The 72,089-nt window shown below is 41.1% G+C and overlaps 3 protein-coding genes across 3 annotated transcripts in view; 1 reads left to right on the forward strand and 2 right to left on the reverse strand.

Moving 5' to 3' along the window:
- The first annotated feature begins 5,189 nt into the window (after positions 1-5,189).
- Positions 5,190-27,214, forward strand: LOC308302131 (cysteine-rich and transmembrane domain-containing protein 1). The gene is made up of 4 exons (XM_080746340.1): positions 5,190-5,333; positions 18,938-19,041; positions 20,559-20,771; positions 25,912-27,214. Exons 2-4 carry the CDS (start codon positions 18,945-18,947, stop codon positions 26,013-26,015), a joined length of 414 nt encoding a protein of 137 aa, XP_080602466.1. The 5' UTR covers positions 5,190-5,333; positions 18,938-18,944; the 3' UTR covers positions 26,016-27,214.
- On the reverse strand, positions 22,460-24,034 carry LOC308301667 (myeloid-associated differentiation marker-like protein 2). Its single transcript, XM_080745736.1, has one exon. The coding sequence runs from the start codon at positions 23,836-23,838 to the stop codon at positions 22,939-22,941; it is 900 nt and encodes a 299-aa protein (XP_080601862.1). The 5' UTR covers positions 23,839-24,034; the 3' UTR covers positions 22,460-22,938.
- A 34,468-nt stretch (positions 27,215-61,682) lies between the features above and the next one.
- Positions 61,683-72,089, reverse strand: part of tenm2a (teneurin transmembrane protein 2a) — a gene marked incomplete at both ends in the record, with an annotated part of 398,840 nt that continues 388,433 nt past the window's right edge. Inside the window, 10 exon segments of the mRNA XM_080746746.1 lie at positions 61,683-62,420; positions 62,762-62,892; positions 65,045-65,312; positions 66,173-66,283; positions 67,455-67,661; positions 68,378-68,581; positions 69,589-69,858; positions 70,075-70,428; positions 70,960-71,163; positions 72,003-72,089. The exon segment at positions 72,003-72,089 is cut by the window's right edge and continues 210 nt beyond it. Of these exon segments, the coding sequence (XP_080602872.1) occupies positions 61,683-62,420; positions 62,762-62,892; positions 65,045-65,312; positions 66,173-66,283; positions 67,455-67,661; positions 68,378-68,581; positions 69,589-69,858; positions 70,075-70,428; positions 70,960-71,163; positions 72,003-72,089 (2,574 nt within the window).

Raw genomic sequence — 72,089 nt, forward strand, 5'->3', positions numbered from 1 at the left:
TGACAGACGGACAGACGGACAGACGGACGGACGGACAGCCGGTGGAGGTTTTGATAGTAAATGCGACCTACGGTCGCAATAATATTTATGTTCAAAACAATACTCGAGTGTGTCTTTTAATGTGTGTGTGTATGTGTGTGTGTGTGTGTGTGTGTGTGTGTGTGTGTGCGTGCGTGCGTGCGTGCGTGCGTGCGCGTGTGTGTGTGTGTGTGTGTGTGTGTGTGTGTGTGTGTGTGTGTGTGTGTGATGTGCACAGTGGAGAGCTTCCTGCACCAGCAGCTCAAAGCCTGTGATAGAATTACTATACAGGTGTCAATTTATTTATTTAACTGAATAAAACACTTGGCCTACTCGATTGATAGGCCTACTTCAGTTACATCTGGAGTGGAAATAACAGGACAACTGGATTAAATAGCCATATAGGAGTTACACAATATGACTTAGGCTGATGTAAGGCATGTATATAACCTATGTTATTCAATATGTTAGTTTCCACTACTGCTGTACAGTAGCTTTCTATGTTTACATCCTTATACAGCATATATTACACAAACCAACAGCAGTCACACAAAATAGAGTGGAGATAGGGTGACATCTGCTGGAGGAAAACGTCAAAGACCGTCTATCAGAGAGTGAAAACGGAGTGAATGTGATCTAGTAAAACTAAGCAGCGTCTGACTGCATAGGAAAAGGAATACACGGTGATAGCTCTATGTTCACGTTGAAGGAAAGCACATTTGATTAGATTTTTACTTAAACGTTAAGCTAGGTTTGAATGGAAAATAGCAGAAATATATACCAATTAGTTAATGATTAACATTAGTCAGTCATCTATTTCCTGCTCAGCTTAGCTACTATGCCCCCACGGTTTTGTGTGTATCTGTAAGCCTAGGCCTATATGTAAAAAGTTACTATTGTTTCTATTTTCAATCCTAAACAATAGATTTTTCCTTTTTTTTAATCATTTTATTCAGTGCAAACAATCAAATATCTCAATTAGCCTATATAAAATGTATTCCCAGTGCAAAAGACAAAACAAAAATAAATGAACAAATAAAAAAGGAAAGCAAAAAGAAAAGCATTGAGAATAGTAGCCCATTAATAACAACAAATGGACTGCATATCAGCATTGATTGATTGATCTGATTGATTGATTGATTTATTGATTGAAGACGTTATTAGATGTTTGCATAGGGAAAGGTAGGATACAGTTTCACGACTACAGTTCAAGATCAACTAAAGGGAAACTCAGGTAAGACAAGGATTATTGTTGTGGGCTCGCTGAAAGCGAAAACACTACGCTGTCTTCATTTTTTATAGAGTGAGTTCCGTCGCAGACAAAGGCAGGGCCCTTTTAGCCATGCAATGAGGTGCAATCGAGTTGCGGAAAAACATCTGGGAGTGGTGGTAGCTGGAGTATTGGTTCAGCTTCACAATATGACAGTGAGCATGTTGGAGAATAATAGTCACGAGTGAGCCCACACTGTTTCGTAGGAACAGTATTTCTAGTTTCCATTGAGATCCTTCTCTTTAAACTCATGGCCTATATGAGTCATACTCATATTGATACTCGATTGATTGATTGATTTATTGATTGATTGAATATAGGCCTATAGCCTACTTTATTAGAGGTTTGCGTAGGAAAATGACATAGTGGACTCAGGTAATGTGGGCCGCTTTTTGGTAAATCGCCTGGGAAACTAAGAAAAAGCAGTGCAGAACGCTGAATGTATTTTTTATAGTTAATATAGACTGTCCTTAATATATTTGTGTTAAATGTATGTAGGAAAATTAGATGGTTATTTTTTTTTAAATGTTTAAGCTTAAAATGTCACACATTTTCAAGATTAACACTTTTCAGGTAATTTAGGCCACCTGATCAGCTAAAATGGGCCACTTAAGGGTTGACCCCATTAATTCCTAGCTCTTTAAAATTTAACAGCCAATGACTGCACATGTTTCTTGCCACAACTGTACTTGACACAAAACAATCAAAATTTGAGTGGTCTTTGGTTGTTTTGGTGGGAAGAGCAATGTCTCAAAACTAGCCTGCAGAGGAGAATTGCATTGTCCAAACATATCTAATTTGTCAGTTATAAGTTTGACAAGTGAATAAAAAACAAATGCACATCGATAAAAAATATATATAATATATATGTAGACGGCCTTAACCAGAAACAATGCTTATATTTTGCATATCTAGTGTATTTTTATATTAAATCATATTTTTGTCAGTGGCCCATCTTACCCTAACCCTAATAAGGTAATGTGAGCCACTCATCTGCTATAATGAGCCAAAGCAAATCAAAGCAAAACAGTCAAACAAGATTTGGAGGTCAATTTAATTTCATTCATTGAATTTAATTTCAATAATGGTACCGTTGGAACCGGCTCGCCGCCCCGCACACGATGGTGCCATCGCGGACCCCCGCGGACCCCCAGGGCCGGCGCCAGGCCCCAAAAACCGGGCCTGGGGAGCTCCGGGGACCCCCAGGGACCCCCAGGGCCGGCGCCAGGCCCCCAAAAGCGGGCCTTTGCACCACTCTGGCCGGCCAGGGACCACCAGGGACCACCAGCGGGGGTCCCCGGAGGTCCCTGCCCGGCCTCCGAGCACTGCCGCCCGGGGACCACCTCCGGGGACCCCCAGGGACCCCCAGGGCCGGCTCCAGGCCCCCAAAACAGGGCCTGGGGACGGCCAGGGACCACCAGGCACCACCAGGGACCACCAGGGACCACCACCAGAGGTCCCTGGCGGGCCTCCGAGCACTGCCGCCCGAGGACAACCTCCAGGGACCCCCAGGGACCCCCAGGGCCGGCTCCAGGCCCCCAAAACAGGGCCTGGGGACGGCCAGGGACCACCAGGGACCACCACCGGAGGTCCCTGGCGGGCCTCCGAGCACTGCCGCCCGGGGACCACCTCCAGGGACCCCCAGGGACCCCCAGGGCCGGCTCCAGGCCCCCAAAACAGGGCCTGGGGACGGCCAGGGACCACCAGGCACCACCAGGGACCACCACCGGAGGTCCCTGGCGGGCCTCCGAGCACTGCCGCCCGGGGACCACCTCCAGGGACCCCCAGGGCCGGCTCCAGGCCCCCAAAACAGGGCCTGGGGACGGCCAGGGACCACCAGGGACCACCAGGGACCACCAGGGACCACCACCGGAGGTCCCTGGTGGGCCTCCGAGCACTGCCGCCCGGGGACCACCTCCAGGGACCCCCAGGGACCCCCAGGGCTCATTTCTGAAGGTGGCCCACCTAAGCTAACACAAAACATAATGCTAATGAAGGTGGCCCACCTAAGCTGGCCCAGCTAAGCTTTCACCACAATTGACTATGGTAATGTGAGCCACTTACAAAAACGTCATTATTTATGAAAAATGATTTCATTAAGCAAAATATCAACATCATGCCTGGTAAAGGACATCTTAACACACATTTTGCACCAGTTTTTATAAATGTGCATTTGTTTTCATTGATGTAGTATCCTTAGCAATCTCAAGTTAAAACTTTGTGTCTCTGCACCCACCTTGCAAATTCTTCCAGCAGGTCTTGTTGTGTGGCTTAGCTCCTCCCATCAAAACGACTATGGACCAATCAAATCACTTGTTGGTGTCAAGCACAGCTGTGGCAAGAACATGTGCAGCCATTGGCTGCAAAGATTTAAAGGCACAGTTGCTAGGAGCCTGAAACTATGGCTGGCTCACATTACCTGATGGCCCACATTACCTGAGTCCACCCTACAGTTCACTGATAGGTCAAGGATAACCACAAAGAAAACCTTTAGGCTTGTAAAAATTGGGGTCCCTTTGAACTCAATCCTACACAGGAGAGAGAGGGGAGTGGGGGAAATGCAGAAATCCCCAAGCAAGATGAGACTGCATTTACAATTACAACTTTGTGCCAAAATGAAGAAACGACGCTGCGTGACCAAAACATGTGATGTGTGATTGGGTATTCCCGATATTTCGGCAGCCAACCGAGTTTCGGTTTCGAGCGAGTGACCAGAAAGGACCATCTAGATTGGATCCCATGATCCAAAGGGACGACCTCGCTGTAATTGGCTAGTTAGGCATCTGGCAGCCAAGCCAAGACTAGGCCTACAATGACAATAAGATAGGGCCCAATTTTCTTTTTCTTTCTTTCTTTTTATTTATTTCGAACATCATACAATGAAAAGTAATAATAAAACAATAGTAAAAATATAATATAAAAAACAATTCCCATCATCTCATATAAACAATAAATTATAAATGTGTTCGAAAAGGAGTAGGAAGAAGCTGATGCTTATATATAATAATATCCTATACCCCTCCTTAACATTTTTGTACAGCATTTTTGTATTAAACAACATTTTATGAGAAAAATACATACTGGTATTTTAAAACGAAAAACAAATGGATGAACCAAATTTACACACACAATACTTCCCATGACTTCTCAGTTCAGTATCCTTTCCATCATCAACAACAATTTCAAATTTCCTCCTCATTTCTATAGGCCTACTTATTAAAAACGCTTTTTTATACATATTTATTTTTAAATTGTGGTAAAGTTGCTGTAAATCTTCCTTCCTTCTTAGGTCATAGGCCTAGAAGACCTTCCCTCTTCTCTATCCTTAAACATTTTTTTTGTAGGTTTCTTGGAAGTAAAGAATTCCGTGCTTTATATAGCCTAAACCACCTGCATTGATCTAAAATGAACAACTGAACCAATAAGCTAAATAACAAATGGTTGATGGATTGGTCCATTGATTGATTTTTAATTAGGTCAAAGGCAACAGTAAACTTGGACCAAATGTTATAATGATAAAGTAGCCTACTCAAATGTTTTACTTAAGTCAAACAAGTAAGTCCTGAATTCTAAATGTAATTGAGTAAAAGCACAAATTAATATCAAAATGTACTTAATGTATCAAAAGTAAAGTACTGGAAATACTCAAGTACCTCAAGTAGGCTACTTATAAGTGGGTTAATGTACTTTAGACATTTTTCAAGAACAAAATAATAATAGAATCTGAAAAAAACAGCGGTTGCCTGACAACCAAACAGCCAATGACAGCGCGCCCGGCCGCCTTTCCAGGCAATGGAATATAAACTAGAGACCTTTTCCCCCACAAGCAATGGTCACAAGCTCGGTGATGCCGTTAGGATGACGTCACGGACCACACCACAGCAGATATACGCACTGGGCTTTTAGGAGAGACGAGAGGGTCCCTCAATGCGGTAAAAAATAAAACACACAAGAAAATCAACAGTTAAAAACCCGAAGCTCATCTGTGCGAGAGCCGAGAGGAGAAAAGGACTAACCAGGGAATCTGACAACAGTGCTATTAAAGGTAAGCGGTGGAACTGTGTTTAATTCTAGGACTGTAAGAAATAAGAAGAATATAATACATGATCAAATTAGCAAGCCGATAGCTGGCTGTGGCCTGCCTGCAGGTGCGTCTGTCTTGTGTATTTGGTGGTGGCAGATTATGGGGATACGCTTACTGTAATACTAGTAGACTACTGATCGTTGTTACACTACTACATTTAATAACTGGTACAGTTTTTGTTGTTGAAAATGAACATAATGCTTTGTGCTGGTGAGGAAAAACGTCTGATTTTAAATGTCGTGATGGCTGGCACCCCTGTGATCTTTAGCATTTTGCCATAGTCATTCACTTGTGTGTGTGTGTGTGTGTGTGTGTGTGAGAAAGAGAGAGTGTCTTGTGATCACACACTTTAATATGTCACATCAGGGCAGGCAGAAATCAATGTTGTTTCCTTTTTACCTTTGGAGCACATTTCCATTTTAATAGCAGAAATACAATACAGTTATTTGTTGAATCATGCTGGCATTGGTAATGTTATTGTAAATATAAATCATTTCTACTACATGGAATGTGTTGCTTCCTGTACATTGTCCTAGGTCATACAACGGCTATCAGATATGAACATGAAAGAGATCTCATGTTTCCATGTTTGTTCCCTGGGGCTCGGGGATGCCCAACTCCCAACACTAAGCGCAGTTAATAGGTCATGTTTTACTACAAAGAAGTTAATCTAATGTAGCTTTCCCTCTGCATAGAAGCAGGGGCGTCACAGGGGGGGATAAGTGGGACTGAGTTACTAGGGCCCAAGGTGGAGGGGCCTTAATTATTTTATACTTTAGCTATTGAAAAATAGCAGATATACAAGCTCACAGCGAGTTTGTAGCTCTGCTATTTTTTGTCGTGAAAATGTGCGCAAATCTTTGAATACCACTATATGTATTTTTTAACTCATCTGGTGCCGATCCCGAACTAGTTCGGCTTTATTTCAATCCAATACAATCTTTTTTTTATTAATTCACTTACCCCGAGCTGCTTGTAGAGTCGTGGGTGGTCCTGGCTCGCTAGCCGCTAGCCAGCTAGCCGTTCTACTCTGTCCGACGATATATTCCATTAAAAATGGTTTAAAATACATTTTTGAGCTCCCCAATGTTCACCCGATGTTCGGCGCCGCTTCCGATGAGTACACGAGTGTGCCGATCCCGAAGTAGTTCGGCTTTATTTAATTAAATGAATAAAATGATAAGAGGCCTTCTGAAGCCTGGCTTGATTTTTGTAGCTACTAGCCGAAAGCTAACAACGTCCCGGCCGGCCGTAATTTGCGAACGCAATCGCCAATCTCCGCCTAATCCAATGAAAGACCGCATCTTTAAAGGCTTATATCTCTTTTTTGTGTTTTAGGAAAGCGGCGCGAGGTTTAGTTAAGGCGAAATCGCCCAAAAATGATCTTTTAGATGACAAAATGGGAATAGCCATTCTGTTAGCATCTTCATCCGGGACATTTCCATGCCGTGCATGAACGTGAGAACGTCAGGTCCTGGAAGCTGAAGTCCTGGAAGCTAAAGCGCTCGCCTATGAGAGATGCGCTGGCATTCTTTGGCCCCTAGAGGGCGCTGGCGCTCAAAGAGTTAAGCGAACTTTTGTAACTCAAATGTTGGGGGTCCGCGGCCAAATACATATCATTTTGTGTGTCCTTCACATGAAAAAGTTTGAGCACCACTGACATAGAAACATAGTTTTTTTCAAATAAAATAAATAGCAGATCTTTTGGTGCGACACCCCTGCATAGAAGTTTACATCCCTGGATGGGTTTGTCTCAGTATTGGACTGACGTTCAATTCAGTCTCCTGTGGGGCCACTGCCAACACACACACGCACAGAGCCAAAGCTGCAGTCTTTTAGTTCTTGAAGTACAATTAGGTAATGTTAGAGTAAAACGCAAACAGGGTCCTTTCGTAGATCATAATTCTTTTTTAAACAGCGTGGTTTAAAAAGTCTTCCTCTACTGTAATCCAACCCTCTGGACTGGTTACAGCTGACCCAGATGAGCTGGTGCTAAAATCAGACAGTCAGCCTGTCTTTTTAACGGGGAAGAGAGGCTGACATTTGAGAATTTTGCTGCTCTTTTCAAGTGTAAGAGTATCAGCAAAGCAATATACCTTAGTGACAGAGCCAATATGTGAGTAAGTGTGTGTGATTGGTGATGGGCGTGTTTGTGTGTGTAATCTTTGAATCCAACATGTGTCAATAGTTGTATCATAACTACATTATGAGTGTGGTTGTTGCAACACTTTGTGAGCATCTAGATAAGCAATTTTCAGAGATTTATTGTAGACCAAAACGGAGCGGACCATGTTCTGCCTGGGTGATCCTAGTCGTGTAGGCTATATAAGATTTGTTTATGGGTTTTTATGCCTTCATTAATAGGACAGTAGACTGACAGGAAATGGGGGGAGAGATGGGGAGTGACATGCGGCAAAGGTCTTCCGGATCGGGAATCGAACTGGCGACGCCATCAGGCATCCATGCCTATGTGGCAATGCATAAGTGGTATGCGCCCGGACCAGTAGGCCCCTATCTGCAGGGTTCTTTTCAGGCCAAGGACCCCTTAGTTGACAGAGAGAGATGAAGCAGGGACCCCCACAACCTTTTCAGAGATTCCATAGTTTAATTGTTTGACAGCACAATCACTCAAAGATTTGGAGTACCCCCTGTAGTAACTCTGGGGACCCCCTAGGGGTCCTGGACCCCCTGTTGAAGACCCTTAGGGTTTAAGTGGTTATGTGCAAAATAAGAAAGAAATACACTGGGGAGGTTTTTGTTTAATTGTATTTGCTCCTCAAACAACACAACAGCGTTGCTTGCCAACACAAACAGATTGTTTAGCTTGAAAATCTGTTAAGATCAGATCAGAAAATCAGTCACCAGAACTTTCCCAGGAGGTGAAATGTTTGGGATTCACTTCAGAAACAACCGTGGGAAACAAAAAAAAGATACTGTAGCAAAGCACATAGCTAAAAGGACAAAAAGGAAGTCAAGTCACAGTAACACCATGTGTTTTGATACTCCAGAGACAATGGCTTTGTACTCCTTCTATTTCCCCATGTGGTCTATTGGACCTGCACTGCTTTTAAATTAAAATATACATAGGACATGATTGGCTGTAAGATAACACACAAGCCGCTCTTATAACCAAACTAGGGCCATCAAAAAACTATTATCAATTTCAATGGAGATTTGTTTCCTGCCAGTCATTGCACATGATTGCGTCGATAAAGCGGGATAAAGTGCAAATATTGAATGTAATGGTTAACCTCTAGTATCTTGTCTGCCAATAGCATTGGCACAGTATTGAGTTGAACCCACATCACCATGTAATAAGGATGTCGACACCATATTTCCACTGATTGTGGAGGTTGGGCAGGCTTTAGGAAAGCGGACTGCTGTTTAGATGTTTACAGTGTACATAAAGATTAAGGGGCCAAATAAGGGGTCTTGAACACCTTCTCATTTTCTTGCGATACTGTATTTCCACGTGGGCATTGTGATGTGGGCTAACCACTTTCATTCAACCTGGTGTCAGTATTTTGGCCATATCACTCACACACACACACACACACACACACACACACACACACACACACACACACACACACACACACACACACACACACACACACACACGAACATACAGATCACAGTGATTCACATTATGACACATTGTGAGCTTGTAGGCTGTGGTGTCTGTCTGTGTCCTCATACTGTAGAGGTCAGTATTATATTGCTTGTTTGGGGAATCAGGGAATTTCTCAAGTAAATCATAATGTGCATACAACATGAATCATGACTTAAAATGTCATTGACATCAAAGTGCATTGATGTCATCCTCTATCTACATAGTGATCATGAGCTCAGACAATACGCCCCACACACACAAATATGGACCTGGGCTCCTGATAACGTGACACGTGTTTTGTACGCCGGTCTTTGAATAAGTAAGGAAGTACCCAGTGTACAGTTACACCTTTGGCTCGGTCTGTCTTTCTCAGAGCTTTCCTTTGTCTCTGTAAACTTGGTCAAACGATAGCGCAGCCTGATGCCACCTCCCGCTGTCTTTGTAAGGCTTTTCCAGCACATAATCTCATTGTGCCTGAATCAAGGAACAATGCGATAATGGTGGCAGTTGATCTGTGGTTTGGCTAAGGGGTGTGGTGTTTTGTAAGTCATGATGGTGCGGACGTATATAGGGATTAGGAGTTGTGACGATGGGCCATATGTTGGGTTGTCATGGGCAGCAGTTGCATCACGGGTGTCATGTGCCACATAAGACATGATTGTGCGGGAAGTAGTATTAGAGATTACGAGTCGTACTCGTAACCTGGGGCGTCACAAGGGGGGGGGGGGGGGAAAGTGGGACTGAGTTACTAGGGCCCAAGGTGGAGGGGCCTTAATTATTTTATACTTTAGCTATTGAAAAATAGCAGATATACAAGCTCACAGCGCGGCACCGAGTGCCACACTGCGAGCTTGTAGATCTGCTATTTTTGAAAAGTCGTGAAAATGTGTGCAACTCTTTGAATACATGTATTTTTAAGTGAACATTTGTAACTCAAATTTTGCTTCTGCGGGGTCCCTGGAACAACCTATCTTGAGATGGGTGTCCGTGGCCAAATACATATAATTTTGGGGGTCCTTGACCTCACCACTGACATAGAAACAGTTTTTTTCAAAAAACCTCGATTCACGATTTTTCTAAAATAACAGATCTTGAGATTGTATATCTGCTATTTTTCAATAGTTAAAGCACAAAATAATGCGTGATGATGCGTTCCCAGTCTAAATGGGTTAAACCCCCTCCCCCTATGAAGAACATTCATGGGGGGCCCGCAGTGAATCCTTGTGCCCAGGGCCCATAGTTTGGTGCGACACCCCTGGTGCCATATAAGACATGATTGTGCGGGAAGTAGTATTGGAGATTACGAGTCGTAACTATAGGCCATATGTTGTGTTGCCATGGGCAGATGTAGCATCACCTTGGTGCTTTTGTGCCCTCATCTCAATACCCAGAGGAATACACTGCCTAATGGGGCTCTGGGAAATTGGTATTGAGTGGAGACTGAGGTTGTGTGTTCAAGGCCCTGTAACTCTTAAAGCTACAATCCATAAGTTTGATTTCTCTGCCGTCAGAGCTGACACCATTTTTATTGTAGTTCAGACGTTGTGGGGGAGGATTTTCTTTTTTTTGATTTCCACACAATTAATGACATAGTTCAATATTGAAAATGGGTGGTTTTCCCTTTTAAGCTATAGCCACAAATCTTTTTGTTTTGAAACGCATAAACTTCACTATACGTTGGTGTCCCGCACTGTAGTGTCTACACTACTCTGGCATTTGGACAGATGGAAACTGAGATTTTGGAAAACATTGACACAGACACCCACTTTTGCATCCTGATTTGGTCTTATCAGTCACAACGTGTCCTTCCTTGATTTGCCACATCCCTATCATCATGTGTCAATGTTATGGAATACATTTCACAATTCAGTCTTGACTACCAGTGGTTTAAGATGGACTGTTCACTAGTACTGACATTGCTATTCAATCCTCCAGAGGTCAAGCCTGTCTCTACAGAGATCAAAGTTCACCATGAGTCCTTGATTTAAATAATCTCCACCCGCCGTCCCGCGCACATGCATGTCCAATCAATCTACATCAGGGGTCTTCAATGTTTTCAGGCCAAGGACCCCTTAGTTGAGAGAGAGAGGAAGCAGGGACCCCCACTACATTTTCATAGATTCCATATAGTTTCATCTTTTGACAGCACAATCATCAGTGTATTTTGGTTTCATGTCAATTTGTGTTTTCAGATATTTAACCACATGAGCCGTCATTACCTAATAAAATTAACAGTTTACTCTGTACTTAGTCTGCTCTCTTTTCCCCTCTACACCAAACCTTTTTGCAGATCTACAAGCAGATTGCGCGAGGCGTTGTGAGCATGTAGATCGGCTATTTTTGGCTACAGTTCTCGGAATATGGACACTAGGGTTCAAGTTGTTAATATAAAAAGGATTGGAAGATTTGACCCCCTGTAGTAACTCTGAGGACCACCTGTTGAAGTCCCCTGATTTAGATAATCTCCACCCGCAGTCCCGCACTTACAAGTCCAATCAATCTACATGAATGGTCATGTGATATCGGTTCATCAGGCGTGTTAAAGTATATTAGGCAGAGATTATTTCTGAAATGCTTATGTGTACGTGACCTTAATTTGAAAAGTGTTTACAGGACATTTTCAAAAGCAATGTTCCAGAATATCACATAGTTAGGACAACTCTAATCAAAGTAAAGATTTATTATCAGCAACTTAAACAATGCTGTTTGGTAGTATGGTTCTGGTCAGCACAATGTATCATGCAGCATGAAGCATTCAATAAATCCCCTTAGGGATAGAGACTGAGACGGAGCCTGCGGCAACAATGATAATGATGAAATGGTATTATTGTTACCACCACAGTGTCATCATCATTATGATCAATAACAGAGTACTGATTCTACTGAATCAGATGGAGCCTCGTAAACCACCAACTTCCGGAAAACGCATTGTCATTCGGAAGTGGTTTACGAGGCTAGGTGGAGCTGGTAGCTTAATACAGGGGCGTCACAAGGGGGGGGGGGGAAGTGGGACTGAGTTACTAAGGCCCAAGGTGGAGGGGCCTTAATTATTTTATACTTTAGCTATTTAAAAATAGCAGATATACAAGCTCACAGCGCGGCACTGCAAGCTTGTAGATCTGATATTTTTGAAAAGTCGTGAAAATGTGGTTAAATCTTTGAATATATGTATTTTTTAAGCGAACATTTGTAACTCAAATGTTGCTTCTGGGGGGTCCCTGGAACTAAATGTTTTTAGATGGGGGTCCGTGGTCAAATATATCATTTTGGGCGTCCTTCACATGAAAAGGTTTGAGCACCACTGACATAGAAACATAGGTTATTAAAAAAACCTTAGAATGATTTTAAATATTCAGACTTAAAAAATAGCAGATATACAAGCTCACAGCCACAGCGAGTGCAGCGCTGTGAGCTTGAATATCTGCTATGTTTCAATAGTTAAAGCACAAAATAATGCATAATAATGCGTTCCCAGTCTAAATGGGTTAAACCCCCTCCCCCTTTGAAAAACATTCATGGGGGGCCCACAGTGAATCCTTGTACCCAGGGCCCAGAATTTGGTGCGATACCCCTGACTGCAAGCATGCAGTGTCAGGAGGAAGAGTGTGTAGTATGGGGGGCCGTCAGTAAAACCAACCTTGCCTGTGAGAATGAATTTCATTGGTGTGTGAATCAGCTGAGCAATCAGCTGACCATTGGTGTAAAAACTAAAAAGTAACTAAGTACATTTACTTAAGTACTGTACTTAAGTACAATGTTGAAGTATTTGTACTAATACTTCAACATTGTACTTAAGTACAAAAAAATGGGTCATTCTGCAAAATGAGTACTTTTACTTTTGGTACTTTAATTTTATTTTTATGCCAATAATACTTTTGTACTTTTATTCGAGTACATTTTGAATTCCGGACTTTTACTTGTAAGGGTGCCCTCACACCAAAATACCTATGAGAGTGGAATCCGCGTTCCGCCAATGCATTTCAATGATAAGGAAGCGTTTTTTGCAGAAATCCTCTGCTGGCATGAAACCGCTTCACTCTCATTGAAATGCATTGGCGGAACGCGGATTCCACTCTCATAGGTATTTTGGTGTGTGGGCAGTGGCACCCTAACAGAGTATTTCTACTTTGCACTATTGCTACTTTTACTTAAGTAAAGAATTTGAGTACTTTTTCCACCACTGCAGCTGATCTTTCAGAGAGCTAGGAGCTTGAATGTCTACTGTTGCAGTTCATGGCCTGCCTAAACTAAAACAATGTACAAGTATGGTAGGCCTATTAATAGATGTGTAGATTGTGTCGTACAGGGGTAGGCAACCTTCTTGGGCAGCTACACTGTAATTCCACAATAACCTACCTGACCTGGCTGGTGGAGACTTGTGCTTCGAGGAGCACCTTTTCTGTTTATTATTATCGTGCTACCTAACTGAAGCCCGTAACCTGGCAGCCTGTATGTATGCACTGTAGGCGGTGTGCATGCGCACAAGGCTCTGGCTACAGCGAGTGCAGTATGAGTCTCAGTACGGCAGTGTCATTCGCCAAAAAGAATAAATCTGGCAACACTGGTCACAACAGCAACCAGTCAGAATGAAACCCAGGACAGAGGAATGGGAAGTGATGGTCAACTTTCATGCAAGGGCTCGTGGGAAACTTGTGCACGCACGCAGTAGCAGCATTGCACACACACACACACACACACACACACACACACACACACACACACACACACACACGTCAGAGGAGTTGTTCGCCATCGGTCTATATGGAACTGGTTTGTACTTTGGAAATTCCAGACAGACACGGTGCAAACTAAAGTTATTTGCAAAGTTCTCAACGTTCGAACGTCATGCGATAACTTTTAAACAAACGCGTGTGAAACAGTGAAGGGGTCCCCGCATGGTGCACGCACGCCCGCAAATGGACGGACCTTGCGTGTCGATCAAAAACAACCATTCGCACTTACGAAAGTGTCAACAGACAGCATGAATTAACATAGGAATAACTGAGCTCGCTGGATGCATATCATTGATACACTGTGTGACCTGCTAAATGGTCTACTGTAGGTGTATAGGCTCGGTGAAATGCCCGCAGCAGTGAAAGCAAAGGAGAAAGTTACACATCGAGCAGGCTATCTACTGAATGTCACATGATGGAACAGCAGGATAAAAACGAATACATTATCTATCAGCAGCATAAAAAAACAATAGATTATCTATGTGGAGCCTGTCTCTGTCTGTGAACACATTATTAATAAGACATAGCCTATGATGATTCATTATATTATATGATTATTATATAATGGTTATATGTGCCCCATGATTATTATAAGATTATATATATTTAAATCCATACACACACACAGACCACTCTGCCCACTTGGTGAGAACAGACTTCTGCCCCTAATATTAAGTTTTAAAAAAAGTAAACCGACTGAGGCACCGTTGTGACGGTTTTCTCTATACACACTAGAAACGTACTGAGAGTGAATGATGAACTAAGAGCTGTCTTTCAGAGTTTGGTAACTATGAGAATCGTCACATCTTGTCCGTAAGTCCTTCTGTAACACCTCAATGTCTAGTACAGTATATAGCTGTTGTCACATTGTTGACATTTTGACATCACATTGTTGTGACGTCACCTCATCAAAGATCAAACCCTGGATATCCGTGGTATCACATTGTGACATGACATTCCGTCCTTGTCCCTTATATGCCCATATATGGAGATCCCTGATGTACAAAACAAGATTTTTCAGTAAAACCGACGATCCAACCAATATGCCCATAAAAGGGGACAAGGACTGAGAGACAGATACAGACGCGCAGGGAAGCATGTCTGGGGTCTCACAGCACACAGGTGGTTCTACAGACAGGGATCTCCATATATGGGCATAAAAGGGATTGTATGTATGATGTCAGACGTCATAGACGTCATAGGACATTCACATAACGAGTAACCAAGTAAGCATGTCTGGGGTCTCACAGCACACGGTTGGTTCAACAGACAACGGATAGCTCAGATTTTTGCCTATGTTCTTAGCTGCCGTTACTGTACTTGCACAATTGGGACGAGGTCGTGGCTCAAGTCCGATTGAGCCACGACCACAAGAGAAAACGCAGCGTTGTGAGCTTGTAGATCTGCTATTTTTTGGCAAATGTTGCGCTCCAGGATAATGGATTTTGATTATCGCGATATCGTAAATCACCATTTCTTTTGTCACAATAATCGCGATAGGACATTTTCATATCGTCCCATCCCTAGACCTGTTTTGGAAGCCACAGTAGAATCAGGGATTTTCCTGTATTGTCTTCAGATGGGCTGCTTAAGCGTTTTTCCAAGACATGAAGAGCTGTCTAGGGGACATTGTGCAGGGTGCAGCTAGAGCAGGAAGGATACAACAACATGCATTGCACAAGTAATGCAGGCAGCACAGAGAAGAGTGTTCAGATTAGGGATTGGAATTCCTGTAGAGGAAAAATATAAGAGTATTATGCATGTACACAGACAAAACGTGGCTTTAGAAAAACAACAGAAAACGGAAATGGCCTTCCTCTGACAGGTCAATCTGAGTTTTCTCCCAAACTGTAGAACTCATTAAAATCGTATCTCTTTCTCACAGCCATAAAACAAAAAGACCACTGTGGCATGTATTACTTCCTTACCTATCCTCCCTGAACACCCCCACATGGGTAGCCCTTTCTCAGGGTCACATGGTGTCTGAAATCCATGTGAACCTTCTCGACCCCGCAGAAGTCTGTCAATGCTGTTCGATACTCCCCTTCCTCTCATGAATATTTGCCATACCCTGGGAAGAGTATAATACAATCTGTTGCACCCTGCATCAGATTGTCATTGTCATTTTCGTGCTCTGACCCTGTACATGAGCAGTTGGAATAAAACCTTCCTTGTTTGATACTTTTAACTTGTTTTGAGTTTATCTATTCTTTGAATAGTGTTGTCCCGTCCTTCGTGATTTTTGTATCAGCCACTGGAGTAGTGTGGTGTTGACCTGCAGAAAAACATTACCTGTGTTGTAAAGTAACTAAGTACATTTACTTAAGTACAATTTTGAGGTATTTGTACTTTACTTGAGTATTTCCAATTTCCAATACTTCCCTTCTACTCCACTACACCTCAGATCCAAATATTGTACTTTTACTCCACTACATGTATTTTCAAACGTTAGTTACTAGTTACTTTATAGATTTTATTATTATTACAAAACATACATTACCCACTTCAGCCCTATATATACTGTATATATTTTGGCCATTTTGAATCGATCTACAAGCTCACTGTGTCGCGATGCACTGTGAGCTTGTAGATCTGCTATTTTCAAAATATTTTTACTACAGTACATTTGAAAACTTTAAATGGGACATTCTGCATGATGAGTACTTTCAGTACATTAAGTACACTTTGAATCCAATGCTTTAATATTTTACTCAAGTTAATTTAGAATTCCGGACTTTTACCTCAGTATCAGTATTTCTACACTGCAGTATCTTTACTTTTACTAAAACATTGGAGTACTTTTTCCACCACTGCCACATTGCCCTCTCTGTATTTGTAGACGCATGTTTCTGTCTGGGAAACCAAAACAAACAGTGAGAACACACCCAAATAAGGGCAATGTGTTTGTGTAGGTAAACACCACCACACTACTACTCCAGTAACACACTATCACCTCCATAGGTGGGGCCACAAATGGGCACAATACCACAACGTAACTCTAGATAGTCATCCAATACCTTATATTGGTAGAAGAAGGGGTCACTGCATATTGTGGATAATATACCAGGCAATGGGGATACTATTGCCTGGTATATTATGTAGTGATCTGCTCTGACACGTGTGCACGTGCGTGCGTGTGTGTGTGGATGCATGTGATCAGAATAGTATCTTTATATAGTATATCAAGGATAGTTGAAAAAGAGAAGAAAACAGTGGTTTTAAAGACTGGACAGCAGACTTCTTTTGTTTGCTATTCACACAACAAACAAGATAAACTATATGTCTGTCCACATAAACACAGGAATGTCCTCACACTCTGCTGCGCTCCTTGCCCCCCCGTCTCTGACAAACAAACATGCACCAGCTGCGCAATCATCCACTCAGTCAGTCGAGACGGCAAAATCTGCACAGTGTTTTACGCCAGTGGTTCTCAACCTTTTCAGACTCCCCAAAAAACGTATTTTAACTGGGGACCCCCCACACTACGAGCACTAAGAGTTTGGAATTACATTTTGTATAACACGGTTCTATTGTGAAAATAGCAGATCTACATGCTCATGCCCTCTATACACTTAACTTAACTTTGTTTACTGTTGAGTGAGAAAACAATGTTGCACATTAAGCCTAATCATCTAGGGACCTCCCCCAAAATAATTTGGGGACCCCCCTGGAGGTCCCGTCCCGCAGGTTGAGAACCACTGTTTTACGCAAGTGTACATCAAGTGATCATATGTGTTACAGTCCATCTTTATAGTTAAAACGATCCTAGATTTACTTTTATTTTTTTCCCTTTGGGCCTGTGAAAAAAGAAGTACAGAAAGTATTAGATTTTTATTTTTAGATCAGTCAGTCTTTTCTGTGTTGTCTATTGCCTAGTACTACGAAGTCCACAATGGTAATACGTCATTATTACTTTATTGTTGGTGTCTGATGGCTATCAACCCTATTTATATTGTTGGCAAATAAAATCAACCAATCTATCATTGCATATACTCACTTCTGGTGTGCGCACAACTGGTGTGTTGTCACAACCATACATTTGTCAATATGTATTGATTCTGAATATTTGAAACTGTTTAAATCAATACTCATTTGTTGCACCATCAATACCAGCCACGTGTTCTCCTATGACTCCTCTCCTCTAGTCCCTGCCTAGGTGAAAAGTCAAGAAAGCACCCTAGTTTGTGGGTGTTCAAAAGATGACAAGTGCACAGGACTTTTAGTGGTTTTGTAGGAGGTGCACTCGGGACAAAAGATGAATAATTTCGCTTCCTCTTTCCATCTCCCCCTTGCATGATTAATCTTTAGTTCTGAACACCAGAAAACGGGTGCTGTTTGGAAATACGTCATAATTGAGGCTGTTATATGGAAAAGAACATTTATACTACTTAGGCCTATATATTCTTTTTCCTTTTCAATTTGTATTTCGGTCATCCGTTGAACCATATAAACAATACACTCCTTGTACATAAAAACAACAACAGTAATGCATTATATTACATAGCTAGTTATGACCAAAAAAGGTATAGTCTGAAGCTAATATGCTCATTCTACCTACCCTTTCCACATACAAATTACATAATACAGTAACATGATGACAAAGAAAACAGATTTAAGTGTACTATACTGGAATAGTTTAGTGTCTTACCTTCTATCTCTCTCCTGTGTGTCTGTTTAGTCAAACTCTCTTGGGAGGTACTACAGTATGTGCTTGATAATATACTAGATACAGATACTATTCTGTAATCACTCGCACGTGCAGGCAGGCACACAAGGGATGCATTAATACCACTTCATTTTATATAAATATACCATAATCTGCACAAATGTCCGCACGGTTTTGAAAATCTTTTGTTTTATGGTAGTCCTTGTTGAAGTTTTAAATTTTTTTAATGTTGTTTTTACCTTTCTTTTCTGCTTTAATGTTAATCACGTGTACTTTTTCTGTTAAGCACTTGTGCTTCATTTCTGCTCTGTAAAGCACTTTGACCTGCATTTCATGTCATGAAAGGTTCTATACAAATAAAGCACATTATTATTATTATTATTATCATACATTTTTCTGATTTAGATCAATCTTTTATAAATCTTTGACTAACATTCTTGTGTGCATAAAATGTAAAAGTCGCAATGCTTTGATTTCAAACTTTGTTTTAGAACATTGTCTGATGTGGATGACATTTTAAAACACTAACATTTTCCTCTCTACTGTCTTCTAGTCTACTGATGAATTTTGAGCAGCCCCCTCCGTATCCGGGCCCAGGGCCCACTGCCCCAGGTTACCCACCGCAGGGGTACCCTGCACCGGGACCTCCGCCTCAAGGTCTTGAGACTCTTTTAATCTCACCCAGTACATCACTAGCCCAACGCATGAATCTCACCCATTCCATTACTATTCACTAGCCCAACGCATGAATCTCACCCATTCCATCACTATTCACTAGCCCAACACATGAATCTCACCCAGTCCATCACTATTCACTAGCCCAATGCATGAATCTCACCCAGTACATCACTAGCCCCAACGCATGAATCTCACCCATTCCATCACTATTCACTAGCCCAATGCATGAATCTCACCCAGTACATCACTAGCCCCAACGCATGAATCTCACCCAGTCCATCACTAATTCACTAGCCCAACGCATGAATCTCACCCAGTCCATCACTAGCCCATCGCATGAATCTCACCCAGTCCATCACTAGCCCAACGCATGAATCTCACCCAGTCCATCACTTGCCCAACGCATGAAAAGGGCCATATTTTAGACCTCCCATGGGTTCTCAGTAAAAATGTCTCTGATATTTGTGTTCCCCCACCCCATGTTGTTCTGACCATTTCCCAATTGTAATTGCTACTACAATCCCCTATTCACTGCAAAGGTTATTATAGTTAACAAAACTAACTAAATAACGAAAACTAAAAGTGGAAAAACCTCTTTGTTAACTAATAAAAAACGATAACTATTGTGTTTCTCAGATTGTATCCCCTCAGTCTTCTCAAAGAAGTTTTCGGTTCCATTGGCCCAAGTGTATTAACACTGATTAATACATGCCTCGCCTCAGGATGCATCCCGGCTGCTTTTAAACACGCTGTGGTGCATCCTTACATTAAAGTGAAAGATCTCGACCCAACCACTCTGATAACCGCTTTTAAATCCATTAATGGCCCCCTCTTACCTGGCTGAACTGGTTCAACGCCACAACCCGGTTAGAGCTTTAAGGTCAGCTGTACTTTCATTACTGACCGCTACGGCTACCAGGGGGCGATCGTGCTTTTGCCGTGGCCCAGGCTCTGGAATGACCTTCCCCATCATATCAGGTCTGAGTTCTTAACGCATTTACAGCCCCAACCCGAGAATCCAGAGGAAAAAGTCCGCCAGAGAAACCCAAGAATTTTAATTTGATTTATTTTATAAAAAACAATCCAAAATCGGGTCGCCACTCGCGGTTACTAACTAACGTAGAGTGGATGTGCATTTAATTTTTTTGGCCGGGACAATCCGTTTCTCTGTGACGACTTCCTCCTCTATTTTCTTTATTTTCTGTAATCGCGAACGTGCAACTGGATCGCACATGTTAAAAGGTAAGAAAATTGCGTCAGTCAACCAGAGAAAGTCGCAGTTTTTTTATGTCAGTACATGAGTTAAGACTCACCTTTTCAATTTGGCTTTTTAACCACAGCTGAACTTAAAACCTGATCACTGCTTGTTTGTTTGTTCAATTGGTTGTATTGCTTTGCTTCTTGTTGCACTGCTTTTCTTTTGTCTTGTACAGCACTTTGGTCAACACTCTTAAAACGTGCTGTGTAAATAAAGTTTGGTTTGATTTGATTTGAAGGCTACCCTGTGAACATGGAACAGCCAAACCCAGCTTACCCTAACTATGGGGCTGGTGCTATGGGCCCTGGAGGACCCTACCCTGGTCCCGGCGGCCCGTATCCTGGCCCTGGCGGCCCTTATCAGGGTCAGGGATATCCTGGACAACCACAGTTTGGCTGGCAGGGGGGCCCACCCCCTGGCCCCATGTATGGAGAGGCTCCCAAAAACACAGGTGGGTACTGCTTCAAGATTCAACTTGGAACTTTCATGTAATGAATACATACAGGTATGGATGAATGATTTAATGACTGTAGACATACAGAATGTACATTTGTTCGGCACAAGGAAGAATAGTTTGGTAACCAGGAATATATTGTCACTGTCGGGCAGAAACCTTGATCTCCCAAGTTTCAAATTTGTACGTAAAGTAAAGCCCTGCTTCACCATACAAGACTGCCGTACAAAACGAGTCAAAGTAGCAAATCTAAAAGCACACAATAATATCGGTACTGACTTCGAATTATGCAGCTGATGTGTCCAAACTTTCAACCTGGCATCCTGATGTCATAGATGAACATTTTTAGTTTTCACTAGTGAAGACCACACCTTCAAACAATCAATTGATTTGAAATGTATTTATTACAAATAAATTAGATGAGTATTTGGGTATAGTCTGGCATCGGTTAGGCTCTAGCCAAAATAATGTGGGGTTAACATCCCGCAGTGTGAGCCGTGCTTTGTAGTCAAACTGTAGACGGTAGCAAAACGACAAGCACATACTGTACAGTATCAAGTTGGAAAATATTCAAACTAAATATGCAAAGGTAGCAGGCCTGCCTCTGGGGAGTACAGCACACTTCTTGTTCTTCAGGCACACAATTCAGCAGCTGGCTACAGATAAGCCTGTACAGGCTACTATTGAGGATTAATTTTTAATAGAACACAGCATTGTTTCAGGTTGGCTTATGATTAACCAGTTCAAATCATTGTCATGTTGTCACTATCTGAGACCAGCTGTGATAAGTGGTTTGCTCCTGTCGGGCATGAGCTGGTCACCTAGGTAACACATTTATTTAACTATGACCTGTTGTTAGAAGCTGGATGGGGGTTTGAGCCTGCATGAATGATTCATCACCATCAAAACTGAGTGCAGTGACAGAGGTGTTTCTGTCCAGCAAAACAAATTATTTGGTCTGTTAGCTAGTCTGATGCAGTGGAGCCTGACACCATTAGGCAACATAGTCCTTTGACATTAGTAATTACATTAATATATTGTCACTGTCGGGGTGGAATCCTTGTATGTCCAAAACCGTTCCTTTTCATTATTGTTTTAGAAACAAGAAATTACAGTCCTTTTATACCAGCTTGCACCTTTTGGACTAGCCTTGCTGAGGTGGTGACATCACCGAGAACGCTGAGGATAAATCAAATAATATATATAGATTCAGATTTTTCTTTTTCAAAATAATTTCAGAAATGCTCCCCCAAAGTCCCACATTTTTAAGAATTCGATTAAAAAAATATTGAAAAAATGGCAGATCTGCAAACTCACATTTGATGGACATATATATTTTTTTAATGGTGCTCAAGTGGTTCATTCTTTTTGTAAGTTTGGATCCCGGGGAGTGTTAATTTCTTTTTTTTCTTTTTTTTGCAAATTTTGATTTAGTCTTTTGAATAACACACCCTTTAGTCTTAGTCCTGTTTTAGTCTTCTGAAATTATATTTTAGTCTTAATCTTAGTCTTTTGTGATTAGTTTTAGTCTTTTGGGATTAGTTTTAGTCTTTTAGGCTAAATATTACCACATAACTCTGAACAAGTCCTTGTGTTCTTTCTATTACTCGGTCAAAATCAAAAAGATTAAGAACAATACAGTGCAAGAGTTCTAAAAAAAAAAAAAAAAAAAAAAAAAACACTATCTTGGCTGTAATGTCATTGCCCCTAAAGACAGCAAATAGCCTACAATACTTATGTTAGTGTTCAAGTAACACTCAAAATAAGTAAAACTGCTAGGGCTAGGCTACAATGCCTCGTGTGCGCCACAGTGCCACTGCCAGGTACAAAATCTCTGCTCTGCAAATAATATAGTAACAGTATCAATCACATCTGACACTGTCTGCTATCCTCTGTGCAAAATCAACAAGATTTGTAAAGAACAAATAAGTGCCATTCTCAAATCAAAGATGTGGTTGGTTTTAATTCCATTACACAGTTGCATACCAGTTAGACTTAGATTAAGTCTTAGTCTTTTGAATAACACACATTTAGTCTTAGTCTTCTGAAATTGTTTTAGTCTAGTCTTAACGACAACATATGAAAATCTTGTAGTCTTTTAGTCTTAGTCGACAAAATGAACACTGGGAGACACCAGAAAAAAAAAGAATAGTACCCAGTCAATTCATCCGCGTTTGAAGCCACACGTTCCAAGCAGGGTGAAAACCAGATCCACCACAAAGAGGCCGAGGTTCACGTAGGTGAAGAACGCCACCATGAACTCGAGGGCCCAGATGCAGTAGCTGGGCGGGCACTCGGAGGGCCTGGGGTTCCCCCAGAAGGTGATGAGCGGCCACGCCACCGCCGCGAACGTGTACAGGCCCACGGAGACCGCCAGGAAGATGAAGGAGAAGCGGTCCAGATCGAAAGGCACGCACCGCCGCAGCTTCTTGAGCACGTTGACGACGATGATCAGCGGGATGATGGGGAACGGAATGATGTACGCCACCACGCACAGCATCAGCACCGGCTTCCCCCGGTGCCCGATCAGCGAGACGAAAATGAGGCACGACACAAAGGCCTCCAGGACCTTCCAGAAGCCGGGCAGGGCCGCCAGGTAGCTCCCTTTCTTCCGGTCCAGGACCTTGTCCTTGATCACCTCCAGCAGGTAGGCGGCGCCGCAGAGGAACGCCAGCGTGGTCAGCACCCAGGCGTAGACGCACTTCCAGCACAGGTAGAAGTTGGCGTAGGCGGCGGCCACGGACAGCGTCATCAGGGCGCAGGACATGGCCACGCCTGTGGCGAAGTCGTCCCAGTCCATGCAGAACATGTTGAGCAGCACGTCCAGCTTGAAGAGCTCGATGATGGTGATGAGGAGGGTGAGCACAGGGCAGAAGGCCCAGCAGAACATGGCGTAGTTCCAGTAGGTGTGGAGGTGTCGGTTGCGGCAGGCGCCCACCACGAAGGTGACCAGGCACAGGACCATCTGGAGCATGTGCAGCAGGCCTCGCCCGCCTATCAGCGAGGACGGCGTGAACACCGCCTGGGACAGCGTGTCTTTGATGGAGGCCAGGCACGATCCCATTGTCTTCCAAATAGACCAGAGTCCACAGAGTGCTTGCCCCTGTAGTTTTGGTGTCACGGTGCCACACAGTTATGATTGTACGCTCTGTGGATTTGTCTATTATAGCGGTCTAAGTTGAGGGAGCTTCACTCGGCAGGTTGATAAGAGCTGGGATGGAAGCGTGCAGCCTTCACGTATCCTCCCCTTTATGCTTTGCATGATACTGTGTTATTCGTGAATGGACCTTATCTAGAAGGTTGATGGCACTAAGAGTAGAGTAGTGTCGTGTACATGTTGTACTGCACTCAGAAAGATGTTACATTATCAATTCAATTCAACCAATTCAACGCAACTCGACTCAATTCAGTTCAAAGAATCAAGTGCATAGTGCGCTATAGGTCAGTGGTTCTCAAACTTTTCAGAACTTTGAACTGGGGACCACCCTGACAAGCCCTTGGAATGTATAGGAGTGGCGGCATTACATTTAGTTTGACTCAGTTCCACAGGTGAATGTGATAATAGCTATTCTACAAGCTCAGCTACCGGTATTTTAAAAATATTTGACAATTCGGACGATGTTTGACCCCCAAAATCATGTGGGGACTCCACTGGGGGTCACAACCCACAGGTTGAGAACCACTGCTGTAGGTGAGTGAGTCGGATGGTAATTAATGCACCAAAATGCAGGATGCTAAATGGCCATGAAACAATAATGACTACAACAGAACCTCTCATCGGTTCTGTTGTAATCCCATTCATTAAAATGTGTTTGTATGTAAATGATGTAAGGGAGTGAGACAGATAATTCAAATGTAGACATATTATCTATGGAATCGAGTCAAACATTTTGAATGCCTCAACTGTTCGCAGCATGAAAAGTTTGGAACCCTTGTATTAGAGCAGGGGTCGTCAATGCTTGTTCAGGCCAAGGACCCCTTAGCTGACAGACACGTGAAGCAGGGAGCCCTTAGCTGAGAGACACATGAAGCAGGGACCCCTTAGCTGAGAGACACATGAAGCTGGGACCCCTTAGCTGAGAGACACGTGAAGCAGGGACCTCTTAGCTGAGAGACCCATGAAGCAGGGACCTCTTAGCTGAGAGACAAGTGAAGCAGGGACCCCTTAGCTGAGAGACACGTGAAGCAGGGACCTCTTAGCTGAGAGACACATGAAGCAGGGACCCCTTAGCTGAGAGACACGTGAAGCAGGGACCCCTTGCACGCACACGCACGCACGCACACACACACACACACACACACACACACACACACACACACACACACACACACACACACACACACACACACACACACACTGCATGTTCTTACAACAGCAGCCCTCACAATCGAGGCGTTGTGAGCTTGTAGATCTGCTATTTTCACTACTTTTTTGCAACAGTCTTGTATGATGAAGTAGGGAATTCATTTATTTAAGGGTTTCTGTCTTATATTGGCTCTTTACTTAACTGATTCATTGTTAGGGCTCTAACTGTAACCTTGTCTTGACAAGGCCTATTAACTGGGGACCCCTCCACCCTGACAAACACTAAGAGTTGAGGCATTACATTTTGTATAACACAGTTCTATTGTGCAAATAGCAGATCTACATGATCACAACGCTGTTGTGACCGTGTAGATCTGCTATTTTCACACTTTCTGCCTATAATATTTGATAATTTGGCCAATGTTTAATTTGTCATTTCAGAGGTTTAAAAAGTCCTTAAATTGTCACTTTAGAAATATGTAGATACCCTCTACACTACACTTAAACTTTATCTTGGTTTGTTTACTGTTGAGTGGACAAAACAACATTGCACATTAAGTTAATCATCTGAGGTCCCGACCCACAGGTTGAGAACCACTGTTCTAAAGCATCTCCATGGCAACCAGCATCCCCCCATTATGGGTGTAACGAGAGCAAAACCAAAGGAGCCATGGCGTCATTGACCTCACTGCTGAAGCCTATAATGATGATGTGTATAATCTCTGGACTCATCTAATGTTGAAAGACAAGACCCACTAATTATTTTTGTTCTTCCCCCATTCTGTCGCTCTCCTCTTTTCTCCATCTCTGTACCCTTCTTTGTCCGTCTAGTGTACGTGGTGGAGGACAGAAGGAGAGACGACACAGGAGACACCTGCCTCACAGCGTGCTGGACGGCTCTGTGTTGTTGCTGCCTGTGGGACATGTTGACATAATGTCTCCCCCCTCCCTGCAACCAACTGTTCACCCTGTTGCCCCCCCTTCTCTGTGCCTGGACCCCCGAGCCTGTCCCTGGCCCCCTCTGCCCCCCTCCCCTCCCCCTCTCTCTCTCTCTCTCTCTGCCTTAAACCTTGCACTCGCAACCCGCCCCTTCAATTCCTCCGTGAGTCGTTTGCTTGTTCATAAATAAAACCCCCCTCTTTGCTTTGATTTCCCCCCCCCTTTCCAAAAGTGTATGAGTTAAATGAATAGACGACGATGATGATGATAATAATAACGATGATGAATAGAGCCCCGATTCTACCGGGTTCAGCTGAGGTGTCGGAACTGAACCTGTCCGGGTGGTTCTGCTCTGTAGCCGCTTTGTATCGAGCTTCTGAGCTTAACCTGAAGCTCGGGTTCATGTACTGTAAATGCATACACATACTGTACACACATACTGTACACACACACAGCGCAGACAATATATGCACCATCTAACAAAGGTGTTGGTACATTCAGCAAATGCACGTTCATGCTCAATCAGTTCTACACACACACACACACACACACACACACACACACACACACACACACACACACAGATCTCAGGCTCTCTTACGTGGAGCTTTCCTTGGCACTTTATTATCTTATTACCTCTATATGACATGACTCCTGCCTTCCCCTCCTACAAACTACCATATCCCCCTCCCCGACCTATCCATGAATATCCCCCCTACACACACACACACACACACACACACACACACACACACACACACACACACACACACACACACACACACACACACACACACACACACACACGGCCACCAAAGACCACTGGATGCCGGTAAGGCTGCCGGGTCCATGTTGTTCTTCGGAAAGCCCATGCTTGAAATGTATCCCTTTTATTTGCACAAGTACAGTAGCTGTGGTTGTGATCAATGTGTGATCAATCAATAAATGGAATGCATTTTTAAAAGATGACGATGATTTATGTTTGATTACCGTTCAGAAACATCCAATTGCCTGCACATGTTTTTTCATGCTGCCTCTTATATAAAAATGATTTTAATAATATTATTTTTTAATACACACATTCCTTGAAAGTGAAACAGAAAAATATAAATATCGTGATGGTGTTTGATAGAACGGACGAAAAAACGTGTTGGATACCTTTGCTTGACATGAGAATCTTGCATTAAAAATAATGTACCCCCGAACGTGTCGGCATTGTTATTGTGTGAGTGAGTGAGTGGGGGAGGAGATGGATCAGTGTTCCATAATGGTGCCGGCCTGGCCAGTTTGCTTGTTTATTTATAACTCGGTGAGAGATGACCCTGTTTGTACAGATGCAGTGGTGTAAAGTAACTAAGTACATTTACTTAAGTACTGTACTTAAGTACAGTTTTGAGGTATTTGTACTTTACTTGGGTATTTTCAGTTTTCACATTTTTACTTCTACTCCACTACATCTCAGTGGCAAATATTGTACTTTTACTCCACTACAATTATTTGAAAACTTTAGTTACTAGCTACTTTGCAGATATAAATGATTACTGTATATTGTAAAACGTACATTAATCCACTATTTCCCTATTTTATACCTAGGCTATTTGAAAATAGCCGATCTACAACCTCACAACGCGTCGCAATGCGAAGCGTTGTGAGCTTGTAGATCGGCTATTTTCAAACATTTTGTAATTTTACTTTTGGTATTTTGATGCCAATACTTTCTTTTACTCAAGTACATTTTGAATTCCAGACTTTTACTTGCAAACAGGAATATTTCTATATTGCAGTATTGATACTTTTACTTAAGTAAAACATCTGAGTACTTTTTCCACCACTGTACAGATGACTGTTTACAGCATGGCCTGCCTGATCCATACAGAGTATTGACAACACTCGGCTAAACTGCTGTAGCAATAATTCAAAGAAACATGCTGTCAAGTCAATAAAAAACAAAACAACATTGATAGGCTGTGATTTTGCTGCACATGACGTTCCTGCATGCAACCAGAGAGAGATTGAGTTGCATACAGTATGTCTGTAAAGCTGCCACGGTGACTAAAATTAGATCAAGAGGACGCCCAGCCATGTGCTTTGGGCATGTGAGGTCAGCCCACACGGCTGACCATTTCATCTCCACGCTCACTCAAAGGTACATTGACACTAACATGTGAATTTTGGCTAGAGACTGCTGTGGTGGAAAGTAACTAAGTACATTTACTTAAGTACCGTACTTGAGTACAAGTTTGAGGTATTTGTACTTTTTGATTTCCAATACTTTTAACTTCTACTCCATTTATTTATAGTACTCATTGCTATACAGTGTTTGTTCAGTAATTAGGACACCTGTTACAAACACTCCATAGAAATGATTACTATCACAATATAGAGCTACTGTATTTAACACTTGTAGTAGGCCTATCCTCTAATACCATGGTTCTCAAAGTGGATTCCAGGGACTCTGTGGATTTTATGGGGGTCTAAATTGGCCCATACAAGTCTGTAACTCTTGACAGTGGCGGGTTCATTTGGTTCCATTTGTACACTATCAGAGTTCAGGGGAAACCTTGAAATTTTACAGTTTGAGAATGCTCTAATAGAAAGAGAACACATACACAACGATAACACAACGTGAAAAAGAGATGGTTTGGAGCTTTAACTTTAAGGCAAATTTGGGCATTGCGATACCATATGAGGATTCGGTAATCAATGAGGGGCCCAGCACCTCCTAGGGTATTTCGTGGTACAGTTTACTGGTACAAGGTCAACTAAGGATAAGCTCAGGTAGGACATGGCTTATTTCTTAAAAACTCATATAACAGTTTATATGATAGTTTAACGGATAGAACACAGTACTATGCAGAAGATATCATCAGAAAAACAGTGCAAAAGAAATGTTATTTACAACAGAAAGGTCAAGGGGAGGGTAAGGTTAGGCTGGCTTTAAAGTTACCAGTTTCAAGTAAGTGTTTTTTCAGAGCTGTTTTAAAGGGGGTACTGTCACCTAGGGGTGCTGTCACCTAAAGGGGTAGCCTATTGTCACTTTAAAATATGAGTTAATATTTTTATGATGTCATTGTGGGAATGCGCAATTATAAGCCAATCAAATTAATTGACTGTACTTAGCCTACTTACTGTACTGGTCAGCTGTTGTTGAGGAGCGAGGGGCAGATTACACTGTGACATGAGTTTCAGACTAATTCAGACCGTTTTCAGAGAGATCATGTGACCTACTGTATCATACAATTATACTTTCGGGGCGTGTCAGCGGGCCTTTAAGGATTTACACTTCTTTAAGGCCTTCGGTATTAAGGCGTTCCACATTTTACTGATCCTTTGTTTGAGCTAATAAAATTTAGCTGGCTCTCATGTTTGCATTCGATGTTTATCAAAGCTTTTTGTCTGCAGGTCCTTAATTACAGTGATAATGATACTTTACAGTAGGCCTACATTTATGTCATTACAGTATGTCATCCCCTATTCATGTTGTCCAGCAAGAGACAACAATCTTGTATTATATATATATTTTTAATATGTGTTACTCAAGCAAAATGAGAATAGACTTTTACTACAAAAGCTATTTTTATGTTGGCTACTTTTACTTGAATAAAATTTGAATTATATATATATATATATATATATATATATATATATATATAATTATATATATATATAATATATAGAGGTGTATTGAGGTGTATTTTATCTATTTTGTCACCAAAATTGATTTTTAAAAGCTTATTTTATCATCAATTGAAATGTTCCATTTTATATGGTGTAATCCTTACATACAGTTTATCTTCATGCCAGAAAATATCTTCCCTTTTTTTTGTAGACACCACCTATTTTGTCAATTTTTTCATGTCCCGGATGGCTGCTAAGGAAAGTGGACTTGAGATATGACTACTAAAAATGTAAAATAATCCATAAATTATGCTATTCACATAAAACCAGCAATGTACTCTATTGCTGGTGATGTTTAGTATTTTATTTATCATTAAAATCACATATAGCTCCGTCCCCTAATCACACTCAACCCCGTTACAAAGTCATTCTCATCTCTGTAAAAAGTATGAACTGCTCCTTTAGTGACACCAACAACATGCAATGGCATTCTACAAGTCTTCTGAGCAAGATGCTGCAGAAAGAGGACATTTCCCAACTTTTTACACCTATTTATAGTCATTTATACTTTCATAGTGTGGTCGTAAAGCTTAACAACTCAACCCTGTCACACGAAATAAAGATAGAAAACAATAATTTGTGAAAACTATCTTTGTTATTTCAACAATGTATCTGATTTCCTAATGTCATGCATGTCATGTGCTCTCCCCTTAAAGGAGTAGTTCACCCCCAAAATGACTTTTTTTTCCTATTGATTACTCATGCCATGGAGAGTAGAGTTCAATAATATTTTTAGTTTTTTTTGTTGCATTCCTAAGACAAAAATGTGAAAACAATAAATTTACCCCCATTCGGAATCAATGGGGGTAAATTTACTCGATTCAAATGTTTGTCTTAGGAATGTGACAAAAAACAAAAAATATTATTGAACTCTACTCTCCATGGCATGAGTAATCAATAGAAAAAAATCATTTTGCGGGTGAACTATATATACTACTCCTTTAATCACCACAGTTAGAGTAATTGCCATCTTGATTAATTAATGTAATGCCTGAGATGAGAAAATATGTTTTTCTGCATGTTAAATATGTCCTTAATGGTGTGGGCTATTCAGAAAAGTAATTCATTTCGATAACATTTTCATATGCACACACAAACATTTTTATACATTTAAATTTAATTTGGGGGAACAACGTTTTTTGTACCTTACATTTTCCACCACGTGAGGGCGCAAGCACACAGTGTGTTTGCCTCCACAGATCACCGGATGTGATCAGGTATAAATAGAACGCATGCGTGCTACTTAAAACTGTTTGATGAACCACGCCACGGCGCGCTGCAGAAGGTGTAACCATGGGTATAACTCTTTACTAAACTAAAAGTTTAAAACCTTAAACCACACTCACTGTGTGAGGGTTTGGAGATCTAACTACGACATAAGCCTACATTCAGCGTCTATTTAATAATTTATCTATATCAATCTTTAGCCTCGGATAAGACACTCAGGGATTGTATTTTATTAGCCCTGAAAAACATACACGACCGTCATGTTCCCGGGTTGACACGGGTTGGGGCAGAGCGACGTATTTCGCCCTTACAGCAACACAAACATTCAAATTTCACAAACAAAGTGCTTAATCAAGTCTCACTCCTGTCTTAAGCGGTACGGCAAACTATAATTACTCATATCCTCCGTGTTCTTTAATAAGAAGCCTTTTTATCCGACCGTTTTGTTTTCCCATGTATTTCACATGGTGTTGGTGCGCATGGGGAAAACCAAGGGAAAACCAGGAAATGCATGGAAAACCGAACACGATAAGGTAAAAAAGGCTTCTAATTATAGAACACGGAGGATACCGTATGGAGACACTTGTGAGACTTTATTAAGCACTTTGCTTTGCTGAAATATGAATGTTTGTGTAGTTGTAAGGGGCGAAATACGTCGCTATGCCAACCCACGGAAACCATGGGCAGGGCAGGGCTAGTATTTATGGGTGATCCATTTTGATGTTTTGTTTGTAGTTTTTAACGGCTCGTAAATCTCCATAAATGAACACAATTACAAGCACAAAGTGTTTAAAGCCAAAGCTACAGCTGTTCCCTGGCCGTACGGCTCTGTTGTTCCCGGATATCCTTTAAGGTTTAATTTAAAGAGTTTTAATCCTGTGTCGAGTTTGAACGGCGTTCTATATCCTCGTTTACATCGAGTGTAATACCGGACACCGGCGTTCAGTTGGTGCTTATTGTAGTTATGCGTTTAAGCCTCGTGTGCCTCCATTTATGCATACATTCTAAATCTAAAATAATTTTCTTGAAGCCACAGTTGTTATCCGTCCATACGGGTTGTTGGTGTTCAGTTAATATTCAGTATAGTTTACTAAAGAAGTGTTTAAATCCCGTCTGTGACTGAATGTCATTGTGTTTTCTGGTTTACCTCGGGTGTAATACCGGCGTCCACCTGCAACAGCGCCGTGATATTCAGACGCATGAGACAGATTAAAACATTGATTTATTGAATGATACAGAATATTACTGAACACTACGGGTCCGTGTGGTGGCATAACATTTGTATAACACTTTATATTTATAAGTTATAGGTCTACATTTATGGAGATGTTTGAGACTTTAACATGGAACTATGTGTTCAAGAATGTCATACATAGGATAATAATTAAAATAATTTGTATTATATAGAACAGTGGTTCTCAACCTGTGGGTCGGGACCCCGGGGGGGGGGGGCGCCAGATTATTTTGCGGGGTCCCCAGGTGATTAACTTGATGTGCAACATTGTTTTCTCACTCAACAGTACATAAAGTTTAACTGTAGTTATATGCACAAGTGACAATTTATGGACTTTTTAACTCTAAAGTCTAAACCAATTTGTCAAGGGGCAGAAAATAGCTCAGTTGTGAGCATGTAGATCTGCTATTTTCCCAATAGAACCTTGTTATACAAAATGTAATGCCTCAACTCTTAGTGCTTGTCAGGGTGGGGGTCCCCAGTTAAAATATAATTATTTTGGGGGTCCCCAGTTAAAATATGATTATTTTGGGGGTCGCGGCCTGAAAAGGTTGAGAACCACTGATATAGAACTTGTATTTTTCATAACAATTAAAAATTAACAGCCTAAGGACAGGATAACTAACGGAGCTAACACAATTTGTAACGGAAGATAAAAAAACAAACAAAAAAAAAACATTTTGGCAGAAGATTAAGTAATGTTTATGAATAACATTTATTTTTAAACAATCTTAATATTATAGTAATACTACCACATGTAAAATGTGGGTGAAAGATGAATCTAGTGTGTGTGTGTGTGTGTGTGTGTGTGTGTGTGTGTGTGTGTGTGTGTGTGTGTGTGTGTGTGTGTGTGTGTGGCAGGTGACCTTCTGCAGAGTGGACTAAACTTCATACAGAGTTTAAAATGCTGAGTCATGGCTTCTTCTGGCTGTGACTCAGTGTTTGACTCACTGTATAGATTCTTCAACCATAAGGTCCTCCATGGACGGAGTCATCAGAAGATAGCTGGTAATAGAGTGTCTCCAACTGAGTAACGAGGCGTTGCGGCGCCATGCATCCCAACTGGCTCTACTTTCTACGAGCGTCTCTCCCTGAGTTGCAAGGCGTACGGTGCTCGGGACGTGGTGCCATACAACCTACGTGGCTCTATTCAATACCAGCTATCTTCAACCGAGCGGCGGAACACCCGGAAAGGTACGTACCTGGATTACACCTGGCGGCGTATACTGTAAACTAGACAAAATTTGCAACTCAATTAAAACATATTATGTTGAATCTAGAGTTGCAACATCAACCATTGACAGCCCATACTTCCAAGCAGGGGCGTCACACCAAATTCTGGGCCCTGGGTACAAGGATTCACTGTGGGCCCCCCATGAATGTGAACTATTGAAAAATAGCAGATATACAAGCTCACAGCGCGCACCGAGTGCCGCGCTGCGAGCTTGTAGATGTGCTATAGGGTTGAAAACCACTGTAGGGCAGTGCAAAACTAACAGGGAATACAAATGATGATTCTGTCATTTGCTTCCTTGTTTAGTGTGTTGTGAGTAGTGACCATGTTTATCTGAGGCTGTCTGGAAGAAACCTTGTCTCCATTTTTCAACCTTCTTTTGTTAAATTAATGTCCTGACTTCCTTACTGCAGTGTCTCACACTAAAGTAGAACACGCAGCCGATCTACAAGCTCACAGCGCATAGATCGACATAGATTTTGTAACAATTTGGTAAATTGTAAGTGTGTTTAATAAATATCGAACAGATTAACTGTTAGCAAGAGCTTGTGTTCCAATGGATTGAATATAATTCTTAAGTTCACAAGTTCTTTTTTATTTTTCCATTTCCTGAAGTAAGTTTTGGACATGCAAGGTTCCTAACCCACCATCAGCCTTTAATTTCTGCCCTTTTTTCTTCTCTATCCTTTGCATAATAATAAATTCCTTGTCTTGAAGTTCTTTCTTTCTTTCTTCCATCTTACCTTGCTTAACTTGTATTGCACTAGTTCTTCACCAGTAGATTTTGTGTACATATGGAACCAATTTGGTTCCATTTGTCACAGTATATACAGTATGCTAGCTTTTATAATCGTGACAGGGACAGTATACGTATACTAGGTTGTGTAATATAGTGACAGGGACAGTATATGTATACTAGGTTGTTTATATTATACAACCTAGTATACGTATACTGATCCCTGTCACTATAGGCTATATTATACACATACTGTGACGGTGTACGGTATCTGTATACTAGGTTTTGTAATATAGTGACAGGGACAGCATACCTATACTACTGTAGGTTGTACAGTAACATAGTGATAGGGTACAGTATACGTATACTAGGTCGTATAATGGCGCTATTAATGGTTTCATGGCGTCGTTTGCGTTGCGTCATTTGCGTTGCGTCATTTTAGCGGGTGGCGGGCCAGCGTTGCGCGTCGGTTTGCGTCGTTCGTGTTCGTTGCCCGTCACTCGTGAAGACTGGAGACTAAAGGTAGGTCCCATGTGATTGCGCGGGGTGGCGGCCATCATTAACGTCAGTCCACATCACATGCGAACTCAGTCTAGGCCCAGTCTGTGATGTGGAGGGATGTGATGCGTGTCGTCACTCACTTCGTGTCTTGTGTCTTTTCACAAGATGTATCGTGATTTGTGTAATTTCACACCATTTGCGGGTGACTCATTTCACACATGAATTACCCGCAATTCACCCTGTTTCTTGTGTCGTTTCACAGGATGAGAATAATAGATTATAAAAGACAAATCACGATACGCCGCGGGCGTATTGTGATCGACAAATCAAGATATGCCGCGGGCGTATCTTGATTTGTGTCTATTATAATCTCGAGTCTTGTGTCTTGTGTTGTTTCACAGGATGAGAATAATAGATTATAAAAGACAAGCGGCGGGCGTATCGTGATTTGTGTCTTTTATAATCTTGCGTCATTTGTGATTTGATCATTTCTTCCCGATTGCGGCTAAAGCTAGTCTTTCGCGTCTTTCAGGCTTAGTGATTAGGTCAGAACAGGAAGTGATGTAAGGCCAATCATTCTCATGCTCAAAGGAAAACTAAGTGATCAAATGATCACTTAGTTTTTCTCTGCTGTTGTTGTATGTATTATCATTCATAGTATGTTGTGTAATGCCATTCAAGTGTTGCTGTATTGTGGTCACTTCCGGCTTCATCACATCAGTCCACATCACATACGACCAGTATGTGATGTGCATTTATGTGAGAAGTTTGTGTTTATTTATTTTCAGACGATGCTTGTAATTTGGCAGTAGAGAAGTGCGAAGACTGCTGCTGCATTTCATTTGCAATCAATGCGTTGCATCATTTGTCATTATTGCTCGTCATTTTCAGAAGAATTTGAAGTTCTGAAGAAAAGGCTGCTGACATGGTGTCATTCACGTCTGGTATAACTTGCGCCAATCATCCATAAATTACGTAAGTTATAACATTTCCTCTATATTTTATTTTACCTTTATTTTACCAATAAAGGGAAAAAAAACACTGAAACCATAGTCTGTCTATCTCAAAGGCTAAAATACAATTAGATTATTATGTAGACTGTTGTCAGGTCATTGTTGACCTGACATCCTATAGTTTATATGTACATATGATTGTTTTAGTTATTCTTTTAAGACTGATATTTGGTTTACCTATGATCCTAGACTATTATTTCTATGCATTGTACATGTATTTTAGATTGTTTATATGCATGTGATGTATTTTAGATTACTGTTTATATGCATTTGATGTATTTTAGATTACTATTTATATGCATTTGATGTATTTTAGATTACTATTTATATGCATTTGTGTATTGCCTCTGTGATGTCCTTGCTTATTGTAAATCGCTCTGGATTAAATGAGTCTGCTAAATGCCTTTGCCTAAATTCTCTCTACCTAAAGAAAAAATGTTTTTATTAAAATGTTGTTCTTGTTCATAAAGTGCTCCAAGTGCTCAAAGTGAAAAGTGCAGCAGCAAACGTTTAGGTCATAGGACCACGGTCAGTGCTATGACACCAAATATAATAATATGCGGGGAAAGCTTCATCACTCCAGTCCACATCACATGCAAACATGCATTAGGGCCCAGTATGTGATGTGGATTGATGTCGCGTCGTTTCACATTTACGAGTAAAGCTTCAGTACACATCACATACAAACTTAGGGTTAGGGCTAGGGCGGTTAGGGCCATGTGATGTGGATTGATGTGATTTTATGTCTTGTATAATTTCGTGTCACTTGCGTTGCGTTGTGTGATTTGCGTTGTCTTAATTCACACTTGCGTCTGCGGGGAAAGCTCGTCACGCCAGTCCACATCAAACATTGCCCATATGCGGCCAGTGTGTGATGTGCATTGATGTGATTTATGCATTATTTGTGGTTAAAGCCTCATAATCCACGGCGGTCAGTAGGCGAGGCACTGTCGATGGCCCTACGACCTAAACATTTTTTGCTGCCACTTTATCCTTTTAGCACTTAGATCACTTTATGAGCACCAACACAATGTAATACAAATATATTTCCTATTTTGTCTAAGGAGTAGGCTGTAAGCTCTATATATTTGTGCCTGTTAGTTGGGCATAATAGATTTGCAAGCTCACAATGAACTTGTAAGTCCATTTTCACTTAAATACAAATTGTCTCTAATTTATTGCTTAATTTGTTTGTTTTACTTCATGAAATGGCACGTTCTATTTGTGTCTGCTGATTTTATCTAATTTGAATTAATTGTAATTTTAAAGAAAAGATTAAAATAGATTTGCAAGCTCACAACTTGTAAATCTATTTTCACTTATTTAGTTATTTTTTTCAAAAGAAAAAAACACACTGAAAACATCAGTCTTATTACGTTTAAATGGAGATCAAGACTTGTGACTATTCCCTGGGACCTAGTGAAAACAGCAGATCTACAAGCTTAGCTGGTAGATCTGCTGTGTTCAATACTCTAATTTTCATTATTTTCAATGGAATTTCTTGGATTATGTTCAAAATAAACGTAAAAAAAGAAGAGAATGAATCTGTAAATGCATTTTATTTGCCTTTTGAAATAATCGTAAAAGGATATTTGGAAAAAGAAGCCTTAAGAAAAAAAAGATTTTTATTCATTACATTTTTGTTCTTTTTCATAAAATGCTCCAAGTGTTCAAATGAAAAGTGCAGCAACAAATGTTTAGGTCATAGGACCACGGTCAGTGTTATGACACCAAATATTATAATATGCGGGGAAAGCTTCATCACGCCAGTCCACATCACATGCGAACATGCATTAGGGCCCAGTATGTGATGTGGATTGATGTGTCGCGTCGTTTCACATTTACGAGTAAAGCTTCAGTCCACATCACATACGACATAGGGATAGGGCTAGGGCGGTTAGGGGTATGTGATGTGGATTGATGTGATCTCATGTCTTGTATAATTTCGCGTCACTTGCGTTGCGTTGTGTGATTTGCATTCTCTTATTTCACATCGTTTGCGTTGCGTCTGCGGGGAAAGCTCGTCACGCCAGTCCACATCACACATTGCCCATATGGGGTCAGTGTGTGATGTGCATTGATGTGATTTATGCATTATTTGTGGTTAAAGCCTCATAATCCACAGCGGTCAGTAGGCGAGGCACTGACGATGGCCCTACGACCTAAACATTTGCTGCTGCACTTTATCCTTTTAGCACTTAGATCACTTTATGAGCACCAACACAATGTAATAAAGATCTTTCCTATTTTGTCTAAGGCAGTGTTTCTCAAATGGGGGTACGTGTACCCCTAGGGGTACGCAGAGGTACTACAGGGGGTACTTGAGAGAAAATGGAAACAATTATTTTACTGTTATGTTTAATGATAAAATATTGACAAATGTATGTGAACGTGCTGCTCTGTATACAGTACGTAGCTTTAAACCAAATTAAGTATGAATTTTACTGTAACTGAATAGAAAACAGACTACTTACTTTTATTTTCAACATATTGACCTAAAAACTGGACTTTTGATGTCAGTATTTTCTATTCAGAATGTGGTCGATTAGAGCAGTGTTTCTCAAACTACCAAATGTCAAGGTCTCCCCTTAACTCTGACAGTGTACAAATGGTTCATTTGGTTCCATTTGTACACTGTCAGAGTTACAGACTTGTATGGGTCACTGGATTAAAGGGGGTACTGAAGCCCAAAAAGTTTGAGAACCACTGGTCTAAGGAGTAGGCTGTAAGCTCTACATATTTGTTCCTGTTAGCTGGACATAATAGATTTGCAAGCTCACAACAAGCTTGTAAGTCCATTTTCACTTATACAAATTGTTTTTAATTTATTGCTTACTTTATTGCTTAATTTGTTTGTTTTACTTCATGAAATGGCACGTTCTATTTGTGTCAGTTGCTTGTATCCAATTTGAATTAATTTTAATTGTCAAGAAAAGATTAAACTAGATTTGCCAGCTCTAACAACTTGTAAATCTATTTTCACTTAATTTTTTCACAAGAAATCCAATTGTTTCTTTTGTTTTACTTCAGGAAATGGCACACATTCCATTTTGCTTGCTGCTTGTATTTTAATTTGAATTGTACAATTTGACCCCCGGAGGAATATTCACTTATGGATCTGAAATGAACAATAAAATAACCATGGCAAAAACACACTCTGAAAACATCAGTCTCATAACGTTTTAAATGGAGATCAAAAAGACATGTGACTATTCCCTGGGACCTAGTGAAAACAGCAGATCTACAAGCTTAGCTGGTAGATCTGCTGTGTTCAATAATAATTTTCATTATTTTCAATGGAATTTCTTCGATTAGGTTCAAAATAAATGTAAAAAAAAAAATAATAATAAATCTGTAAATGCATTTTGTCTTTTGAAATAATGGTAAAAAACGATATTTTTGAAAAAAAAAAGCCTTCAGAAAACTAAGATTCTTTTTATTACATTTTTGTTCTTGTTCATAAAATGCTCCAAGTGCTCAAAGTGAAAAGTGCAGCAGCAAATGTTTAGGTCATAGGACCACGGTCAGTGCTATGACACTAAATATAATATGTGGGGAAAGCTTCATCACGCCAGTCCACATCACATGCGAACATGCATTAGGGCCCAGTATGTGATGTGGATTGATGTCGCGTCGTTTCACATTTACGAGTAAAGCTTCAGTCCACATCACATACAAACATAGGGTTAGGGCTAGGGTGGTTAGGGGTATGTGATGTGGATTGATGTGATCTCATGTCCTGTATAATTTCGCGTCACTTGCATTGCGTAGTGTGATTTGCGTTCTCTTATTTCACGTCGTTTGCGTTGTCTGCAGGGAAAGCTTGTCACACCAGTCCACATCACATATTGCCCATATGCGGCCAGTGTGTGATGTGCATTGATGTGATTTATGCATTATTTGTAATCATAATCCACGGCGGTCAATAGGCAAGGCACTGACGATGGCCCTACGACCTAAACATTTGCTGCTGCACTTTTCACTTTTAGCACTTAGACCACTTTATGAGCAAGAACTACATTTAATACAAATATTTCTTAGTTTATTTTAAGGAGTTTTCCTTAATGTTTTTGTGGACAGTATTTATTGTTTTCAATTGTATAAAGAGGTAAACATGGCTATCAATGTATGGTCTTAAAATTGTCTTTTGTCAATTTAAGATTATATTTTGGATGGAACAATCAATGTTTTATTTTAAGCTACACGCTTTGTGAAGATTGCGTTCAAGCTCTGTACTTCCTTAGTTATTTTGACCAGTATTATGCATTTTTTATAACATGGGGTCTGTCAACTGAATCAAATGGACAACTTTTTTATTAATTAAATATATTGTCAAAATTGTCTTAAATTCCATGTATTGTTACTTTTACTTTTACTTGTACACCACCTCAAATATTTTATTTTGAAGGGTGCTATTTATAATTGTATTGTAATAGATACTCATTATCTAACTGTACAGCTGTGTCTAGGAATTCTGTGTAGGAATTCTGTGACCAACAGTTTTATTTCACTTGTATGTTTCATTTGTTCTATAAAATCAATACTATAGGCAACCAGAATATTGTTCTAGGTCTGAGAACTTTTGTCACCTGCCTGTCAACCTGTTTTTTTCCAGTTCAATGGATTTTTGTAACCTTTTCTGTAACCCAAAAATTACTTTGAGTTCAATGTACCTCACCTGTCCTTTTTCAGATTGAACAATATAATGTACCGCATTTTGATATTGTTTAAACTGCCATTTCTTGGTTAACCTGTGATTCTAGTTTACTTACATTGTCTCTATGCATTCCATGTATCTGTTTACCTTGGTAATTGTAAGTCAACTCTGGATAAATGGTGTCTGATAAATGCCTACAATGTAAATTGTGAAGACTTTACTGAAATGTATGTGATTTTTTTTTTATAACAAAAAAAAGGCACTGGTGTGGGACTTCTGGTTTACTGGGACGGGGTTCAATTCCCTGCGGTGCCCTGCTCATTTTGTTATTTACACATACATGTTTTTCTTTATTTATTTTTTGCTCTGTGTTGCATTTTGGGTTGGTACACAAATTCAAGCAATTATTGCATACATATAATAATACTGTAGTGGATCTGGCACAAATATGCATTTATGAACACATTTTGAATATATGAAAATACAAATTAGTCTTGTGACTTTAATTCAGCTCTAAATTCAACATAAAAATATATAAAACTATTTGATGTGAGATACATCAATCAATTGTCAACATAATTAAATTAATACCTGAAACACTTCAAATTCTGAACTTCCTTCCAGTCCAACTATCAAAAACTGTAATACAATATTTACATTTGAAAGGCAAGCCTATATGTGTCAAAATAAAATAAATATCTTGAGACCATTTCAATCTTCAATCAAAATTAAATGATATATTTAAGTTTGACATGAAATTCAAATAATAGTGCAAGTCTATGCAAAAGAGAAACATAAGAAAATGAATGCCAGACTCAATCCTACAGTACCTACTCTACTCTAAAGGCTTTGGCTTCAGAAGAATGTGAATATGAGCATATCTGCATTCTTTGAGGTCAATATTATTTTCGTCAATAGTTGATGCTATGCTAAACAATACTATGTAACCTCCCAGCACACCTTTATGGCACTGCTCAAGACCCACTTCTTTACCCTTGCTTTTTGCTGATGTTCAATCTCATCTGTTTTTAATTACTTTTTATGTCCTCATTCTGTTCTTAGGGTTATATTGAAGTTTTTGATGTTTTTTTATTGTGTGGTTTTCTTTTCTTTTTCTTTTGCATGTCATAGGTAGGCAGAGGCTATATCAACAAATATGTCCGACTCGAATCGACATCCGACAATTTATTATGACAATGCGTCCGGATCTGGATCTTTGAGTGCAAATATTCTTTCGGGGAGGGTTTGCATGCAGTCTGGGTTTTGGCTTCAGGCGAATTCGCAGAGAGAAGATGGGACGATGGTCAGTCCAACAATCGTCAGCCCCTCTGAGGGCCTTAGCGATCAGAAACATGCCTAGATCTTTCTTTCGTGACCACTAAAAAGAAGTATTTATAACACATAAATGTCAGACTTCTGAAAGAGATGTTAATTTATGCACTCAGTTCTTGGTATGGAATACTTTTGTACAAATGTCTTCATCAATGGGGCATGGCATGAAGGTGGTCAGCCTGTGGTACTGCTGAGGTGTTATGGAAGCCCAGGTTTGCTTTGATAGAGGCCTTAGGCTCATCTTTGTGGTTGAGTCTGGTGTCTCATCTCCTCGACAACACAACACAGATTCTCTGTGGGGTTCAGGCCAGTAAGCTAGTGACTAGTAGTTTTGGCTCTGTGGGCAGGTGCCAAGTGCTTCTGGCTAAAGGAACTCATCTCAATAAAGCTTGTCAACCTACGGAATGCAATGCTGGTTTTGCCCACACTGTGTTTGATCAAGTTTAGAGTCAACACAGCCATCTATCCAAAGGTTTTGGAGCACTTTGTGCTTCCGTAGGTTGACCACCTTCATGCCACACCCCATTGATGGACATTTGTTCAAAAGTATTATACCAATACTGAGTGCATATTAACATAACCTTTCAGAAGTTTGACATTTCTGTATTGTAAATCCTTCTTTTGAGTGGTCGCGTGGAATATTCTAATATTTTGAGATGTGGATTTTTGATTTTCATGAGCTGTATGCCATAATCTAAATTTACACAACAAGCTTTTGAATATTTCTTTGCATGCACAATGAATCTAAATTATATGAAAGTAAAAAAAAAAACAATTATATTATAGAAGAAAATTTACTTTTACTAATTTTGTATGTGAGTGTGTCAACCTGTAAATACATCAAGAAGCAAAAGACACTTGGCGGTATGTGAGACCATGTGTTGCGGAGGATGATGACATGTTGCAGTGTATGAAACCACATGTAACGCATATGTATTTCCCAAAATACTTTGGGATCGGCACTAAAAGTGTTAACATTAGCTAAGGTAACGGTTATTTGTAATACACTGAAAATGCTCAGGTAATAATAGGTAAATGTGTCCTTAGCTCAGTGTGTAGCGTCGTTATGAAAGTAAAATTGTTGAGTTTGTCTTCAACCTGTAAATACATCAAGAAGCAAAAGACACTGGTGTGGCACTCCTGGTTTACTAGGATGGGGTTCAATTCCCTGTGGTGTCCTGCTGATTGCACTTACAGGAATGTTGATTTGGGGGGTGGAGTATAATTGTAGTTCTATACATACAGTGGTCGTATTGATATTTTGTATTAGATACCAGTGTCTGATGTCAGTAATACGCTGCCTAACTCAACACCAGCACATCACACACTTAGGGAGCAGCAGGCACACTTAAAATGTTCTCCTTAATTCTATTTCTAAATCTAATCCTAGATATTTCAAAGTGCGATAACTTGGAAAACAATAGGTTTTAAGCGCCTGTCTTCTAGTATGTTGTATAGCTCGTTGAGACGAACGCGTGGATATGAAATTAATGATTTTTTTTCAGATTGTCTTCAAAACCCCCAAAATTACATAAGGGCGTCAAGACATAGATTTTAAGTCTTACATTTCCGATAGTGATTATCTTCTGATATGTTTTATAGCTCGTCGAGACGAACATTTGGATGTGTGACACATTGCTCTGCAACCCCTGGAACCCTACTCTTTTTCAACAAATGCTAATGCTAACAAATGCTAATGCTAACAACTGCTAATGCTAATAAAGTGCGATAACTCGGAAACCAATAGGTTTTAAGCGCCCGTCATTTAGTATGTTGTATAGCTCTTCGAGACAAACGTGTGGATATGAAATGAATTCATTTTTTTCAGATTGTCTTCAAAACCCCCAAAATTACATAAGACTATATATAGTAAGGCGTCAAAACATAGATTTTAAGTCTTAAATTTCTTATAGTGATTATCTTCTGATATGTTGTATAGCTCGTCGAGACGAACGTGTGGATGTGTGACACATTGCTGTGCGACCCCTGGAACCCTACTTTTTTTCGACAAATGCTAATGCTAACAAATGCTAATGCTAACAACTGCTAATGCTAATAAAGTGCGATAACTCGGAAACCAATAGGTTTTAAGCACCCGTCAGTTAATATGTTGTATAGCTCTTCGAGACAAACGTGTGGATATGAAATTAATTCATTTTTTTCAGATTGTCTTCAAAACCCCCAAAATTACATAAGGGCGTCAAGACATAGATTTTAAGTCTTACATTTCCGATAGTGATTATCTTCTGATATGTTTTATAGCTCGTCGAGACGAACATTTGGATGTGTGACACATTGCTCTGCAACCCCTGGAACCCTACTCTTTTTCAACAAATGCTAATGCTAACAAATGCTAATGCTAACAACTGCTAATGCTAATAAAGTGCGATAACTCGGAAACCAATAGGTTTTAAGCGCCCGTCATTTAGTATGTTGTATAGCTCTTCGAGACGAACGCGTGGATATGAAATTAATTCATTTTTTTCAGATTGTCTTCAAAACCCCCAAAATTACATAAGACTATAGTAAGGCGTCAAAACATCGATTTTAAGTCTTACATTTTCGATAGTCTCTATCTTTTGGTATGTTGTATATCTCGTCGAGACGAACATTTGGATGTGTGACGCATTGCTCTGCGACCCCTGGAACCCTACTTTTTTTTCGACAAATTCCAATGCTTACAAATGCTAATGCTAACAAATGCTAATGCCAATAAAGTGCGATAACTCGGAAAACAATAGGTTTTAAGCGCCCGTCATTTAGTATGTTGTATAGCTCTTCGAGACGAACGCGTGGATATGAAATTAATTCACTTTTTTCAGATTGTCTTCAAAACTCCCAAAATTACATAAGACTATAGTAAGGCGTCACAACATCGATTTTAAGACTTACATTTCCGATAGTGCTTATCTTTTGGTATGTTGTATAGCTTGTCGAGACAAACGTGTGGATGTGTGACACATTGCTGTGCGACCCCTGGAACCCTACTTTTTTTCGACAAATGCTAATGCTAACAAATGCTAATGCTAACAACTGCTAATGCTAATAAAGTGCGATAACTCGGAAACCAATAGGTTTTAAGCGCCCGTCAGTTAATATGTTGTATAGCTCTTCGAGACAAACGTGTGGATATGAAATGAATTCATTTTTTTCAGATTGTCTTCAAAACCCCCAAAATTACATAAGACTATATATAGTAAGGCGTCAAAACATAGATTTTAAGTCTTAAATTTCTTATAGTGATTATCTTCTGATATGTTGTATAGCTCGTCGAGACGAACGTGTGGATGTGTGACACATTGCTGTGCGACCCCTGGAACCCTACTTTTTTTCGACAAATGCTAATGCTAACAAATGCTAATGCTAACAACTGCTAATGCTAATAAAGTGCGATAACTCGGAAACCAATAGGTTTTAAGCACCCGTCAGTTAATATGTTGTATAGCTCTTCGAGACAAACGTGTGGATATGAAATTAATTCATTTTTTTCAGATTGTCTTCAAAACCCCCAAAATTACATAAGACTATATATAGTAAGGCGTCAAAACATAGATTTTAAGTCTTAAATTTCTGATAGTGATTATCTTCTGATATGTTGTATAGCTCGTCGAGACGAACGTGTGGATGTGTGACACATTGCTGTGCGACCCCTGGAACCCTACTTTTTTTCGACAAATGCTAATGCTAACAAATGCTAATGCTAACAACTGCTAATGCTAATAAAGTGCGATAACTCGGAAACCAATAGGTTTTAAGTGCCCGTCATTTAGTATGTTGTTTAGCTCTTCGAGACGAACGCGTGGATATGAAATTAATTCATTTTTTTCAGATTGTCTTCAAAACCCCCAAAATTACATAAGACTATAGTAAGGCGTCAAAACATAGATTTTAAGTCTTACATTTCTGATAGTGATTATCTTCTGATATGTTGTATAGCTCGTCGAGACGAACATTTGAATGTGTGACACATTGCTCTGCGACCCCTGGAACCCTACTCTTTTTTCGACAAATGCTAATGCTAACAAATACTAATGCTAAAAACTGCTAATGCTAATAGAGTGTGATAACTCGGAAACCAATAGGTTTTAAGCGCCCGTCTTTTAGTATGTTGTATAGCTCTTCGAGACGAATGCGTGGATATGAAATTAATTCATTTTTTTTAGATTGTCTTCAAAACCCCCAAAATTACATAAGACTATAGTAAGGCGTCAAAACATAGATTTTAAGTCTTACATTTCTGATAGTGATTATCTTCTGATATGTTGTATAGCTCGTCGAGACGAACATTTGAATGTGTGACACATTGCTCTGCGACCCCTGGAACCCTACTCTTTTTTCGACAAATGCTAATGCTAACAAATGCTAATGCTAAAAACTGCTAATGCTAATAAAGTGTGATAACTCGGAAACCAATAGGTTTTAAGCGCCCGTCATTTAGTATGTTGTATAGCTCTTCGAGACGAATGCGTGGATATGAAATTAATTCATTTTTTTTAGATTGTCTTCAAAACCCCCAAAATTACATAAGACTATAGTAAGGCGTCAAAACGTAAATTTTAAGTCTTAAATTTCTGATAGTGATTATCTTCTGATATGTTGTATAGCTCGTCGAGACGAACATTTGGATGTGTGACACATTGCTCTGCGACCCCTGGAACCCTACTTTTTTTCGACAAATGCTAATGCTAACAAATGCTAATGCTAACAACTGCTAATGCTAATAAAGTGCAATAACTCGGAAACCAATAGGTTTTAAGCGCCCGTCATTTAGTATGTTGTATAGCTCTTCGAGACGAACGCGTGGATATGAAATTAATTCATTTTTTTCAGATTGTCTTCAAAACCCCCAAAATTACATAAGACTATAGTAAGGCGTCAAAACATCGATTTTAAGTCTTAAATTTCCGATAGTCTCTATCTTTTGGTATGTTGTATATCTCGTCGAGACCAACATTTGGATGTGTGACGCATTGCTCTGCCACCCCTGGAACCCTACTTTTTTTCGACAAATGCTAATGCTAACAAATGCTAATGCCAATGAAGTGCGATAACTCGGAAAACAATAGGTTTTAAGCGCCCGTCATTTAGTATGTTGTATAGCTCTTCGAGACGAACGCGTGGATATGAAATTAATTCATTTTTTTCAGATTGTCTTCAAAACCCCCAAAATTACATAAGACTATAGTAAGGCGTCACAACATCGATTTTAAGACTTAAATTTCCGATAGTGCTTATCTTTTGGTATGTTGTATAGCTCGTCGAGACGAACGTGTGGATGTGTGACACATTGCTCTGCGACCCCTGGAACCCTACTTTTTTTCGACAAATGCTAATGCTAACAAATGCTAATGCTAACAACTGCTAATGCTAATAAAGTGCAATAACTCGGAAACCAATAGGTTTTAAGCGCCCGTCATTTAGTATGTTGTATAGCTCTTCGAGACGAACGCGTGGATATGAAATTAATTCATTTTTTTCAGATTGTCTTCAAAACCCCCAAAATTACATAAGACTATAGTAAGGCGTCAAAACGTAAATTTTAAGTCTTAAATTTCTGATAGTGATTATCTTCTGATATGTTGTATAGCTCGTCGAGACGAACATTTGGATGTGTGACACATTGCTCTGCGACCCCTGGAACCCTACTTTTTTTCGACAAATGCTAATGCTAACAAATGCTAATGCTAACAACTGCTAATGCTAATAAAGTGCAATAACTCGGAAACCAATAGGTTTTAAGCGCCCGTCATTTAGTATGTTGTATAGCTCTTCGAGACGAACGCGTGGATATGAAATTAATTCATTTTTTTCAGATTGTCTTCAAAACCCCCAAAATTACATAAGACTATAGTAAGGCGTCAAAACATCGATTTTAAGTCTTAAATTTCCGATAGTCTCTATCTTTTGGTATGTTGTATATCTCGTCGAGACCAACATTTGGATGTGTGACGCATTGCTCTGCCACCCCTGGAACCCTACTTTTTTTCGACAAATGCTAATGCTAACAAATGCTAATGCCAATGAAGTGCGATAACTCGGAAAACAATAGGTTTTAAGCGCCCGTCATTTAGTATGTTGTATAGCTCTTCGAGACGAACGCGTGGATATGAAATTAATTCATTTTTTTCAGATTGTCTTCAAAACCCCCAAAATTACATAAGACTATAGTAAGGCGTCACAACATCGATTTTAAGACTTAAATTTCCGATAGTGCTTATCTTTTGGTATGTTGTATAGCTCGTCGAGACGAACGTGTGGATGTGTGACACATTGCTGTGCGACCCCTGGAACCCTACTTTTTTTCGACAAATGCTAATGCTAACAAATGCTAAAGCTAACAACTGCTAATGCTAATAAAGTGCGATAACTCGGAAACCAATAGGTTTTAAGCGCCCGTCAGTTAATATGTTGTATAGCTCTTTGAGACAAACGTGTGGATATGAAATTAATTCATTTTTTTCAGATTGTCTTCAAAACCCCCAAAATTACATAAGACTATAGTAAGGCGTCAAAACATAGATTTTAAGTCTTAAATTTCTGATAGTGATTATCTTCTGATATGTTGTATAGCTCGTCGAGACGAACGTGTGGATGTGTGACACATTGCTGTGCGACCCCTGGAACCCTACTTTTTTTCGACAAATGCTAATGCTAACAAATGCTAATGCTAACAACTGCTAATGCTAATAAAGTGCGATAACTCGGAAACCAATAGGTTTTAAGTGCCCGTCATTTAGTATGTTGTTTAGCTCTTCGAGACGAACGCGTGGATATGAAATTAATTCATTTTTTTTAGATTGTCTTCAAAACCCCCAAAATTACATAAGACTATAGTAAGGCGTCAAAACATAGATTTTAAGTCTTAAATTTCCGATAGTGATTATCTTCTGATATGTTGTATAGCTCGTCGAGACGAACATTTGGATGTGTGACACATTGCTCTGCGACCCCTGGAACCCTACTTTTTTTCGACAAATGCTAATGCTAACAAATGCTAATGTTAACAACTGCTAATGCTATTAAAGTGCGATAACTCGGAAACCAATAGGTTTTAAGTGCCCGTCATTTAGTATGTTGTATAGCTCTTCGAGACGAACGCGTGGGTATGGAATTAATTCATTTTTTTTCAGATTGTCTTCAAAACCCCCAAAATTACATAAGACTTTAGTAAGGCATCAAGACATAGATTTTAAGTCTTAAAAGTGCTTATCTTTTGGTATGTTGTATAGCTCGTCGAGACGAACGTGTGGATGTGTGACACATTGCTGTGCGACCCCTGGAACCCTACTTTTTTTTCGAAAAATGCTAATGCTAACAAATGCTAATGCTAACAACTGCTAATGCTAATAAAGTGCGATAACTCGGACACCAATAGGTTTTAAGTGCCCGTCATTTAGTACATTGTTTAGCTCTTCGAGACGAACGCGTGGATATGAAATGAATTCATTTTTTTTCAGATTGTCTTCAAAACCCCCAAAATTACATAAGACTATAGTAAGGCGTCAAACATAGATTTTAAGTTTTAAATTTCTGATAGTGATTATCTTCTGATATGTTGTATAGCTCGTCGAGACGAACATTTGGATGTGTGACACATTGCTCTGCGACCCCTGGAACCCTACTCTTTTTTCGACAAATTCTAATGCTAACAAATGCTAATGTTAATAAAGTGCGATAACTCGGAAACCAATAGGTTTTAAGCGCCTGTCTTTTAGTTTGTTGTATAGCTCTTCGAGACGAATGCGATATGAAATGTATTATTTTTTTTTCAGATTGTCTTCAAAACCCCCAAAATTACATAAGACTATAGTAAGGCGTCAAAACATCGATTTTAAGTCTTAAATTTCCGATAGTCTCTATCTTTTGGTATGTTGTATATCTCGTCGAGACGAACATTTGGATGTGTGACGCATTGCTCTGCGACCCCTGGAACCCTACTTTTTTTCGACTAATGCTAATGCTAACAAATGCTAATGCTAACAAATGCTAATGCTAATAAAGTGCGATAACTCGGAAACCAATAGGTTTTAAGCGCCCGTCATTTAGTATGTTGTATAGCTCTTCGAGACGAACGCGTGGATATGAAATTAATTCATTTTTTAGATTGTCTTCAAAACCCCCAAAATTACATACGACTATAGTAAGGCGTCAAAACATCGATTTTAAGACTTAAATTTCCGATAGTGATTATCTTCTGATATGTTGTATAGCTCGTCGAGACGAACATTTGGATGTGTGACACATTGCTCTGCGACCCCTGGAACCCTACTTTTTTTCGACAAATGCTAATGCTAACAAATGCTAACGTTAACAACTGCTAATGCTAATGAATTGCGATAACTCGGAAACCAATAGGTTTTAAGTGCCCGTCATTTAGTATGTTGTATCACTTCCAGAGAGTTGCAGTCACTTCCAGAGCCTGTTGGGCACATCAGCAGAAGATGAAGAGGAGGAAAATATACCAGCATTCCTCCAGGGCCTGAATATCGATGATGGTCCCTTCACAGCCAGTGAGCTCGCCAGGGCAAAATCCACAGTGAGAGAGGGAAAAAGTGCTGGGCCGGATGGCATACCCCCAGAGGTCTTGAAGAACTGCGATCTCGATGACCTCATCCTAGAGTTTTGCAACGTTGCTCTACTGCACAACAAGCAGCCTGAAAAATGGTCTCTATCGAACATCATCCCGGTGCCAAAATCTGGAGACCTCTCAATGCCAGACAACTACCGAGGCATCAGCCTAACATGTATCACTGCCAAGGTCTTCAACCGAATGATCCTGAACAGGATACGGCGTGCCATCGACCCTCACCTGAGGGAGAACCAAAATGGTTTTCGAGAGGAGAGAACTACCGTAGCCCAGATCTTGGCATTAAGGAGATTGATAGAGGAGGTGAAAAAGGATAACCTGACAGCTGTTCTGTGCTTTATCGACTTCAAAAAGGCATTTGATTCGATCCACAGAGGCAAGATGGTGAAGATCCTTGAGGCCTACGATGTCCCTCCTAACATACTCCGGGCTATTGAGACCATGTATGCAGGAACAAGGGCCAAGGTGGTGACTCCAGACGGCAACAGTGAGGAGTTTGACATCCGTGCTGGTGTAATGCAGGGGGACACCCTAGCCCCCTTCCTCTTCATCATTGTCCTAGATTACGCGCTCAGGAAAGCCATCGGTGGACGAGAGCAGGATCTTGGCTTCACATTAACACCAAGGAGGTCGAGACGACATCCCAAAGTAGTCCTGACGGACCTGGACTATGCGGACGACATCAGCCTGCTCTCCGACAACATGACACAAGCACAGGAACTCCTGAACAGAGTGGAGTTAGAGTGTACCAAGGTTGGCCTTAGGCTAAATGCCAAGAAAACTGAGGTTATCACATATAACTTACCGGAACACCCACCTCTGACAACAACAGGAGGCGCTGTGTTGAAGGAAGTCAAGGACTTCAAGTACCTGGGCGCATGGGTCAACTCAACAGAGAAAGATCTTCAAGTGAGGAAGGCACTTGCATGGAGGGCCTTGAACGGCATGAACAGTGTATGGAACTCCAACCTCCCCCGACAAATCAAACTCAGCTTCTTCTTTGCAACGGTAGAGTCTGTTCTCCTCTATGGCAGTGAATGCTGGACCCTGAAGCCAACCCTGCAGAAGTCTCTAGATGGGTGCTACACCAGAATGTTGCGTGCAGTACTTAACATCAGCAAGAGTGCACATGTTACCAACAAGAGCCTGTATGAGGGAATACCAAGGGTTAGCGAGAAAATTGCTGCCAGAAGAATGAGACTAGCAGGACACTGCCAAAGACATCAGGAGCTTCCTGCCAGCAAACTGGTGCTGTGGGAACCAACACATGGGCACCGGTCACGAGGACGTCCCACAATAACATACGTGGATGGACTCAAGAAAGACGTAGGAGCACAAAGCACCAACGAGCTGGCCAGATGTATGGAGAACCGGGATGACTGGAAGCGACGATGGAAGGCTCGTCTGAGGACGACCTAGAGAGAGAGATAGCTCTTCGAGACGAACGCGTGGGTATGAAATTAATTAATTTTTTTCAGATTGTCTTCAAAACCCCCAAAATTACATACGACTATAGTAAGGCGTCAAAACATCGATTTTAAGACTTAAATTTCCGATAGTGATTATCTTCTGATATGTTGTATAGCTCGTCGAGACGAACGTGTGGATGTGTGACACATTGCTGTGCGACCCCTGGAACCCTACTTTTTTTTCGACAAATGCTAATGCTAACAAATGCTAATGCTAACAAATGCTAATGCTAATATAGAGCGATAACTCGGAAACCAATAGGTTTTAAGTGCCCGTATGTTGTATAGCTCTTCGAGACGAACGCGTGGATATGAAATTAATTCATTTTTTTCAGATTGTCTTCAAAACCCCCAAAATTACATAAGACTATAGTAAGGCGTCAACACATCGATTTTAAGTTTTAAATTTCCGATAGTCTCTATCTTTTGGTATGTTGTATATCTCGTCAAGACGAACATTTGGATGTGTGACGCATTGCTCTGCGACCCCTGGAACCCTACTTTTTTTCCGACTAATGCTAACAAATGCTAATGCTAACAACTGCTAATGCTAATAAAGTGCGATAACTCGGAAACCAATAGGTTTTAAGCGCCCGTCATTTAGTATGTTGTATAGCTCTTTGAGACGAACGCGTGGATATGAAATTAATTCATTTTTTTCAGATTGTCTTCAAAACCCCCAAAATTACATAAGACTATAGTAAGGCGTCAAAACATAGATTTTAAGTCTTAAATTTCCGATAGTGATTATCTTCTGATATGTTGTATAGCTCGTCGAGACGAACGTGTGGATGTGTGACACATTGCTGTGCGACCCCTGGAACCCTACTTTTTTTTCGACAAATGCTAATGCTAACAAATGCTAATGCTAACAAATGCTAATGCTAATAAAGTGCGATAACTCGGAAACCAATAGGTTTTAAGCGCCCGTATGTTGTATAGCTCTTGAGACGAACGCGTGGATATGAAATTAATTCATTTTTTTCAGATTGTCTTCAAAACCCCCAAAATTACATAAGACTATACAGTAAGGAGTCAAAACATCGATTTTAAGTCTTAAATTTCCGATAGTGATTATCTTCTGATATGTTGTATAGCTCGTCGAGACGAACGTGTGGATGTGTGACACATTGCTGTGCGACCCCTGGAACCCTACTTTTTTTTCGACAAATGCTAATGCTAACAAATGCTAATGCTAACAAATGCTAATGCTAATAAAGTGCGATAACTCGGAAACCAATAGGTTTTAAGCGCCCGTATGTTGTATAGCTCTTGAGACGAACGCGTGGATATGAAATTAATTCATTTTTTTCAGATTGTCTTCAAAACCCCCAAAATTACATAAGACTATACAGTAAGGAGTCAACACATCGATTTTAAGTTTTAAATTTCCGATAGTCTCAAGCTTTTGGTATGTTGTATATCTCGTCAAGACGAACATTTGGATGTGTGACGCATTGCTCTGTGACCCCTGGAACCCTACTTTTTTTTCGACTAATGCTAACAAATGCTAATGCTAACAACTGCTAATGCTAATAAAGTGCGATAACTCGGAAACCAATAGGTTTTAAGCGCCCGTCATTTAGTATGTTGTATAGCTCTTCGAGACGAACGTGTGGATATGAAATTAATTAATTTTTTTCAGATTGTCTTCAAAACCCCCAAAATTACATAAGACTATAGTAAGGCGTCAAAACATAGATTTTATGTCTTAAATTTCTGATAGTGATTATCTTCTGATATGTTGTATAGCTCGTCGAGACGAACGTGTGGATGTGTGACACATTGCTGTGCGACCCCTGGAACCCTACTTTTTTTCGATAAATAATAATGCTAACAAATGCTAATGCTAACAAATGTTAATGCTAATAAAGTGCGATAACTCGGAAACCAATAGGTTTTAAGCACCCGTCATTTAGTATGTTGTATAGCTCTTCGAGACGAACGTGTGGATATGAAATTAATTAATTTTTTTCAGATTGTCTTCAAAAACCCCAAAATTACATAAGACTATAATAGTAAGGCGTCAAAACATAGATTTTAAGTCTTAAATTTCCGATAGTGATTATCTTCTGATATGTTGTATAGCTCGTCGAGACGAACGTGTGGATGTGTGACACATTGCTGTGCGACCCCTGGAACCCTACTTTTTTTCGACAAATGCTAATGCTAATGCTAACAACTGCTAATGCTAATAAAGTGCGATAACTCGGAAACCAATAGGTTTTAAGCGCCCGTCATTTAGTATGTTGTATAGCTCTTCGAGACGAACGTGTGGATATGAAATTAATTAATTTTTTTCAGATTGTCTTCAAAACCCCCAAAATTACATAAGACTATAGTAAGGCGTCAAAACATAGATTTTAAGTCTTAAATTTCCGATAGTGATTATCTTCTGATATGTTGTATAGCTCGTCGAGACGAACATTTGGATGTGTGACACATTGCTCTGCGACCCCTGGAACCCTACTTTTTTTCGACAAATGCTAATGCTAACAAATGCTAATGTTAACAACTGCTAATGCTATTAAAGTGCGATAACTCGGAAACCAATAGGTTTTAAGTGCCCGTCATTTAGTATGTTGTATAGCTCTTCGAGACGAACGCGTGGGTATGAAATTAATTAATTTTTTTTCAGATTGTCTTCAAAACCCCCAAAATTACATAAGACTTTAGTAAGGCATCAAGACATAGATTTTAAGTCTTAAAAGTGCTTATCTTTTGGTATGTTGTATAGCTCGTCGAGACGAACGTGTGGATGTGTGACACATTGCTGTGCGACCCCTGGAACCCTACTTTTTTTTCGAAAAATGCTAATGCTAACAAATGCTAATGCTAACAACTGCTAATGCTAATAAAGTGCGATAACTCGGACACCAATAGGTTTTAAGTGCCCGTCATTTAGTACATTGTTTAGCTCTTCGAGACGAACGCGTGGATATGAAATGAATTCATTTTTTTCAGATTGTCTTCAAAACCCCCAAAATTACATAAGACTATAGTAAGGCGTCAAACATAGATTTTAAGTTTTAAATTTCTGATAGTGATTATCTTCTGATATGTTGTATAGCTCGTCGAGACGAACATTTGGATGTGTGACACATTGCTCTGCGACCCCTGGAACCCTACTCTTTTTTCGACAAATTCTAATGCTAACAAATGCTAATGTTAATAAAGTGCAATAACTCGGAAACCAATAGGTTTTAAGCGCCTGTCTTTTAGTTTGTTGTATAGCTCTTCGAGACGAATGCGATATGAAATGTATTATTTTTTTTCAGATTGTCTTCAAAACCCCCAAAATTACATAAGACTATATATAGTAAGGCGTCAAAACATCGATTTTAAGTCTTAAATTTCCGATAGTCTCTATCTTTTGGTATGTTGTATATCTCGTCGAGACGAACATTTGGATGTGTGACGCATTGCTCTGCGACCCCTGGAACCCTACTTTTTTTCGACTAATGCTAATGCTAACAAATGCTAAGGCTAACAAATGCTAATGCTAATAAAGTGCGATAACTCGGAAACCAATAGGTTTTAAGCGCCCGTCATTTAGTATGTTGTATAGCTCTTCGAGACGAACGCGTGGATATGACATTAATTAATTTTTTTCAGATTGTCTTCAAAACCCCCAAAATTACATACGACTATAGTAAGGCGTCAAAACATCGATTTTAAGACTTAAATTTCCGATAGTGATTATCTTCTGATATGTTGTATAGCTCGTCGAGACGAACATTTGGATGTGTGACACATTGCTCTGCGACCCCTGGAACCCTACTTTTTTTCGACAAATGCTAATGCTAACAAATGCTAATGTTAACAACTGCTAATGCTAATGAATTGCGATAACTCGGAAACCAATAGGTTTTAAGTGCCCGTCATTTAGTATGTCTTATAGCTCTTCGAGACGAACGCGTGGGTATGAAATTAATTAATTTTTTTCAGATTGTCTTCAAAACCCCCAAAATTACATAAGACTATAGTAAGGCGTCAAAACATCGATTTTAAGTCTTAAATTTCCGATAGTGATTATCTTCTGATATGTTGTATAGCTCGTCGAGACGAACGTGTGGATGTGTGACACATTGCTGTGCGACCCCTGGAACCCTACTTTTTTTTCGACAAATGCTAATGCTAACAAATGCTAATGCTAACAAATGCTAATGCTAATAAAGTGCGATAACTCGGAAACCAATAGGTTTTAAGCGCCCGTCTTTTAGTATGTTGTATAGCTCTTCGAGACGAACGCGTGGATATGAAATTAATTAATTTTTTTCAGATTGTCTTCAAAACCCCCAAAATTACATAAGACTATATATAGTATGTCGTCAAAACATAGATTTTAAGTCTCAAATTTAACTAGTGCCTATCTTTTAGTATGTTGTATAGCTCGTCGAGACAAACGTGTGGATGTGTGACACATTGCTGTGCGATTCCTGGAACCCTATTTTTTTTTTCCGACAAATGCTAATGCTAACAAAAGCTAATGCTAAAAATGCCAATGCTAAAACCAGCCGCTACACAAGGTTGCACACACTTAACGAGCTGCAGGCACACTTAAAATGTCTTAGAAATGTTCTTCTTAATTCTAAATCTAATCCTAGATTTTTCAAAGTGCGATAACTCGGAAACCAATAGGTTTTAAGCGCCCGTCTTTTAGTATGTTGTATAGCTCGTCTAGACAAACGCGTGGATATGAAATTAATTCCACAGTGTCGCACAGCAATGTGTCACACATCCCCACGTTCGTCTCGACGAGCTATACAACATACTACTAGTAAGACACATCAGGGTGACTTGTGACCTCAGGGTGACATCCCCAATTCTTGGCCATCTGGCCAACCACAGCGTTTCTCTGACGATTCTAGTTGTTGTCATTCTGGGGGGAGTTTGTTCATAATTTTGTGAGGGTATCAACCCTAGGAGACACGGGGAGAACATGCAAACTCCACACAGAAAGGCCCTAGGGTGTGGGCGCTGATGATGCGAAGGGAGGAACACGCCGCCCATATATGTCCTTAATATTGATAACATAATATCCTTAATAACATCCTTAATATTGACAATATAGGAATCTCCATCTATGGGCATAAAACGTACGTAAGTAATGCCAAGCAGGGCCTTGGTGAGTTAGGGCCTTGGTTTGATGCCTGTGGATCTCCATATATGGGCATAAGGGGGTACATTCTCATTTTCAGCCTGGGATTTAAAAATCTCAAAAATCTCCATGTATGGGCATGTATTTTTTCTTTTTCTGGGAATGACCATATATGGACTTTTTATTTTATTTTATCCTTTATTAATAATAATATGTATCCATATACATACAATATATGTTAAGCCCATACATGGAGATGGGCATAAAAACGTTAATAAGTAATGCCAAGCAGGGCCTTGGTGAGTTAGGGCCTTGGTTTGATGCCTGTGGATCTCCATATATATATGGGCCATATATGGTACCCTAACATTCTCATTTTCGACCTGGAATTCATGACATCAGAAATCTCCATGTATGGACATAAAAGGTTTTTTCTTTTTCTGGGAATGACCATATATGGACTTTTATACCCTGAGAAATCTCGTAGCTTGTCTGACTGTCAGTGCAGGAAGTGACGTCACGTGACATCCTTTTTATGCCCATATATGAGTAATTCTGTACCACATCACTGTGACTCACTGACATCACACTGACATCACTTCCTGTACAGCCAGCCAGACAGACAGACAGACAGACAGACAGACAGACAGACAGACAGACAGACAGACAGACAGACAGACAGACAGACAAGCTACAAGGTTTTTCAGGGTATTTAAAAAGATTGGCATTATCGGAAAATTAAGACTTAAAATCTTTGTTTTGACGACATACTATATTCTTTTGTCTTTTTATTTTCAATGAATTGAAAATAAAAAATGAAAATGAACACGTTCGTCTTGGCAAGCTATAGAACATACTAAAAGATGGGTGCTTAATAAGGCAATATAAGCCACAAGAGACGAGTGGTTACTGGGGTAGTATACACCGGCTGAGAGGCGTTGGGAAACACGAGGCGTCATATACGGCCCTCATGTTGCAAAGTATTTCGGGATTTGCACTAAAAGTGTTAACATTACTTAAAGTAACGGTTATTTGTAATACACTGAAATTGCTCAGGTAATAATAGGTAAATGTGTCCTTAGTTCAAGTAAAATTGTTGAGTTTGTTTTCAACCTGTAAATACATCAAGAAGCAAAAGACACTTGTGTGGCACTCCTGGTTTATTAGTTTACCTGCGGTGCTGATTGCACTTACAGGAATGTTGATTTGGGGGTGGAGTATAATTGTAGTTCTATACATATAGTGGTCGTATTGATATTTTACATTAGATACCAGTGTATGATATCAGTAAAACACTGCCTAACTCAACACACATCATGAAAGTGAGTCTGTCTAATATCCGGGGACCCACAAGCTCAAAAGCTCAAGGAATTTGGGACCTGTGATTTTCTGCTGTACTTTTTATTTCTGTTTTATCTATTAATTTGGTCATTAAGGTCCACAGAATGAGAGGCCTGCTCTGCCGGGAACATCGCCAAAAAAAGTTATGGCCATTTGTATATTCACTGTCCCATAATTGACTTCACTAGAAATATTTACAAAAAAAAAGCATTTGTTTGGCATGAAAAACATTCCTTGGGTTAACTTTCGGCAGCCCAAAACTGTGAAAAGTGGAAAAAAAGTGATGACTCATCACTTTTCACAGTTTTGGGGGGCCGAAATCTAGCCCAAGGAATGTTTTTCATGCCAAACAAATACCCAAATACCTCAAAATATTACTTAAGTACAGTACTTAAGTAAATGTACTTAGTTACTTTACTTCACTGCCAGTGTTTACTTTGATTTTCGCTTGTCTTTGAAAACCCACAAAAGAGAACATACTATAATATTATAATACATACATACATATTATAATATACATACTATAACAGTCTGTCGTTGAAACTCAAGATTTTAACTCTTTTTAACACTTGTCCGGGCACAAAAGTCACTTGTAAGGATAAACATTGAAATGGAATTAATAACAAAAGGACTGCTAATGACCCCCCTCGCTCCCTATACACTCCATAGTATGGGCAGTCCATAGTCTGCATACAGCACAAAGCTGCTAGGAGTGTCACAGAAGAAAATAAAACAAGAACCACTTGTCCAGAGGACAAGTACATTTTAATGCACTTGTCCCAGACAACAGGACAAGCCTTTATGTCATGCCCTGTCCCATGTTCCATTGGTTTTAGTCTTTCTGTTCCTTGGCTGTTGCAAGCAGGTGGCAAGAAATGCACTAGAAAGGTGCCTTGTTGGTCTCAGCAGTGCCTTGTTGGTCTCAGCAGTTGTACTTCTCTGCTACCAATGCTGTGTCTTGTTCTGTCAAGGTCTTTGCCTCTCCAAAGTTTTCTGCCTGATGAAGACTGACAGCCATAATAACACTTAAAAGCACACACAACAAAAAGTATAAACCCCGGTTTTCTCTCCCTTTTTCCTGTCTCTCTTATAATTGTACTATCAATGAAGGCAGAAAAGACCCCAAAAATTCAAAAACGAGTGAAAATGGCCGATCTAAAAGCTCACAACACGTCACATTTTGCGACGTGTTATGAGCATGAAGATTGGCTATTTTCACCAGTTTGGGCCCCGGTGAGACATGATCCAATTTCTTTTTTGGCTCTCAAGCTAAAACGTTTAGGAACCTCCACCGTATGCTGTGGAGATAAGAAGAACATGAATGAGTTCTACCACTTGACACCAGAACTGACACACAAAAGAATGAGGACAACAACATGCAAAACACAAAGAAAACCGAAAAGCAGGCAGAGGAAAACCAGACGTGAGATGGATGACGTAAACAAGTACTTTTTATTGATAAGGTTCTCAGAAGAGTCTCGTTTCTCAGCGAGTGTATAAGAATCATCCTTCGTTAATACTGATTTGGTACATGACATCCAGCACGAGTCTCTTCACAGTGAGAGGGATCCAGTACTGCTACTGCTCTTGGAATCTAGGACAGTAATATCTTTGCGTCCAAACTGACGAAAAAATAAATGAATCAAATGAAAAACAGTCCAAAAACAACAAACTTGGGGATTTGATATTGTAGATATGGAATAGCAGTGTCACAAAACTCTAGAGTAATAAGACCAGCTAAAGAATTTGCACATTACAAGCCACTTCCTCTTAGAAATATAAAACTTGATAATCTGAACAATAGTCTACTGTGCTGCATAAAGGTTTGGTCTATACACTGTACATCAAGATATAGTTCGAAAAAACAGGTTTCACAGTTTTAAAGACTTTATTTAAAGTATAAACCGCTTTTAAAACACGTCATTACATAAATTATTCTTTTTGAGAGTGACTAGTATTTGCCCCTGGCAGCGAACTGAAATTAATACAAAAGCAAAATGAACATTTCTTACATATTTTTTTACAAAAGAAAATTAACTCATCGGCTAATGTTCATTTTGAATACAACTGGTGACTCCTTCATGATTGTCATATAGTACTAAGAATAATAAATAAATAAAATAAAAAAACTATAAAATAAAATAAATAGCTCTTGATACTAACTGAGTATGTGTTCTGGACTGTGACTCTGTGTTACTCTGATGTCCTCTGTACAGAAGTGCCTTGGTGAAAAGTCTCACAATTTCTACCGCGACTGAAAAGTACAAAACTACGGCATCTAACGCAACATCCTGAAGTATTGTGAAGTTCTGACACATAATGTAGTAGCATGATTTTTTCTCCCCATTTCAAAATTAACAATGCTGTGTGATAGGATACCACTGTTCACAAATATAGCCATTTTTTTTAACTGTATATATATTTTGATCAAGTTGATCTTTTTCTCTAGAGTTCATTAACAGCTGTTGAATTTGTCGAGGGATTGCCTGTAGTCTGGGTGGGGTGGGGGGGCGTTGCTTGGTTGGATACATACGCTGTCTCAATAGTCAAATACAGCTCTGTCTGTGGTGGATGATGGAGGGGGGGGCCTGAGACAGGGAGATGACTTGTATGTCGGACAGCCGTTCGATGTTGCGTTGCTCGTTGCCGTTTGTCATTTCCTCCTTTGACCCACTGCCGTGCTTGGTGACCCTGCCTTCATTTTGGTCCCTTTGCCCTACAGTTTCTAGTGAAGACAAGCCGTCACCATGCACGGTCCCTGGTCGCGCTACAACTCCATCGCGCGTGTCTGTTCCATAGCTTTCGGGGCCGCTCTCTCTCTCTCTCACTCAAGTGTGACCCAAAAAATATGGGCGAAATTATCAATATCTTTTTTAAAAAGGGGAATCTTCTTATTCATTAAGCAACAGATTTTGTTCCTCAAAGTTCGTCAGTGCTTTTTCAGTAGTTCAAAGTTTGTTTAAAAAAAAGGAGGGAAAGAAAAAAGAAAACACTTGACTAAACTTTAAATTTTTTGCCTGTGGCAGTAAAAGTAACAATAATATATATTTTTTCTGATAAGTTCTTCTTTTCAAAAGTCCCTGCAGCGTTCCGTGAGTAACCCCGTTTTGTTGGTTAATTCTCCGCGGGGAGGGAGGGGGGATTGGGGGAAAGGACCAAGATTATAGGCTATATGCACAGCAGCCATTTTGGAGAGAAGTTGGGTCTTTTCTCACTTCCTTCACAGGTGTTACCAATAATAGTAATGAAGGCTCTGTTCCATTTCATGTAGCACGGTGGTTCTGAAAACCTTTTATTTCAAGGAACAGTGTACAAATGGAACCAAATGGACCGCAAGGGTCCATTTGGTCCCAACTGTACCCCACTTTGAGACAGTGTTTCCAGTGAGCCAACATGAACAATATCAGCACTCTGGCTCTGTTTAACCAGTGTCATTGTTAACACCTGTGAAGGAAGTGAGAAAAGACCCAACTTCTCTCCAAAATGGCTGCTGTGCATACAGCCTGAGAGTGAATGTGGGCGGTTGTGGGGGGACAAAGCCCTGGTGGGGCTGTTACCTTTTCCCCATCTCGTTCTGTCTGAGGAACTGGATGTTGGTGCTGCTGTCAGCCAGTTCTGGGTACTGCTCCACCGGCAGCACATAGTACCCGTCGTACCCCTGCACCCTGCCTGTTGTCAGCAGCTGCTGTCTCTCTCCCTCTGTCCACAGACGGCTGCCCTCCTTCCCGTCGCGGGCCCTCTGCTGCTCCCTGCCCCAGGCCCCGGCCAGGGCCCTCTGCCGGGCCAGCTCCAACAGTCTCACCTTCTCCTCGTCCACCACGTCCACGGCGAGCCCGTAGCGAATGCTGAGCGCTAGCGACGGCGCGGCAAACTCCACGGTCGCTCCCCTCCTGGACCGGCCGCTCACCGTCACGTTGATGCCGCTCTCCAGCGCCTTGCGTCCGTTGGTGAGTCCCAGGGCTAACAGGTCGCTGTCGGCGGAGCCCACTTTGACGAAGAAGTGATAGTCCTTCCCGTCCTGGGTGTAATGCGTGCCGTCCAGATAGAGGGCGCCATTCAGCACCAACGCCACTTTGCGGCTGTCGTCGCTGGCGATGGCCGACACGCCGGCCACCACGTGGGACTCCTTCACGGCCAGCATCACCCCGCGGCCTATGATGGGCGCGTTGGTGCCAAACCAGTGGCCCGGCTTGTCCCTGCGCCCGCGCCGCTCCTTGTTGAGGAGACGCCCCTCGAGGGCCATGAAGGCTTGGTTGTGACGTTCTGCTGCCTGCTGCACACCTGTAATAAGCTACAAAAGAGAGTGGACAGGGATTAATGCAGTGGTTCCCAAACCTTTTAGCCTGTGACCCAAAAAGAGAAATGAGACATTCGTCTGGGACCCAAACTAGTGAAAATAGCAGCTTGTAGATCTTCTATTTTTATCATGCAACACTGTCCTTCGACACATCTAAGTTAAGCATATAGGCCTATGCCATTTCTTGGGAATGTTTGCTTAGAATGACATACCGAAAGTATGGATGCCAGCGTTAATTTGGTTAACTTGTGTCTGCATATTGTATGTCTATTTAATACCTCAGGTATTAAATAAATAAATAGATGATGATGATGATGATGATGATGATGACATACCTGACCATTCTCACAATGCTGGCTGGCTTGCAGCTCGTAAGGAGGCTCAACAAAGTAGAGCGAGTGGCGAGGGAACCCTGGGATTATGTTGCTGAGTTGGAAGCCAAACATTACCAACCAGCTCTTCACATCTACAGTGGCACATGGAATCAGGCAAAAGGGAAGTTAAACAACAAAGACATGACAACAAAGAAATGCATTTAACGACACCAAGTGTAATCATAAAACAATATGTTGTAAGATTTATCAGCATAGAAAAAACAAGTAATTATGTGCTGAGGAAAAGATTTTTAATCCCTTTAATTAATGTTACCTGTTGTTTGTTGACTAGGGTTCATGGCATTTATGTACATCTAATAGTGGTTTATAGAGCATCTGTTAAATGCTTTAATTGTAAATTCCAAAAAGAATCACACCAAGTGTGAAGTGAGCGGTGCTATTTATGAGTTTATTTCATGAAGTGTCAGGCGAAGCTTGGCCAATGTGACCCTGGGCGTACAACCAACTTTGAGCGCTTTGTGCCAAGATGTAGGCCAGATGTAGGTCACGCAGAGCCCGGACATTTCTTGGGGTCAGGTGTTGGAGCATAGAGCTCCTGCCAGGAGCACCGCTCCAAAAGAAATGTATGTATATGTTACCGGATGTTTGGGTAACTCAGGACGTTCTATGTAAGAGCGCTTGTTTTGTCATTCACCACACACCAATCACCACCAGGTGGCGACGACAGCCATTCACTAGTGAAGGCGCTGACGTCACTCGTTTGCGACTATTTGCGACTTTATTTACTAGCCTAGCCTAGCCTAGCCTAGCTTAGCCATTAGCTCCATTGTAGTCACTTGGACAGGCCTTTATCGTGGGCTTGCCCAGGCCTTACGGCCTGGGCATAAATATAACGATTGCATTCACCACGGCTTCGTAACTCGCGCGGCGCTCCGCCGGCCGCGCGGCCCTGGCCCGCTCTTCGCGGCCACTCGCACCTGCGGTGCTCGGGGGCGAAGAGCAGGACCAAGGTCCGCTGGCCTGCGCGCCGCTTGCAATGTCGTGGACAATCGAGCGGCTCCGTTCCGCCCCGTGCTGCACGACGAGTGCTCCGTTTCTCGACCGTCCTGTTTCTCTAACAAACCGTGACATATATATATATACTGTAGAGCAGTGTTTCTCAACCTTTTTTCTGCATGGGCACACTTTTCATGTCCCAAGAATGGGCACACCAACAAAATACGGGGGTGTAAATATCGTCACTGTCAGGAAGAAACCTTGTATTTCCAAGTTTCAAATTTGTACGTTTCTTCGTTTCTTCATACAAGGCTGTCGCACAACAGTAGTGAAAACAGCAGATCTAAAGCACACAACGCCTCGCAGTGCGAGGCGTTGTGCTTGTAGATCTGCTGTTTTCACTAGTTTAAATCATTTTCAAAATGATAAATACCATACTGGCTTTCAAGCAGTTTCAAGCCAAGGGGCACACTTGACCCTTCTCAGTGGCACACCAAAGGTCCCCAGGCCCAGTGGTTGAGAAACACTGCTGTAGAGCATTGCAGTGGGAGTGGTCTAATGGTGCCACTAAGAAATTCAATTCCTTCATTTATTTTTTCTTTTATAGTTTTTATCCCACGATTTTGTAACCCATTTTCACCCAGCGCCAATTGCCTATGTAATCCTGGGCTCTGCTCTCCCTCTGCCGCGCCTGGGGAGACAACGGACTGACCTCATGCTTCCTTCAATGCATGGGTAGTCCAAGTTGTTTCTTTTCACCTGACAGGGGGGGATTTCCCTGGGATGGACGGGGCACGTGGAAGGAACACGTTATTCCAACCAGTTCCCTCCACAAGGCGCCCTGGCTGGCCAGGGGGAGGCATTATTGAGACAGGATTAATTTCTTTGTTGCCTCATAGACTTTCACAAAAATATTTAAAACAATTATGGTATAATTAAGCCTAGAACCAAGCCATCCAGGATGTCAGTGAATCATGACTATGAAACCTTTGTTTCTGTGAAAAGAAAAATTTTAAAAATCGCTAAACAAAGGGTTATTATTAAATGTAGTATTGGTATCAAATAATTAAAGGTGTCACGGTCATGATTCACTGAGATCCTGCATGGCTTGGTTCTAGGCTTAATATAATTGTTATAAATCATTTTGTAAAGGTCTACGGGGGAAATAAATGGGAGATTTGGGAGAAACCACTACCGCTGCGATGCTCTATATCCATGGCCAAAATCACATCCTTTTTGGGGGTCCTTGGGGGACATGGAGAGGTTTGAGAAGCGCTGCTCTCTGACCTGTGACGTAGTTCTTGATGTCCAGCATGTCACTGAGGGGGTTGTTGTTCTTGAACATGTACAGGTTGAAGGGCGCGGGGTCCTTGCCGATCTTGGGCCAGATGGCGTAGTCCGGCGAGGTCCAGCGGCCCGCCAGCACGTCGTAGTCCCTCTGCGTGAAGTGCACCAGCTTGGTGAGCGGGTCGTACAGACCACCGTGGAAGCCCACCACCAGATGGAACTCCGGGTTCGAGTCCAGGTACACCTCCCCGTAGGCTGTGTACTGAACCTGTGTGGCACGCACGCACGCGCACACACACACACACACACACACACACACACACACACACACACACACACACACACACACACACACACACACACACACACACACACACACACACACACACACACACACACACACATCTTTAATGACTTGCATTATTCATTCCTGTTTACTTAGATTTGATCAATGATTCTCAAACTTTTACATTTCAAGGTCTCCCCTTAAAGGGCTTTGCAGACAGGTGCAATTTTTCGCATGGAAAAAACAGACGATTTCATTTCTTTTAAAGAAACCAATGATTCTCTATGACCTCATACACACCTGCTCTGAATTTGCCGTGCGGCAGTGCGTTTTTTTCCTGATCTAACAGAGTTGGATTTGTGCGTCCTTTCGCATGCGGTAAAAACTCCTTGACTCCTTATTTGACTCCTTTTCGAATCCGCAGTGCGGATTCCGCACAGCATTGCACACCAAATCCAATGCGTTTTAATCATGCAGCAAACGGGAAAAAAATGCTAAGGGCCTGTGTGCAAAGCCCTTAACTCTGACAGTGTACAAATGGAAGCAAATGGACCCATTAGGGTCCATTTGGTTCCATTTGTACAGTCAGAGTTACAGACTTGTATGGGTGAATTTAGACAATTTAGATTCCCTGGAATCCACTTTGAGAAACACTGGATTAGATCATAAATCCCATTACCCGTTAGTTACATAAGCAATCCAATATAACTTCATATGCTGTGCCATATTTAAATATATGCAGATTCTCAATTACACATGCATTATTTATGTGCAGGAATCATCTTGCGAATACAAACATAAATCAAGTGATGACAGCTTATCTGCAGTTCAAGACTTGTTACCTGTTTGATCATCTGCCCGTTGCTGCTGAACACAGCGAGGGGAGTCCCGGTGTTGTCTGATGCGATGTAGTATTCCTCTCCACTGCTCACCTCCATAGCAAACAGATGGCCCTGATACAATCACACAGGTAATAGTATTAAACAGGGGTCTTCAACAGGGGGTCCAGGACCCTTAGGGGGTCCTCAGAGTTACTACAGGGGGTCCTCCAAATCTTCCAATACCTTTTATATTAACAACTTGAACCCTAGTGTCCATATTCTGAGAACTGTAGCCAAAAATAGCAGATCTACAAGCTCACAACGCCTCGCGCTGCGAGGCGGTGTGAGCATGTAGATCGGCTCACAACGCTGTGAGCTTGTAGATTGTAGATCGGCTATTTTCGGCAAAGAGGTTTGGTGTAGAGGGGAAGATGAGTTGACCTTTTTACAGAGTAAAATGTCAAGTGTATTAGGTAATGACGGCTCAAGTAGTTAAATATCTGAAAATACAAATTGACATGAATCTAAAATACACTGATGATCGTGCTGTGGGGGTCCCTGCTTCATCTCTCTCTCAACTAAGGGGTCCTTGGCCTGGAAACGTTGAAGACCGCTGGTTTTAAAGATACCATCATACCGTACCGTGATAGACATACAGTATCAATACCGATCCGATGCAGATACCAAAGTACAATAACATAACACTAAAATGAATGCACATATTTATGATCGGTCATTTTCGCTGCCATCCGATCCAATCTACGTTTCTTGGCTGATATCGGGCCGATATCAGATCTGAAGATTGGATCGGTGGCATCCCTACTCTTACCTGTTTATTAGTCTGGGGCCTTAGGGTGATAAAATGGTCATTTTGTGCAAATCAATCTAAAAGCGCCAAATTTTAGCGCTTTTTGTCACAATTTTTGTCACAATTTGTTGTTACAATTATTACATAATCGTCTGATCGCAATTATTTGTCATAATCGTCATAATCATTTCCATTTTGAAATAAAGGTTCATATAATATACAGTATTTCAACATATATTTTCGAAAATAGTGGAAATAGCAGATCTACAAGCGATGCGACGCGTTGTGAGCTTGTAGATCGGCTATTTCCACTATCAATGTTCTTTTTAAAGTATAACGTTGTCAAATATTTCAGTCATCTCTTGTCATATCTGTCATGTGCAACTTCAAAGCCTAAAAGCCAAGCAGAAATGTAATCGTTAACGACATAAACAACATTATTTGAGGGACAATTCATCGCTGCGTAAAATGTCCTAGCCGCGACAGCCCCTATACCTGCAGGTCATAGTAGAGTGAGGAGATCTCGGAGCTGGAGTGGTTGAAGATGTGTGTGACCCTGGCCGGGTGGTTGAGGTCGGCGTAGAAGAACTGGAGGTGCTGCCCCAGGCTGTTCCTGGTGGACACCCGGCGGCCCAGCCCGTCGTAGTGGTACTGGACGCTCCAGCCGCCCGGCCCGCGGCTGTAGGCCCGCAGCAGCTGGCCCTGGGAGTAGAGTTAATGTTAGGAGCCATTTTTTTAATTTAATGTCAGTCTTAGTCCATTTTCAATCGCCCTTGTTAGTTTTCATCACATTTAGTCAAACTCATCCTGTCTTTATTTAGTCAAGTTTTAGTCGACTAAAAGTCGAGACTTTTAGTCTTTATCTTAGTCCAAGACAGCGTCAGTTGTCAATTATTTTACCCCTTTACATTTTCTGTCAGTAAATAATATAGAACATACCCATCTTATCTAAAATTATTTCACATAGCATTTTCTATGATGAAAAACACAATTTTAAGGAATACAGTGCAATTTCTGCAATACAGTACAACAAGACCACACCTGGTTATAGAACCAATGATTCTAGTTCAACCAACCCAGTACAGTAGGCTACAACAAGACAACACCTGGTTAACTCGGTTTAACGGTTTACCACGAGCCCAGAAGCTGCAAGCACATGTACTACATACACGCACGCACGCACGCGCACACACACACACACACACACACACACACACACACACACACACACACACACACACACACACACACACACACACACACACACACACACACACACACACACACACACACACACACACACACACACACACACACACACACACACGCACACGTCTCACACACACACACACACACACAAAAAAGGTAGTCGACTGACATTTTTCTTCTTAGTTTTTAGTCGACGAAATGAACACTACCTTGGAGTTGTAGTCGAAGACGTCGGCGCCACGCTGGCTGAGGAAGCCATCCTCGTCCAGGCGGTACTGGACGTCGCCCAGGCGTGTGATGCGGTCCCGCAGGTCGTAGCGGAGCGGCATGAGGCGGGCGCTGTTGCCCGGGTTCAGCAAGTGGAGGTTGCCGTTGAGGTCGTAGCTGTAGCGCCATGTGGACCAGTCATTCACCTGGACCAGAAGGAACGGCGTGTTAAAACACCGGGGGGTCCGGGACCCCTAGGGGTACAGGGGGTCCTCCAAATGTTTGTGTGATAGAAACCTTTTTCTCCTTTTTTATATTAACCATTTGAACCCTAGTGTCCATATTCTACCTGAGAACTTTAGCCAAACATAGCAGATCTACAAGCTCACAACGCCTCGCGCTGCAAGGCGTTGTGAGCTTGTAGATTGGCTATTTTCGGCAAAGATGTTTGGTGTAGAGGGGGAAAAAGAGCAGACTAAGTACAGGGTGAAAGGTCAAGTTTATTAAGTATTGACGGTTCAAGTGGTTAAATATCTGAAAACACGAATTGACATGAATCCAACATACACTGATGATTGTGCTGTCAAACAATGAGACTATGGAATCTCTGAAAAAGGTTTTGGGGGTCCCTGCCTCATCTCTCTCTCAACTAAGGGGTCCTTGGCCTGAAAACGTTGAAGACCCCTGAAATACACCATCTATTCGAAACAGTTTGAACGTTGCATTATTGCTTATGTACAGTAGTAGTATTCAAAGCAGCTACTGTTTACACGTTACATAACTATATTTGAAAAGGATTTATTTCTTTTTTTTAAGATATTTTTGCGGGCTTTTCTGTCTTTATTGACAGTACAGTAGGTAGACAGGAAACAGGGAGAGAGACGGGGAGTGACATGCAGAAAAGGTTGCCGGGACTCAAACCTACGACACGCCGCCACGATATGCGCCTGGACCACTAGGCAAGCGGGCGCCCCGATCTTGTTTCTCACTCTATTGTCTATTTGCACATCCTTACTTAGCTAAGGAGTCGTGCTTTCAATGTTAATTTCTTCCCCTTGTATTAAATATTTTCTTCTTCTTAGGAACTAAAAATTACCAAACGATTTACCATTGGGGATTAATAGGGCATAGCAATAGTCACATCCAAGAACAAAGTGCAACAACAAATCCACAATACCGCTATATTTGCAGTTTTGCACACAAACTGGCGTACCTTGACACCGCTGAGCTGCCCGTCTCCATCATACTCGTAGCGGTACTGGGTGGTGTTGGCGTAGGGCCCGATCTTCAGCTCCCGCTTCACCACGCGGCCCATGCTGTCGTACTGCACCGTCATCCAGTACATCAGAGAGCGGAAGATCTCGTACTGCACCTCCTTGATGCGCCCGTGGGTGTCAAAGTGTTTGCTCAGCGTCATGACGGCCGTGGTGATGATCTGATTGATGTCGTAATATATCACCCCAAACTTCCCAAAGTGCTCCACCTGTCAGCAGACATGGAGAACATTACAGGGAGAGGGTGAGTCATGTTTTTGTCCAAAGACTGGTACGGTGTGTCTCTATGGTGACTAGAGCACCTATCATCAGTCTAACATCTAATATCCGCCAAAAAAAACTAGATCAGTGACATGATCACTAGACCAGATCAGTGACCTCATCACTAGATCAGTGACATTATCACTACTAGATCAGTGACGCACCTTGCCAGAGATCTCGTCGTAGCGGTAGAGGTCGACGGGCAGCGGCGTCTCGCTGATGACCGGCTTCATGCTGGCGATGCGGAAGCTGTTGTCGTGGTAGGTGTAGTCGAAGCGGGCGTTCACCATGCCCTCCTCGCTGAAGCGGTAGATCTGCTTGTCGATGAGCGGGCCCATCTTGCGGTAGCGGATGGTGCAGGAGAAGCCGCCGCTCTGCAGGCTCACCATCTTCAGCACGCCCGCCGTCTCGTCGTAGCCGAAGGTGACGGCCGTGCTGTCGTACACCACCTCCGCCAGCTTGGCCAGCTTGCCGTACTTGTAGAGGACGCGGCGGCCCGTGCCCAGGAAGTAGGTGGCCTGTGACGTAGAAATCCTACTTAATAGGCTATATGCACAGCAGCCATTTTGGGTCTTTTCTCACTTCCTTCACAGGTGTTACCAATGATACTAGTGAAGGCTCTGTTCCATTTCATGTAGCACAGTGTGGTTCTCAAACCTTCTATTTCAAGGTCCCCTATAACTCTGAGGGCTCTATTTTGATTGTCTGATTTATTTACAGCGCTGTGACAGTCACACAACATGAACATACGTCCTTCACCAACGACAGACAAGACAAGGCTGCAGTGCCCTACCCTGACTCTCAGTTCATAATTAGCTAAAGCAAAAACAATAACACATTCTTCTCTACAGAGCTAGTTAAAAATCCATAAGAGCTCCTTATCTCCTTCACACGGCCATAAAACAAATGGGCCACTGACTGTCTGCCAGCTGTGACTACTCCCTACCTTCTGACCTTATCTACAACTGGTGTTTATGTCCACGTTCTCAGCGTTCAAACTCAATCTAGCAACATAAAGTAATCACTGCTACATAATTTTGCCTCATCACCTGCGGCCGGCCGTCCTCGCTGAAGTCGTGTATGATGGAGGCGTTGCTCTCCGGTGGGTTGTAGGTGTTGCGGATGTAGCCCACTGACACGTGGGTGAACATGGTGTGGCGGGCCACGCTGGGCATGGTGACGGCCGTGACGCGGCCCGAGGCGTCGAACTCGAAGATGTACTGCCTCTGGCTCTGTAGGAGCAGCACCATGGACTGGAAGGACACACAGAGGTTTGTTTAATGCCGACATTATTCTGGCCATTTAAGAGTCTGTAGAAATTGATGACTTTGCTTCTGTAGAGGTATTATTGTTGTTCCTTGGTTAATTGTAAACATCAGGAAAATGATCCTATAAATCAGCGGTTCTCTCGGGTAAAGGTGCGACGACATTTTGCTTAGAAAATTGCACGATTAAACCATAGCTGATGCTATGGATGACTGATGAAATGGAGTGCAAGAGTTGCAATTAATGCCTCCACAGTTTAAAATGAATACAAATCTATTTTAAAATGTGGCCATAACATTACAGAAATCCATGTCATTACAATAATGTGCAGATAAGTATTTAATGTGGTTATACTGTTAACAGACCAGCAGGTTAACACATTTGTTTATGTTCTATCATGAAAAATAATAGCAAAATGAATTATTGAATTTCCTATTTTTCTGCGTGTACCTTTTTTTCCATTTTCTACTTTCATGCACATACGTGGACCCCTGCACACCTACCCACATTTAAGAAACTCTGCTATAAATGATATATATTATCACTGATATATAACATTTATATTTATATATATTATCAATGCAATTATCACTGCAATTCTCCAGTCTAATCTGCCCCCCTTTCCGTTTTCTCGGTATCTCTGGTGGCACACATTGCTATTCCGACCACCTAAACCTAACCTTAACCTCAGTAAAACGAACACTGGTGAAATGCTAACCTGCTGATGCTGGTGAATGCTAACTTGGTGTTCAGAAAGGTGGATGTGTCGGAATGGAAACCCGTCACCGGTCTAAAATAGGTCTGACAACAAAGGCCTGGAACTCACCTTGTCCAGGTAGCTGTAGCTCCAGACCTTGCCGTCCACAAAGGAGCGGGACAGGATGCGTCCCTGCGGGTCAAACTCGGTCCTCTC

This window comes from Nannobrachium achirus, assembly GCF_963921795.1.
Source record: "Nannobrachium achirus genome assembly, chromosome: 17".
In the NCBI taxonomy this organism is placed as follows: domain Eukaryota; kingdom Metazoa; phylum Chordata; class Actinopteri; order Myctophiformes; family Myctophidae; genus Nannobrachium; species Nannobrachium achirus.

What these genes read in the sequence shown, in the direction of transcription:
- LOC308302131 (XM_080746340.1), top strand. Translation starts at nt 18,945, where the DNA reads ATGAATTTTGAGCAGCCCCCTCCGTATCCGGGCCCAGGGCCCACTGCC. An exon ending in ACCGGGACCTCCGCCTCAAG is followed by an intron (nt 19,042 to 20,558) that starts GTCTTGAGACTC and finishes TTTGATTTGAAG; the next exon opens with GCTACCCTGTGAACATGGAA. An exon ending in AGAGGCTCCCAAAAACACAG is followed by an intron (nt 20,772 to 25,911) that starts GTGGGTACTGCT and finishes TTGTCCGTCTAG; the next exon opens with TGTACGTGGTGGAGGACAGA.
- LOC308301667 (XM_080745736.1), bottom strand. Translation starts at nt 23,838, where the DNA reads ATGGGATCGTGCCTGGCCTCCATCAAAGACACGCTGTCCCAGGCGGTG.